Raw genomic sequence first — 71741 nt, forward strand, 5'->3', positions numbered from 1 at the left:
TAAAATTTGGGGCAGCAACCCTGATCACTTCTGTAGCTCAGAAGACCTTTGATTTATTCAGTGACTCACAATCGGGGAAAGAGGCGCTTTGGAAGGTCCCCACAGCTGGGAACTAGAGACGGCATGGTCCAGTGCTGGGCTTCCAACCGCAGCATGATTGGCACTTGGGGGTTGGACACTTCCGTGTCCTGGGGGCTGGTCAGCGGCGTCCCTGGCTTCCACCCACTAGGTGCTATCAGAGCACACCCCCGCCCTCGACCATGTCATGAAAATCAAAACTGTCTCCAGACATTGCCAATGGTCCTTTGGGAGATGAAACTGCTCCCAGATGAGAACCACAGTCCTAGTGGTTGAGAAACTTCATAGATAGAAGACTTGGGCTCCAGACCCCACTCTCCTGCTCACCAGGGTGGCCTGGGAATGCTCCCAAACCTCTGGGAGACTCTGTTTCCTCAAGAAAGTGTGAAAGTTAAGAGGCTCCCTTCCTGCCAGCTTCCAGAGCCCGGGTCAGAACCATCTGGATTGCTGGGACAATACTTTAAACTACATTGATGTTGTTCAGTTGCTCAGTCGTGTCTTGACTCTTTGCGACACCACAAACAGTGGCAGGCCAGGCTCCCCTGTCCTTCACCATCTCCCGGAGTTTACTCCAATTCCTTTCCATTGATTCAGTGATGCTATCTAACCATCCCATCCTCTGGCGCTCTTTAAACTATACACGTGGTGATTCTCTGGTTCATGACACTGGGCGAAAGAGAGCTGATGAAACTGACACTGAGGCCACTGCTGGCTGCTCACCACGTGGAGGGGGCTCGGTGGCGGGGAGGGCTCTGGATCCCCTGAGTAGTCACAAATTCCCTGTGGATGTGCCTCATACATCTGTCAGGACTTCTTCCCAAGGCGGCAGGGGTCTCAAACCTCCTTCTGGGACGGCGGGAAGTCAGCTTGCAAAAGGGCCCAGGAGTAGATGAAAGGCTTCATCAGAGAGCTGGCTGGAGAGGTCTGGGCAGGCACGAGTGTGCACAGTGGCCAAAAACCAGGTGCCCGCACATCCTGGGAACTGGGCAGCCCGACCAACCTCTCCAAGGGCTTTCTCTGCCTTTCTTCTCTATCTTGACAAAAAATATACGAGTTTTACCATGACTCAGAACAAGCCATGCGGACTTATATTCCAGAATTTACATAGTCAGTTTTAGGTACTCTTAACCATTCATTCCATTGCAGTCCCAGTAGCTGCTGTCTTCTCACTCTGGGAGGAACATTCCTCCCTGTAGTCACCATGGTCCGCACTGTTTTGCCCCTGCCCACCTCCATCCTCCCATTCAAAAAAAGGGCAAGAAAATGCTCAAGGTCTGATCTCCAGAAGCGACTTGCTGGGGACACCCAGCCACCGCTGCATGCTGATTTCCTGGGTTTCTTGGAGGGGATTCTTTTTCCACTTGAAGACTTTTGACTCCAGCCCCATGAGCCCCCAGTGCTCCATCCCCTGGCTCTCCTCCACCCTCTCACTGCTGACCAAGACCAGGGCCCCGTGGAGCAGGTGGGCAGGACGGGCGCACACGGGATGGCCAGGCTCTTGCTGCTTCCTTAGGCCAGGGGCGCAGCTCCCAGGGCGTCTCCATCAGGGCAGCCCAGCACATCCAGGACCTGCCCTGTGTGTGTGTGTGTGTGTGTGTGCGCGCGTGTTAGCTGCTGTCACGTCCGACTCTTTTCAACCCCAGGGACTATGGCACACCAAGCTCCTTTGTCTGTGGGATCATCCATATTTATTTTTTTGGGCAGACCCAGATACAGAATTCCCAATCGATGGGTATGGCTGTTTCAGAGCTTCTAGTGCCCAGGGACAGAATTCTCAGAAGAATGACTAATTCCCCAGCCCTGCTTTACTGCCCAGGAAGATGCCACATGTTTGCACTCCAGGGACCAGAGCTTTTCCTTCCATTTATAAAGGCTTTTGCTCCTGAGACTTGGGGTGGGGGGAGGGGGGAGGTGCTGGGGTGGTGGGTTGCTCCAAAGTAGGGCCTGGCCCTGGATACGGTCCAGAAGATCAATGTCCAGGCCATCCAGACCCTTCCAGACATGTTTACAGGCTGATATGCTTTAAGTGCCAGAGTTGGCTTTGGCAGCTATTGCTATTGTTTAGACTGCAGCCCACTAGGCTCCTCTGTCCATGGGATTTCTCAGGCAAGAACACTGGAGTGGGGTGCCATTTCCTTCTCCAGGCGATCTTCAGGACCCAGGGATCAAACCCGGGTCTCCCACATTGTGGGCAGACTCTTTATCATCTGAGCCATGATGGAAGCCCCAGAGGACAGTCAAAGGGGCAGAGGGGGCCAGATGACAGCTGGCTGAGAACACGATGGATGCCCATCCCGAGGCTGGGGGCAGGCAATCTGAGTTCCCTCAGTGATCCCAGGCGAATGCACAAGACCCCCAGCCTGGCATCCATCCAGGCTCTCCATTAACTTACAGCCTGGCCCCAGCTGACCTCCCAAAAGTCCTGATTAAACACTCTCTAAGGCCTCTAGCTGCTGTGAGGTTCTGAGACTGACAAATACCTGTGCATGGCTCTCTGCCCTTTTCTAGGACTTCCATTGAAATTCATGCTCTAGGACCAGCAGAGCCCAACCTCAGAGGCCCATCCGAGGTTGCTCCATCCCAGAGGGCTCATCACAGAAGGTGTGGATGCAGGGAGACGTGAGGTAACCAGCAAGCCTACAGTCTGATCACAACTCCTCAGCCACACAGCCTGGCCTCAGCTTCCTCTACAAAAAAAATGACAATGATCCCCGTACACCTCTCTGCACCCTCACCCCTGCCGAGGGATGACTGGAGAAGTAAATGAGATATGGCTCACAGCACAAGGAAGGTGCGTAGTCTGACAGCAGGAAGAATAATCGTGGTTAATGCTATCACTATTAATAAGGAGAGAAGGTCAGTTTCCTGCAGGAGGAGAGGACCGTTTATCTGGAAGGAGTCAGGCTGCAGTGCAGACAGCGGCCAAGTCTCTCCAGTCTCCAAGGACAGTTTCCAAGGGATGCTAGTGGGCTGGCAGGCGGCCAGGCCTTCCATTTAGAACAAGCTGGAAAGTGGCCTGTTGTCTTTCGAGCCCAGCGGTACTTACTAGCCAGTTTTCCCCTTGGACCCCAGGGGACACCCTAAAGGGAGCTTCTTTCTCTGGGGGGGGTAGATGGGTAGATGAGGCCAAGGGAGCCTCATGTGCCTCTTGACCTTGGACCCATGGAAAGGGCAGTGATGACAGAGCGGGAGCCTACGAATCCCCTGGGGACATGCCCAGCTCTAGTGTCCTCTGGCCTGGCCACTCCTCCAAAGCTCCAGGGACCTCAACTCCTGTCCTCCTAAAGCAAGTGTTGCTGTGCGTGGTGAGATGCAAGCACACACAGGTGTGGGATATGGGATGCTCACAGCTTGCGAGGGGAAATGGAGGGGCACGGGGAGAGGCAAGTATAGAGAACATTCCAGAAAAGGTAGGATTCCTCCTCCGAGGAGCAGCCACTAAAGAGGCAAGTCCCTCCTTCCTCAGCACAGGCCTGTCAAGCCAGGGTGGGCTCAGGAGCCAGCCTCACCCAGGAGAAGCCAGAACGGAAGCCCCAGAACGGGGTCCAAGGGAGAAGCATCCGTCCCCCTCCGTCCCCCTTGCTCAGGAGAGTCTTGAAGCTCAGCAGAAGGCCTGAGCCTGCAGTTGGGGCCCAACCTGCAGCGCCGACCATCCCAGGATTGTCCTTATTGATTCTGGCTGTGTGAGCCCCTCCTCGTGTGGGCTTCCCTGTGGGGCTCTGAGTCAGGGCCCTTCTGCGTGGGTCCTAAGAACGCTGGTCTCTGGGCGCATCTCTGGCCAAGGAAAGAGACTTGAGTTCAACTTAAAGAGGCGGGCAGGCAACAGGGACCCCCTTCCCAAGGAGGCTGAGCATGTCCCAGCCCAGGATGGTCAGACACTTCCACCTGCAGAGGTCAGAGCCGGCTGGGCCATACTACAATGTGGGACCTCGGGAAATAGCTTCTAGAGACTCAGGGCCTGGTTTAAAGGTGCCTGGAGATGCCACGCAGCCACTAAAGGCATAATGGCGTTCCAGAAAGAGCCTGGCTTTGGGACCATCAGGCTCATCTTGATTGTCACTTTGCTGCTGTGACCTCAGGCAAGTTATCCCGCTCCTCTGAGCTTCTGTTCCCTTATCTGTGTATCGGAACAATGATGTCTAGGGTGATGCCTACATGCTCAGTCACTTCAGTCGTGTCTGACTCTACAACCCCAGGGACTGTAGCCCGCCAGGCTCCTCTGTCCATGGGATTCTCCAGGCAAGACTACTGGGGTAGGTTGCCATGCCGTCTTGCAGGAGGTCTTCCTGACCCAGGAGTTGAACCCGCATCTCTTAGGTCTCCTGCATTGGCAGGCGGGTCTTTACCACTAGCGCCACCAAAGGTAATGGTGAAGATTAGATTCAATCTGTGCCTGTTAACAGGGCACAAGGCTTGGCCAGATTCAAGCAATACGGCCTTTACTTGACATCAAAGACAGATCCCCCTCTGGGACCAGAGGGAGAAGACAGCGCACTCTGGCTGGAAATTAACTGGCATGTCGATCCCCGATGTTATCTGAGTGAAGCTGGAAAAAAATAAACAAAATCATAGGAGATGGAGTGGGCTGACCCTGGGTAAGACACTGCGATCCGTATGGATGTCAAGTATGGACAAGAAGGTCCCTGAAACTCCTGATCATCTCTGGCCCTGACATTAAGGAGAGAGAGAGACTTGAAAGTTGAATTTAACTAACATTCTTGTCAAGGGAAAGAAAACCTTCATGGGGGAGACTCCCGTGCCCAGAAACACCCAGTGAACATGGGGCCCCCCAGGGCTGCCCTGGAAGGTTGGAGGCCTCCTTAGAGCTAAAAGTCAACCTTTCCTCTCTTCCCTTCTCCTCCCCGTGTTACCAAACATAGAACCTTCTCTCCCAGGGTCATCCCCACAGGCCATTTGAGTACAGGGAGCCACTACCTGCCTCAGACAGGGCTTCAGGCTTCCAGGGGATGTGGGTTCAGAAGGCAAAGAATGGGGGTTTTTGGACGGGAGTGAGCCCCATGAAGACAGCTTGTCTCCCCAACCCTGGCTCTGGACTCCACTTCTTGGGTTTGCTCATGAGGACACGTGTCTATCTAAGGAAGACCTTGCTCATGGGGCAGGCAGGGCCCAGGCCTTGACGGAGAGAAGGTTACTGGAGAAGCAGCTGAGATGTTGTACTTGAAACTGCCCCCACCGAGCCCTGCCTCCAAGCTGGTCCTGCCTACAGACGGCGAGGCCCGCTCCGCTCAGTGGTTCCAGAAAGAGTCCAGGGAGGTGGTGCCACATCCCTTCTCCCAGTCCCCAAAGGCCACACTAATGCTCAGCGATCATGACCGCCACCTGAGTTGAAGGTCAAGTGAAGGTCAAATACATCTGGAGGTCAGGCTGGTAACCCCATTAATGCAGCAGCTCGGGGCCAACCTCCCAGAGACAAGCGGCCGCCTCCGGACATTTAAGATGTCCCTTCGCCTCTCATCAAGAATATTCCTTTTCTCCTGACACCGTAACAACAAATTCAGACTTCCCTTTTTTTTTAACAATTGTCCCCAAATACGCATGAGGGCTTCCTTACCAGTTTTTGAAGTTTCTCAGCCACCGAGAGGGAGTTTATGCCATCTATTTCCTTTTGTACAACTGCAGGGAGGAAGCAAGGAAAAAGCCACTCTGGGCTTGTGAGCAAGCCAGCCTGTGTCCTAGCTCCCCCTACTCTTTGGGGGACAGGGAGGGCTGTCTTGGGGAGGGGATGCTTTGCCATGAACTTTCCTAAGGACGGAAGAAAAGTGAGTCCTTTGCTGTGTGAATCTCCCCCGGCACGTGGGTGCACTCAAAAGCCAACAGGCCTGTGGTCTTAATGAGAGGGCTCCCAGGCTAGCCAGGATTCCCCAGCCACTTATTTTTAAGCATATCAAGAAACTGACTCAGGCAGATCACAATTACACCTGCAAAAGTGCACGGTAGCCTAGCGGAGTTTGAAGTGTGGGTGTCTTAACGCCCTTCCCACCCTGCACACAGCTTCGGAACCATCTGGATAGTCCCTCCCCACCCAGGGCAGCTGAGAAGGCAGGAATGTGCTCAAGAAGGGCTGAGGTGGGGCAGAGACAGCCTTGAAATCACAGTCAGGAAATGTCTCTCCTGCTCTTGACCGCTGCTGTTCAGTACTCTGGGACCAAAGGCAAGTCAAGCCCCTCTCTCTCCCACCCACCAATTCAGGAGATGCACAGACCTCATCTCTAGAGTTCCGTCACTTCTCAGAGAAGAAAGAGCCTCTTGGGCAGGTAGCCAGAAGAGTTATCCACCTGGCAGGTCTAATTTTTAAAGGCGCCTTCTCTTCTCTTTACAAAGACGAGAAAGTCCATCCGGCAGATAAAAATCACCACCACTACCACCCCTGAGAGCCACGTCACCAGGAATTCCCCCATCCTTGGGTTTCATAAGGGGTCAGGTGACTGGCATCAAAGACGCCATTTCCAAGTCAAAGGAGGAATGTTCTATGACATTTCCAGGGACCACCACCGATATTCCGAGGGGGCGAGTGAGAAATCAGATTGGGCTGGAAACACCCGGGTCCTGAAGGCCGCCCTTGCCCCAGCACCCCACAACCCAGGTGTGATATTAACACGTTTGCGTAAAAACAAGACACGTGAATGATGACTTAGTACCAGCAAGGGACCATCCCATCATGTCTGTACTTTAAACCAAACTTGGCTGTTCCCTCCGATCTCATGTCCGTGGAATGCGGTTTCAAGAATTTTCCAACCTGTTCCTCGAAGGTTTTGCCTTGTCGTGCCTCCAGGGGCCGGATGTCCAGGCTTCCAAATTTTCTAGATGAGCAGAACCACAGGAGGGGGTTTTTGAAATCGGGGCTGCTTGGGGGAAAATTCCGGATGCATGGTCGCTCCGCTTGAGAGGCTGTGCCCCCGGTCAGAACTCGTGGTTCTAGAACATGGGTGCGGTCAGAGGCCAGCGGGCGGCAAGCGCAGCGCAGGCGGGCCGGCCCGGAGCCCCCGCGGCTCAGAAGGTGAAGGCGTACACCACCCCCACCACCACGATGTTCCCCAGCGTCGCTATGATGGCGATCCAGAGCAGCACCGCGTCGTTGGAGGACCTGGGCGGCTCCTCCGGCTGCCCTTGGCCGTTGGAGGCCGCGTGCACGTTGGTGGAGGAGTTAAAGAGGGAGTACTCGGTGCTGAAGTCCTCGTTGGGCGAGTCCATGAAGGCGCCTCCCATCATGGGGAGCTGGGAAGAAGGAGAGAGAGAGAATTAACCAGGGCCGGGGCCTGGAGGGCCGCCCGCAGAGAGGAGGGTGGCTGGCCGGGCAGACCCGCGTGAAGATACAGCACTAAACCAGGCTTGTCTGGCCTTTTAAATAAATGACAGCACATCTTTTCAGCTAGAAAAACGAGCGCTCACAGCAACCTTTTGAGGCAGACGTTCATGGCAACCTTGCATTTGAAAATTTTAAGGCCCCCAGGGGCCTTTGTTCAGCAGACAATTGTCTGTGTTCAGCAGACAATCCCATGGCTAGTTGGCAATTCACTGGGTAGTATAGACCCTCCCTCTCTAAACACCAGGTCCTGTCCCAGGGACAGCACACATCTGCACGTGTCTTTATTCTTCTCCTAACTGTAAAAATAATATGGGCTCAGCACAGAACATTAAGAAAATACAAAAGGAGAGGGAAAAAGAGAATCGCAATTTCACCACTTTGGGATAATCACTTAATATTGTGAAATTTTCCTTTCTAATTTTTTTTATGTGTGTGTGTGTGTATGAGAGAGAAAACCTTTAAACATGTCGTTTTATACTCCTGTATTTTAAAGGCTATCAAAATGCAATTTTACAGTTGTATAATATTCTATCCTAAATACAAGCCATAATTTAATCATTTCCCCAGAACTGGAGATTTAGGAATTTGGGTGTTTTCCTATTATAAATATGGCAAACCCAGACAGTGTGTTAAAAAGCAAAGATATTGCTTTGCCGACAAAGGTCAGGATAGTCAAGGCCATGATCTTTCCAGTAGTCATGTAAGGATGTGAGAGTTGGACAATAAGGAAGGCAGAGTGCCGAAGAATTGATGCTTTTGAACTGTAGTGTTGGAGAAAACTCTTGAGTCCCTTGGATAGCAAGGAGATCTAACCAGTCAATCTTAAAGGAAATAAACCCTGAATACTCTTTGGAAGGACTGATGTTGAAGCTGAAGCTCTAATACTTTGGCCACCTGATCCAAACCTGATTCCTTCTCCAGGGGATATTCCCGACCCAGGGATCGAACCTGAGCCAGCCACGCTGGTCATTGGAAAAGACCCTGATGCTGGGAAAGACTGAAGGCAGGAGGAGAAGGGGGTGACAAAGTGGTTGGACGGCATCACTGATTCAATGGACATGAACTTGGGCAAACTCTGGGAAATGGTAAAGGACAGGGAGGCCTGGCGTGCTGCAGTCCATGGGGTCACGAAGAGCTGGACATGACTTTGTGACTAAACAGCAACCACAACACCCTTGTTCACACACTCGGGGGTCTGCACACGCTCGCATGTGCATATTGTTTTTTGGCGCAGACCCAGGTACACAATTTCCCAGTCAACGGCTATGACTGTTTCAGAGCTTCTAGTGCTCAGGACAGAATTCTCAGAAGGGTGACTAATTCCCCAGCCCTGCTTTACCGCCCAGGAAGATGCCACATGTTTGCACTCTAGGGATCAGAGCTTCTCCTTCTTTGTAAAGGCTTTTGCTCCTGAGACTCGGTGACGGGGTGGTGGTGGAGGGGGGGTGTTGGGGAGGTGGGTTGCTCAAGGGGAAGGCTTGGCCCTGGATATGGTCCAGAAGATCAATGTCCAGGCCGTCCAGACCCTTCCAGACATTTACAGGCTGATACGCCTTAAGTCCCAGAGTTGGCTTTGGCAGCTACTGTCATTGTTTAGACTGCAGTCCACCAGACTCCTCTGTCCATAGCATTTCTCAGGCAAGAATACTGGAGTGGGATGCCATTTCCTTCTCCGGGGGATATTCCCGACCCAGGGATCGAACCTGAGTCAGCCACATCGGCAGGTGGGTTCTATACCACTGAGCCACCAGGGAAACCCCTTGGCAACTTTTAGGCCCATAATAAACTTTTTTTAATGGCACATGAATGAATGAGCACTAGACCGTTAAGCCTTCCTTGGATACCATTTACCAAGCTGCTACTACTACTGCCCCTACAGAGACCCAGCTATGGTCAGGGAATGTGCTGGAGATCTTAAAACACTCTCACTTAATCATTCGGTTCTCCAGCTGCAGGGTACCATGGTACCCCTATTTCACAGATAGGTAAGTAAAGGTCAAGACCACTGCACTCATCTGTGCTGGAGTCAAGTCTGAGACCAGTGTGTCTGACTGTGAGGCCAGGGTGCTTCCTGCTATATTCACAGCCTTCCCCATTCCTAGATCAGACTCAGTACTGGGTCCTGGCACAATCACTGCCCCCCGGGACCATGCTCCAATGGGGATGTGTGTACTGCCTGGGGGACAACGGGAGCAGAGTGGGGACCGCCTCACTGAGCCGCTCGTCTGACTTGTACTGCTGCTGCTGCTGCTGCTAAGTCGCTTCAGTCGTGTCCAACTCTGTGCGACCCCAGAGACGACAGCCCACCAGGCTCCCCCGTCCCTGGGATTCTCCAGGCAAGAACACTGGAGTGGGTTGCCATTTCCTTCTCCAACTAGGGACTATTAATTGGGGGCCACAGTTCTAGACTCTGCAGTGGTGAGCCAGATAGGGGAGGCCCCTGCTTCTGGGGGTCCACGCTCCAGCTGGGGATGAGAGCAGGAAAGAAGGAGCAAAAAAGAGGGGGAGGAGGGAGGGATGGAATAAAAGAGAGAGAATATCTGAGGGGAACCCGAACCACTAGAGAGTTCACACAGAGAGGCTACTTGCAGGCAGTTCCATGTGCAGGCTGCTCTGAATCTCAGTGGCCTCTTTTTAAAGGATGCCCTGTGACTGGGGCAACGGATGCTTTTGAGCATCTGTGGGGGCTGCAAAGAGCAGCCTTTGACTGGCTCATGCTCAGAGGAGCTTGGCATTTCATCCACAGCACAGCTCGGTCCTTTATTTAGGTGGGGACCAGACAGGTGTCAAACTGGGAGCGGTTGTGACATACAGAAGCCACCAGGGGGCGACCAGGAGAGGCCGCCTGCTGATCCTTCTCCGGGGGGGGGGGGGGGGAGCGGGCGGGGGGCGGCTGTATTGCTGGGTGGTGCTGCAAGTCACAGGGGTGAGTTCACTTTGTGAGAATTTATCTGGGGCTGCATTTATATATGGGTCCTCCTTTCTTAGACCTTGCAGTTCTATTTCTAGAACTTTATCCTAGGGAAACAATTATACCAGAGATACACAAAAGATGTTGTCTAAATATTACACAAAAAGTTCAGTGGAGGGAATTAAATAAATTCTGGTGTGTCTATCCAGCATTACACAGTCTTAATGATACAGACCTATATGTAAGTCAAGTAAAATACAGATACCACAATAACATTATAAATGGTATTAACAGTATGATATTTTTGTAAAAATATTTATACATGTATGTGTGTGTGTGTGTATTAGTTGTTCCAACTTTTTGCAACACCATAGACTGTAGCCCACCAGGCTCCTCTGTCCATGGGGATTCTTTAGGCAAGAATACTGGAGTGGGTTGCCATTCCCTTCTCCAGGGGATGTTCCCGAGCCAGGGGTTGAACCCAGGTCTCCCACATTGCAGGCAGATTCTCTACCGTATGAGACACCAGGGACATGTGCATCAAAAAAAATCTGGAAAGACACTAGATGTGAACTGGCTAACTGAACAGTGGGATTACCTGATATGATCTTTTTACTTCTATGTATATTTCTTTCTGGGCTTCCCTGGGGACTCGGTGGTGTAGAACCCGCCTGCCAATGCAGGAGACGTGGGTTCAATCCCTGGGTTGGGAAGATCCCCTGGAGAAGGAAATGGCAATCCACTCCAGTACTCTTGTCTGGGAAATTCCATGGACAGAGAAGCCTGGTGGGCTACAGTCCATGGGGTTGCAAAGAGCCAGACATGACATAGCAATTAAACAATAACCTCCTTACACATGTCTATTATAACAGTGTATTAAATTATTAAATTAGTGTATGTTATACTTAGTATATTTTAATAGGATGACAAACACAAATGAGAATAATAATTAATGTATCTTCTATTAAAAATACAATCAAAAGTTTAAATAAATGAGCTGTGACCTTGTTTTGCACCTCAGCTGGTGATATAGATGAGATGGGTTACAGATGAATCACGCACATCCATTCTAGGGGGTCAGCAGAGGCAGTGATCGACTGTCCTGCAGGGAGGGGCCCAGACTTTCCCATGAAACCTACTCACCCTTTGGATCTTAGCTAATGGTCCTGTCCACTATAGCCTTCCATCCTGTGTACCCCCAAGAGCACAACCTCTCTTTGGGGGCTCCTGTCTCAAGATGCAGTTCTTATTTTGACCCCCCAGAGGTCTGGAAGTTCTTAGCAAGGAGCAGAGAAGTTACTTCTCATCGTGGAATTTCTAAAGCCTTGCCCAGATCATCAGCACAGTGGTGCCTGATAAATCCTGCTGATTGACAGATGAGTGACAACCACCCTCAACCTAGACTGACAACATTGTTGGCCGATTCTACCCCTCCAGCCTCTCCCCACTGATCCCACCCCAACCTCGGGGAGTACTCTCTCCTCCAGCAGCCCTGACATGGCACCTCCCTTCTCCAGGATCTTCATCTGACCCGCCCACCCTTACATCAGGTGAGGCCGCAGACACTATTAGCTGGTGGCCTCTTAGAAAGTGGGGCTCAGGCCAGGCCAGAAGCTGAATTTCTCCCTCCTGAGCAAGCCTGGACTTCGAGGTTGGTTCAGCCCCGTTCCCTGACACCTCTGCTGCACGCCCCTCCCTGGAATTAATCACACACGCGTTGTCCTCTGCCCAGCGACCATTTCAGCCTCTCCTTCCCCTGACCCCCCAGGGCCTGGGTTCTTAGACAGACCACTCCCTGCCCCCTGACTCCACTTCTGTCGAGATCTCTGGACGTTAGCCTGATGTCCCTCTCCTCTCTTCAGCGCATATGAAGGTACAGTGGGTATTTTCATCCGAATATTTGGGGGAAAAGTTGGGGCACCGGCCAGAGCCTTTGGTGGGGGCAGGAGAGAGCAGCCCCCCAGGCTGACACAGCCCTGCCACCTACTTGCAAAGGGGCTGCTAACTTCCCCCCCAGAGGCCTCACCTGTGCCCCGTCCAGTTCTGTGGGTAATGTCGTTTCAATTTCCTATTGCCACAAACTCAGTGGCTTAAAGCGACACACATTTGACTTCCCTGGTGCTCTAGTGGTTAAGACTCTATGCTCCCCCTGTAGGGGGCATGGGTTCAATCCCGGCCGTCCCTCCCCCCAAGTCAGGGAAGTTCCACCGGGCACTCGGTGTGGCAAAAATAAAAAATTAAAATGACACGCATGTATTATCTTACAGTTCTGGAGGTCAGAAGTCTGACTGCACTCATTACACTGGGCTCCCTCGGGCCATCTCCCATCTCAAGAGCCTTAGCGTTCCTCACGTCTGCAAGATCTCTGCCACGTAAGGTGCCCACCACAGGCCTGGCTAACTGGAGGTGGATCTCCCACCACATGGGGAACTCTTGAAGGCAAGGCCACGGCCCACTCATCTCAGCCCCCTCACCCCCATCCGTACCGCAGAGAAGGCAACAAGGACAACCGTGTGGAACCGCTGAACTTGAAATCAGCAGACGGCCGATTTCCTACCCCTGATCCCAGAGCTCCCGGGCGATGGGACAGCTCGTTCTCCACGGTGAGCCCCTCTCTGACCTAAACCTCAGGGTCACAGCCCGTGTCTGATTCTGCCACCTCGGGGTATGGGGGAGGGGTGGGCTCTGGTGTCAGAAAGACTGGGGGGTGAACCCTGCTTTGTTACAGAGAGTACAGCCGAGCAAATCATTTACCCAACTCGCCCCCATTTCCTTCCCTGTAAGTGACGGAGATGATACGGTGGAACCACTGGATTCTCCCAAGGAGGGAATCAGGTCATCTAGGATAAATAAAATGTGGCACTGGTCACTCAGTCATTCCGAATATTCTTTTCTTCTCCTCTTTGTGTAGTAATTCAAAACCAAGAGTATTCTCGGTTATTCAGCTGCTTCAGCTAAAGTGAGGGAGTTGGGAACCTGGCCTTTCCGGGTGTGAGTTTTTGTGCAGTTAATCAGATGCTTCTTTGTGACTGTACAGACCACCCTCCACACCCCCACAGGTTTTGTCGAGACTGCCTGTCAAGAGATGCTCTGAGTCCAGTCAGCACTGTTGCTCAATCCATCTTCTCAGGTTTGTTGGTTTTGATGGTTTTTCCCTTTTGTGAAACAAAGTCTACTTCAAAGTGCCGGGTAAGACATGAAAATAACTGTAGGCAGCAAAATCCCATGAATAGAAAACCAAAAACGGTTGGCCTCAATTCCACCATCTGGGAGTTGGGAAGATCTGACTAGAAACTGACTCCTGGTAAGAACGGGGGAAATGGCTAAAGTCACTTCAGAGTCAGGTGAACCCAGAAGCCTCTGGAAGGTCTTTCTGAAAGCCCCTCCAGCCAGCCAGGTCTAATTTTAGGCTGCTTTCGGAACTGACCTCTGGATGTCACACCCTTATGGAGATGAGTAACGGGGCCTTCTCATACCCGTGGGCAGGTGTCGTCACTGGACCCCTGAGGAGGGGATGAGTGGCCTGGATGAGTTCACGACTCAGATCTGGGGGTGATGATTTCTAACTTCAAACACCAGGAGGTCCATCATGCAGAAACGAGCATGGCTTGAGGAGAAATAATAAGAGAAGAACTCTTCTCTTGCTCATTTAGTTGCTAAGCTGTGTTCAGCCCTCTTGCGACCCCATGGACTGGAGCCCGCCAAACTCCTCCGTCCATGGGAATTCCCCAGGCAAGAATACTGAAGCGGCTTGCCATTTCCTTCTCCAGGGGATCTTCCCCACCCAGGGATCGAACCCGCGTCTCCTTCTTGGCAGGCGGGTTCTTTACCACTGAGCCACCCGGGAAGCCCCTTGCTCAGTTAGATGCTAGCAATCAGCAGGACACTGCATGGGGTAGAGGATGGGGGTGGGAGCAGGGAACTCATTTCCTCATCAGAGACGACCTTGTCAAGATTGGAAAAAGTCTTGTTGGCTTATTGAAGCGGGGACAGCAGAACAGAGTGTTGAAGGTCAGTGTTACCTGCACAGATTTCCTGACTATAACTGCCAGGACGGTGGGGACCTTCCCTCCTTCCCCCAGTGTCTTAGAGCCTAGAACAGGGCAGACACTCCAAACTGTAACACTTGGTGAGTGAATGAATTCCAGGGCCATCGGCCAAGAATCCCACAGACATGCTGAGATTTGGGCCTGGAGCCAACATTTCCCTTTTTGTGGGCTCAAGACCCATTTCTTAATCTGAGGTTCAGATTTTTCATTTAAAACTGGGGAGGGGCTTCTCTGGTGGCCCCATGGTTAAGAATCTGCCTACACTGCAGGGAACACGGGTCGAGAAGATTCCACATGCCTCAGAGCAACTAAGCCCATGCACTCAACTACTAAGCCTGTGCTCTAGAGCTGGAGAGTCACAGCTAGTGAAGCCGTGTGTCCTGAAGCCTGTACTCCTCAACAGGAGAAGCCACCACAATCAGAAGCCACAACTAGAGGAAGCCCGCACACAGCAACGAAGACCCAGCATGGCCAAAAATAAATAAATTAATTTAAAAAAAAGGGGGGAAAAATGCGTAGACAGCCTCATAGAAGAAGGGAGATGCTGGGAGGGCCTTATACTATGTGAAAAACACTTTTTGGGAGGAAAAAGCAAGTCTTGAGATAAACTTAGTTATCATCCCTGAAATTAAAAACACATGCCTTAAAAATAATCCTATATATTATGCATGGATCCGCATATATGTAAATGTACAGACAAGGATGGTAAACATAGCAGCCAGATTTACAACAGCAGCAGCAGCTGCACTTTATCGAAGAAAGGAGGAGATGGGGGGAAGGAGACTGATTCTGTTTGTAATATGTTATTCTAAGAAAAGAAAGATGAGGAAGCACGATTAAATATTAAAAGGGGTCTGTTCTGGTTGGTGGGCATATGGATGCCTGTCGCCTTCTGGCGGTTTAAACATCAGTTCAGTGCTTTCAATGAGAGCACCATACATGAGATGGTTAGGACCAGACCCCTCGGAAGCCAGGATGGTGCCCTGCCGTGGGGTGCCCGTCCTTCCATGTTGGGGTCACCGTGTGTCATGTGTGGCCCATCATGGCGTGGAAGGGCTCCAGGAGGGCGTGGCTTTCATGGACACTGGGGCCCCGTCCTCCAGGGTCCCTGCAGTGCCCACTCCACCCCCTACAGCAGCGCTGCTCCATGGAGGCAAGGCCTCCAGGTCCCATCTGGAGGAGTCAGAAGTGACATAAATCTCCCTTAAGCTGGGCCCTTCCAAGGGAAGGAGCAGAAGATGCTTTCAAAAGAAAATCTTCAAAGAGCGGTCACCAGAGCGCAGCCAGACACTTTCCTGGATAACGAACATCTTGCAGAGGAGGGTGGGTTTGTTGGCAGCGGCTGATGAAGGGAGCTTGCTGGCTGTGCCCTGGGCTCCACCGAACTCTGCCCCCTCGAAGGCCCTCCTCAGGACCCTGGCACTGCAGGGTCCCGGCCCAGGCACACATAGATTCAGCTAGACTCTGGAGGACGGGGCCCCAGTGTCCACGGCAGCCAAGCCCCCCTGGAGCCAGTCCACACCACGCTTGGCCACACGTGCCGCACGGTGACTCCGACACTGCAGATGAGAAAGTTAAATTTGTACTAGAGTAAAAACATTCCTGGTAGCTCAGAGGGTAAAGAATCTGCCTGCAATGCAGGAGACCAGGGTTCGATCCCTGGGTCAGGAAGATCCCGTGGAGAAGGAAATGGCAACCCACTCCAGTACGCTTGCCGGGAGAATCGCATGGACGGAGGAGCCTGGCGGGCTACACAACCGAGCAACTAACACACAAAAACATTCCTATTGTCCTGCATCCCTTGGGGCCAGGAGACTTGGGGTCTGGCCGCTGCAGCCCTGCCCCTCTTTCCGAGCCTCGTTCACCAGGGAGGAAGCTCAGATGAGCCATCGCCAAGGTTCAAGCCCAGTGCTCAGAAGGCTGGCAGACACTAAGAAGCCCAGAGTCACTTATAAATGGCTGTAAAGTGAGACCTGAGTGGTGAGATCGTCAGATAATCACTTAGATAAAGTCCTCAGAACTAATAAGGACTTTGACAGTATACTCTGTAATAGCCTACATGGGCGAAGAATCTAAAAAAAGAGCAGATATATGTATATATATATAGCTGATTCACTTTGCTGTCCTCCTAAAATGAACACAACATTGTAAATCAACTAGGTGCCAATAAAATGTTTTAAATATTCCTCAGACAAAATACAGGGCACCCAGTTAAATGTGAATTTCAGATAAACAACAAAATAATTTTTTTGTACAATAGTAGTAAAATACTCTGGGACTTGGTGATGGACAAGGAGGCCTGGTGTGCTGCAGTCCATGGGGTCGCAAAGAATCAGACACGACTAAGCGACTGAACTGGAGTAAAATAATTTTGTGTATGTGTCTCTGTGTGTGGAGTCGCTTCAATAGTGTCTGACTCTGTGACCCTGTGGACTGTAGCCCACCAGGCTCCTCTGTCCATGGGATTCTGCAGGCAAGAATACTGGAGTGGGCTGTCATGCCCTCCTCCAGGGGATCTTCCGGACCCGGGGATCAAACTTCTGTGTGTCTTCTGTCTCCTGCGTTGGCTGGCGGAGTCTTTACCACTAGCGCCACCTGCTGCTGCTGCTAAGTCGCTTCAGTCGTGTCCGACTCTGTGCGACCCCCATAGACGGCAGCCCACCAGGCTCCGCCATCCCTAGGATTCTCCAAGCAAGAGTACTGCGGTGGGTTGCCATTTCCTTCTCCAATGCATGAAAGTGAAAAGTGAAAGTGAGGTCGCTCAGTCGTGTCCGACTCTTCGTGACCCCATTGACTGTAGCCCACCAGGCCCCTCTGTCCATGGGATTTTCCAGGCAAGAGTACTGGAGTGGGTTGACGGCCCCTAGGAAGCCCTAAATAATTTTGGTATATCTGTAATGTCATATTAGACATATTTTGAGCAAAAAACTTATATGTGTAGTAAAAAATTATCTGACATTCAAATTTAACTGGGCTAACAACCACAGCTGTGTTCTGCCCACCTTCTCCACCAGCCATGCCAACCAGCGGATGCCTCACGTGACCCCAGACACGTGCCTGTTCTGATAAAGGCAGAATCTAAGAGCTCCACACAGACCTGCTTTGGGCTGCCTGGAAAGTGGGAAATCCTTTTCTCCTCCCTCTGAGGCTATCCGCAGGAGGGCTCTGCCTCCTTCCACAGAAGCTCAGGGTCAGGATCAGCGCCAGGGCTTGTCTGCAGCGACCGCCCCCAGGCCCAGGCTTTGGGCATCTTGTCTAAAACCACTAATGAGCATCACACACCTAGGACTGGCAGCCAGGCCTCCGGACCACAAAGCCCACGGGCTGTCTCATGAAGTCACGTGACAGCTGACACCTGGCGACGCTATCCCGGCAGAGAACTGGCCTCCACACTTGGCTCTTTTGTTCAAAGGGCACAAGGCGAAAGAGCAGCCCTGCCCTCCCATCAAACCTGAGAGCGCACGGGCAGCCACCCACCTCCCTAAGTGTTTCTTCCGTGGAGGCTGAAGTTAATGGCAATATTCACCACTCCTGTTGGCTAGTGTTAACACACTGAAGAGTTTTTAATTAAAGACAAAGAGGAGGAAATAAAGACATTTATCGAGAGCCTGCTCTATGCCAGGTATGTCCTGGGCATCTTATGGGCATGGCTGCATTTTATCATGTACAACGAACCCCCCGGGTCCCACCACCATGTATGTGAGGGGTGAAGCGTCGCCCCACAGCCAACTCCACAGCCACTGTACGTGACGCTGATGCTGTGCACGACCAAGAGGAGAGATGCTTTACTCCCTCAAAGAGGGCGGGGAGCCGTGCGGCACCCCCAAATGTGACCAGGCAGAATGCCATCTGGGCCAGGGCTGAGTGCACACAGAGAACATTTTTGTTTTAGATTTTTTTTTTTAATGTCAGCGATTTTTAAAGTCTTTATTGAATTTGCTACAGTATTTCTTCTGCTTTATGTTTTGGCTTTTTGGTTTCGAGGCACGGGGGATCTTAGCTCGCTAACCAGGGATCGAACCTGCGCCTCCTGCACTGGAAGGTGAAGACTTAACCACTGGACCACCAGGGAAGTTCCGACACACTGAGAACTTTTAGAGCAACCTCTGTGTTTATCTGGCGCCTCCCTCGCAGCATGGGACCACTGTGACATTAGTCTTGTGCAACGGTGACTCTCAAAAAGTTTCCTGGTCAGGGACGGTGATGGGTCAGATCCCATCAACCACACTGTCCTTCTTACTTACCCCTGAGCTCTATGTTCAGGCATTTTCATGAAGCCACCTCATGGCTCAGGCTGCTCACCTGCCTACCTGTCCTCCACCTGGGCTCATGTCCTCTCCTGAGGCTCTCCTGAGCACCCAGGGGCCCAGCAGGGATGAGCAGGAAGTCTCAACAAAGAGATATTTCACCCTCACACCAGCCCAGCACCAGGGGGCTGGCTGGGGGCTCAGAGAGGGCCAGTCATTTCCCTCAGCTTGCACAGCTATAAGTAACTGATCAGGAACCAGCAACATCTGCCAACTCCTAACCCCTATTGTCACTCTAGGCTGTATGGCTTTCTCCACTGGGGCCCCACACTAATTCATTCCTACAACTGATGAAATATTTATTATGTTACATTTATTACACTATATTTTATTTATTGTATCATGTTGCATTACATTATATTATAGTTAGCTATGTAGTAACATTACAAGAGGGCTTCCCAGGTGGCATTAGCAGTAAAGAGCCTGCGGGCCAATTCAGGAGACCTAAGAGACATGGGTTCAATCCCTGGGTTGGGAAGACACTGTGAAGGAGTATGGCAACCCGCTCCAGTATTCTTGCCTGGAGAATTCCCATGGACAGAAGAGCCTGGCAGGCTACACTTCATGGGGTCAAAAGAGTTAGACACGACTGAAGTGACTTAGCACATTATATCATGTTATGTTACATTACATTACATTATATTATAGTTAGCTCTGTACTTGGGTTACATTATAGTACATAATGTTAAGTTCACTATACTATCAATACACTGTATTATGGCTAGCTGCATGCTTGTACATCTTTCTTAAGGGCTGAGCTTTTTAAGGACACAAGCTGAGTTTAATTTCTCTTTGAATCCCCGGTGCCAAGCACATCAATTCACACAGACTAGATGCTAAAACTAATTTTTTATTATAAAAACATTTTCTCAATTACTTGCTGCACCTTGCACTCTTTGATACAATAGCTACATGGAGGGGAAGGTGGTTCTACTTGCTGTGGCCAAATATTTCTAGATCCACAGAAGGCCCAGGAAAATAAGGATATTTTTGGAAAGCCTGAAAGCATTACAGAATTAAGAGGAAGAATCAAATTCACCATCTTTGAAACCGTTGCCATAGAAACTCAGCACAAAGCAGCAGGAGAAAACACTGTCTCATCAGAACCCATCATCTTTGATTACGAGGAATAAAGAGAACACTTGCCTTGGAGACAGAAAAGCCAGGCAGCAGTGTGGGGGTCCAGACTTCCGGGACCCTGTCCACAGTGAGAACTCAGAGGCTATCACTTGTTTTCAGAGGAGGCTGGCTAAGAACCTTGAGGAGAAACAGCCAAGACCAGTTCAAGTTGATGCCACCTTACTGACTATTTGCAGTTGAGCAAACACAAAGATGGGGAGTTTTGAAATTCTCCCTGAGGGAACAGCAGGAAAGGTTGTCATAAATTAGTACCTATTGGCCCCAGTGAATTCAATAGCATCTTCTGAGTAATTCCACAGCATCTCAACAACCAACTAAGCGTCCCCTGTGGAGGTCCACACCCTCTCCTGAAGGGGCCCTCATTATATCAAATTCTCTTTTATCCAGTAGAATAAAATCTCAGGGCCTGAGGGTGATGGAGAGAAATTTATGCTACTGTTCATTCATTCGTTCATTGGCTAAACAAGCATCTACTATTTGCCAGGGGGTGGGGTGAAAGCCTGAGGTGCAAAGAGAAAAAACACATGATCCCCATTTTGCAGGAAGAGAGAAGGAGAAAGGGAAAGAGAGAAGCTGGGAGAAACAGAGGGAGGGAGAGAGCCGCGGACAGAATTAACTAATGAAATAAAATTGAAGAGTGCGTTCTACATCAGTGAGCATGTGCATACCAGAGAGAAGGTAAGATGGGACGATAGCACACCAGCATCTTTACCCCCCTAAGTGGGTCCTTTTGGATGATTTTCAAAACCTCCCCTCCTCTATGTGACAAAATGACAAAATCATTTTCAGCGTACTCACAACAAGAAACAAATAACAACATCCTTGGCAGGAGAGACTGGCATCTCCATGGGATGTTTTTAATGTTTTAAGACACCAGAGTCTCCTTCAACCTATAAAGGTCCTGGTGAATCGCCACACCCCTCCTCCCCAGGGACACCTGTGTGTGCAGGAAAAAGGGGCAGACACAGCATTAAGACAAGGCATGACCAATGTCCTGGGAAGCTTCCAGAAGGTTTTCACGAGGAGCTGTCCCTTGATACGGTCCTGATAGATGGACAGGGAGGAGTCTGTCAAGCAGAGAGAAGGGGTTGATCCGTCCAAATTCTTCTGATACTATGAGATAGGACCTAGTTCATAGCAATCTCACCCCATCCTTCATTGGCTATGTTGGGTACCATCTTGGAAAGAAGCCGTGATAACAGGTGTTCCTGTCTGAAGACAAAGACTCTTCTCATCCATTGAGAAGCCATGCCAAAGCCCCCTGCCTGGGCACAGGAGAGAAGGAGAGCCCAGTGTGTTGGGAAGAAAACAGGGCAGAGAAAATAGAAGAAAGTGAATGTGAAGTCGCTCAGTCATATCCAACTCTTTGCGACCCCATGGACTGTAGCCCACCAGGCTCCTCCATCCATGGGATTTTCCAGGCAAGAATACCGGAGTGGGTTGCTATTTCCTTCTCCAGGAGATCTTCCCAACCCAGGGATCGAACCTGTATCTCCTGCAGCCCCTGCATCTGCAGGTGGATTCTTTTACCACTGAGCCACTTGAGAGACCTCAAGATACACATGCGTGATTGTAATCTCCATGTCAGCTTTTGGGACATGCAGGCAAGAAAGAAAGGCAGATAAGTGAAAGGGTGAGTAAGACAAAGAACCACTGGTCCTTTTGGCTTTCTGTCCTGATGAATTGGGAGCAAAGACCGTGACACTCATCACATAAGTGAAGTGGGAAGAAGGGCTGGGGTTCCGGCTAGGGTGCAGATTCAGGCTCTGTCTTCCATGGAGGGTGTGGCCACAGGCATACTACCTCGCCCCAAGCCCATTTTCCTCATCTGATGTGTGTGAGGCAGCCCCCGGACTGCCAGACCATGGGGAAGTTCAGAGGTGATGTGCACACCGCAGGCACTCAGTAAGGGAAGCGACTTGTTGGAGAGAAGCAGTAAGCAGATAAGAAAGCTGCCTGCGAGGGCTTTTGACTTCAAAAGGTGCCAGAGGCCCAAGGCAGATGGAGAGAGGATTTATTATCAGGAATTTTCCCTGACAGCTCAGTTGTTAAAGAATCTGCCTGGAATGCAGGAGATCCCGGTTCAATTCCTGGGTTGGGAAGATCCCCTGGAGAAGGGAAAGACTACCCACTCCAGTATTCTAGCCTTGAGAATTCCATGGACTGTATAGTCAATGGGGTCGCAAAGAGTCGGACACAACTGAGCGACTTTCATTTTCACTTTTCTCATTAAGGAGATGTGTTGTTACCGAGATAGATGACTCAGTTGTGAAGGAGTTACCTCTTTGAGAATGAGTGAGAAAGCTGGGGAATTGTGCGAGGCGTTTATTTCCTTAAATCTTGCTCACCCTCAGGCATCATCTGTTATACACTGGTTATACTGTGGCTAACAAGCTCTACTTAAAAGAAACCACAGTAAATTAAACACACACCCACAAGCATCACATTTGCTACTGCAGATCGGATATTCCTCACACCCAGCCTGAGCGATCGCTCTCGGCTGTCCTGGTGGCCCCGTTTGCCGTTTGTCACTTAACCAAGAGCAGGCAGCTCTTTGAGTGAACTCACTGACTTAAACCTGGGGCGATAACACAGATGCCCAATGGCAACAGATTATACCAAACCCCAGCTACCCCAACAGAGAGAAAGGGCAGGACGAGGGGTCGGGCCGTCTGGATTTCAACACCCAACTTGGCTACCGCAGAGCTGTGTGACCGGAGAAGAGTCCCTCACCCTCTCTGAGCCCTATGTTTCTCAGCTGTAAGATGGGACCAATGAGAGCACTTCCCTCCTTGGGATGCTGTGAGGACTTCATGAGCTTTCAGATGTAAAGACCTGAGCTCAATGCTTGGCCCTGGGTGTTAAGCACAGGGCCTGGCACCACATGGTTACTAATTTAATAAGCAACCGACTCTCTAGCAATGACTGTTACCACTACTATTATTAGCAGTAGTAGTTGATGGTTCTTGCCACTTCAGTTTTACTGCTTTAAGATGGTGCATCCCTGAAAAGAACTTTTTCAAACTCTGGAATAAGGAGCTCAGTATTTTCCTTCCAACTCTAGAATCTGTAGCAAACAAGCAATGAGCTGGGGAAATGGGCTGCAGGGGTGTGCTGGGGCATCCGGGAGCCCTCGGCTCACTCCCTCCCCCAGAGAGCATCTTGGACCCTCTGATGTTTTGGGGGTGGACGGGATGGGGGGCTTATTCCTCTTTGGACAGATGTGTGTTGATGGGCTGGTGGTGGGCAGATTCCCTGGGGCTGGCAGTGAGGGGGAGGGAAGAGATGCCTGGCCGAGGAGGAAAGTAAGTGTGTGGGTGAGGCAGGAGGAGGGGAAGAAAGACAGAGGGCAAGCCAAGCCCCGAATTCCCAGCTCACAGCAAGAAGAATGTGGGGGATGCAAACCAGCCGCTGGAATTAACTCAACCTACAGAGAAACATCAACAACCGCAGATATGCAGATGACACCACCCTTATGGCAGAAAGTGAAGAAGAACTAAAGAGCCTCTTGATGAAAGTGAAAGAGGAGAGTGAAAAAGTTGGCTTAAAACTCAACATTCAGAAAACTAAGATCATGGCATCTGGTCCCATCACTTCATGGCAAATAGAAGGGGAAACAGTGGAAACAGTGAGAGACTTTATTTTCTTGGGCTCCAAAATCACTGCAGATGGTGACTGCAGACATGAAATTAAAATACGCTTACTTCTTGGAAGAAAAGCCATGGCCAGCCTAGACAGCATATTAAAAAGAGACATTACTTCACCAACAAAGGTCCGTCTAGTCAAAGCTATGGTTTTTCCAGTGGTCATGTATGGATGTGAGAGTTGGACTATAAAGAAAGATAAGCGCCAAAGAATTGATGCTTTTGAACTGTGGTGTTGGAGAAGACTCTTAAGAGTCCCTTGGGCTGCAAGGAGATCCAACCAGTCCACCCTAAAGGAAATCAGTCCTGAATATTCATTGTAAGGACTGATGCTGAAGCTAAAACTCCAATACTTTGGCCACCTGATGCAAAGAACTGACTCAGTGGAAAAGACCCTGATGCTGGGGAAGATTGAAGGCGGGAGGAGAAGTGGACGACAGAGGATGAGATGGTTGGATGGCATCACCGAACGTGATGGACGTGAGTTTGAGTAGGCTCCGGGAGTTGGTGATGGACAGGGAAGCCTGGCGTGCTGCAGTCCATGGGGTCGCAAAGAGTCAGACACGACTGAGTGACTGAACTTACTGTTTATCCATGAGACCAACAAACATGTACAACACTGGAGGCTTCTACACCTTGCAAAGCGCATCTCCACTGGCTCTGCTCATTCAGGGCTCGTGGTGTAACACAGGGCCACTCTCCATCGGTACCGGCCAAGAGGCTGCAGCACGGGGGCAGGAACAGTTGCCTGAGGGCCCCAGTGAGCGTGGTGGTGGGGGGGGGCGCAGCTCAGAACCAGATCCCCTACTTTCGCCTTCACGCCAGCCCCAATGCCCTGCCCTCAGGATAGGCTGGGAAGAATGACACAGTCTGGGCCACGGGGGCTGCCCCTGACGTCTGCCTGCACCGATGCCAGCCCAGCGATAGGAAGGAGCAGTGCTGAGAGGCTGGAACAGGAGAGCACTGCCTTGGCCCCCGGGGTTCAGGGCACCTCGCTTCCTGGAGACGGGGTTTGAACCTGGCCTTGAAGCCGGGGGCATTCTGGGCAAAGCACAAAGTATTTGGGCAGCATCTGGTTGAAGCAGGGACCAGGAAGATGCGTGTGAGGCCCCAGGTGAGAGAGGCCGCCTGGGTCTGCTCTTAGGGAGGGAGGGTCAGCCCAAGTATTGGGATGTTATCTCACGGGCCAGCATTTCCAACATCACATGGAAATCTCTGCAGGGTGCTTGAGTGCTGGGCTGCGTAGGAAAAACTAAAAGTTAACTTCGATTAAAACCTGTTCTGATAAATCCTGCTTTGCTTTAAAGTGTTCTCGGAGCAAGTGAAGTATTGGAGCCTTTTAAGAATTCTCAAGCAAGGAGTCAGACATTTAAAACCCCTGGCAGCATTTTAATAAGTTGCATTGTTTTCAATAAACCAATATTCACGTGGCTTTTAAAAGTCAGAAGGGAGAGTTAAGGGTTGGGGGTCAGGGGAGAGGCAGGCAGCGACGATGTCATTAAGGAATCTTCTTCCAGTGGATAAAGCATTCCTGGAACAGGGCACAGCGATTTCCAGGAGACAAAAGATGTGAGGAAGCTGTGTGCAAACAAAGGGGGCTGACTCTTCCGTGTGAATCAGAGATACAGATGTACCCCAAGAACTACTGGCGGAGACTGGGGGACAGTGAGAGTAGTGGGTAACAAGGATTAAGTCCTTGGGGGGCACTAACTGGGAGAGGACATAGAGAAAAGTCCCACTTCTTGATCTGGGGGGCAGTTACGGGCGTGTCTACATATGTATGTTGTGACCCCCAAGAGCACCCCGCATTTGTATGTTGGGGTCCCAAAGAGCAACTCACATTCAGTGATTCTCTGGGAGGAGGCATGGTCCCCACTTACTACAGCACAGGACACAACGCCAAACCAGCAAAGGGAAAGGCACGTGGAGTGAAGAGGTCACGGGAAACCAGGCACAAGCTTTGACGCCTCCCTCCCAGTGGAGTCACACAGGACAATCCTAATTCGCCAGCAACAGGTTGTGATGAAACATCTAAGATGTAGCCAACTCAAGTGAGCATCCAGGGTTTTAACTGGGGGCTGGCCGGTAGGCAACCTCTGCCTGTATGTACCCAATGCCAGACTCCCAGGAGGAAAGCGGGTACTCCATACAAACTGTATTATTTGCACAAACAGCTTAGGCACAGAGAACCATTCGTACCAGTCAGAATCTTGGGAATCCTGGCCAAGGGCCAACTTGGTAAGCAAAGCTTTTCCAGGATGGCGATCAGGCTTGCTCTGTAAATTATCTGCACGATATGTGGCTACATTGGGCTGGACACTTGAGTCGTGTTCTGTATTGCCTATAAGCTATCCTTCAATTAAAAAAAATAATGAATCCGCAGCTATGTCTGCATGCAATTTGAGAGACACTGGGTTTCTAATCATGGTTTAAACAGATAAAAGATTATCTAATATTTACATAAGTTACCATAACACTTAAGTTAAAACTGTAGCGATCTTGTATCTTGTCCTCAAAAAGTCAAGCTTCTATTTACCAAGAAAAGCTGCCAGCTTTGCTGGTATAATGACCCTTTTGCTTTCACAGTTCTAAGGACTGCTGACTTATAACCTTGAGTCTATGGATATTTGTTATCATTTGTTAGAATATTTGTTGTAGAAAACTCTGGGCACCTAAGGTTATGAACTGTTTGCTTCAGAAGGATTTTTTTGCACCAACCCGGCTATATGGCTGCTCATGGCTAATTTCCTAAACTGGTAAGAATGAGCTCAGTGGGGATGGTGCTGCTTGAATTAAAATCAGGACCACAGCTAACAGCTTTTGCTGCCTGGCACACAATTATTTTGCAAGTAAAACAGTGTGGCTGACGGATGAGCTTTCAAATGCAATGTTGATTCTCACCCTTCCACCCAGCACCACCCGTGACCTCCAGAAGGAGCTGAAAAGCGGAAACTGATTATGGTATTTAAGATGATGTTTTGGGAGGAAGGGCTGGCCTGAGTAGGGGGCAGCTGGGGTCAGGCTGGTCAGAGGGAGCACTGGGCAGTCAGCAGGTCCAAGCGTGGGTGGCGGGTGAGTCCAGTGCTATGGGTTTGTATCCCTGAAATAGTGATGGCACACCACAACGCCCTTCCCATCCCTGGGCTTCCCTTCCTTTGTTTTCCAGTTGCTGAAGTCTTGTCTGACTCTTCATGACCCCATGGATGGTAGCACGCCAGGTTTCCCTGTCCTTCACTTTCTCCTGGAGTTTAGTCAAACTCATGTCCATTGATTGAGTCAATGATGCCATCTCATCCTCTGTTGCCCCCTTCTAGATAACGCTCACCCCCAGGTCTATGCCAGGAGCTGGACCCTTGATCTTCCTCATCCACACTCAACCCTTCCAGACCAAAGTCATTTGCTCAGTTGCACAGGCAAGGAAACAGGTGTGGAGCCTGAGGCGGCTCAAGGCACGTGCCAGCCTGGATGGTGGAACCAGAGTTTGAAGGCCGGCACGTCTTCCTCCAAAAGCAGAAGCCTAGCTGGGACAGGGAATGCAGGGGAGCAACGTGTTCCCCCCAAACTGGAGGCTTTTCAGGGGACTGTGAGCATGGGGCCATTGTTAAGGTTGACGACAGAAGGTAGAGGAAGGGCAGGGGGCGTAAGGCAGCACCTCTTCTAGAGGCCGGTTCCCACCCAGCGTGCACACCCTGCCCTGGGCTCATCCCTGCAGCCCCAAAGCTGTCGCCTGCAGGACGCATGCTGGCTCTGCGGATGCAGCCCCCAGGCCAAGCCGCTCCTGGGGCGGCAGATGCATGCAAGTGTTTGATGCAGGACCCGAGCTCCTGCCTCCCTCTCCCTCTTCGCATCTCCTGCCTGAGTGGGAGAACCAGCGCTCCCAGGAGGCAAATGCCCTGGAGCAGACACCCAGAATCTCAGGCAGGAGCGCAGGCCAAGTCCAGAGTGAACCTGGCAGGCACGGCCCCCTTGGGCTCAGAGCTGGCCTCTGACAGTGGGCCTGCGGCATTAGAGGGGAACGGCGAGGGGGACAAAGGAAGTGGTTCTGAGCCTCACCAGGTGGGAGAAGATAAGCGGGATAACCCAGACTTCTCCTCTGTCCCGGCCTCCCCTCCTTCCTTCCTTGCTGAGGAGCTCTCACTGCCCCAGTGTCAAATTTTGGGTGCTCCAAACCACACTGAACCTGAACCAGCTGGAATCCAGAAATTACAGCAGCCGGTTCCCTCCAGAGCCTGTGACCATGTCAGGGCTGTTGCCACCCACGAGGAGGGCTCAAGTGTGCAGAAGCAGAGCTGCAGGAGATGAAGCCCCATAACGGCAGGCTTGAGATGCCACCTCCTCCAGGAAGCCCTCCTAGAGGCTGTTTGCGGTGCCCCTGCTCTGTGGCCCAGCCCACCCTTCTCTCTCTCCACTATCCCTCCGAATGGCTGGCCTTGGTGGCAGAGATGGTGCTCATCACCTCTTCTTCTCTCAATTCCCAGGAGGGAGCCAGCCAAGCCGGGGGGATAACCGTTTGAATGAGTTAAGTGGATTAAGGAATGAACTTGGCAGGAAGCCCTGAGTGGCATCTTCTGCTTATTCTGTGGTCTGAGTGCCTTTGCTCTGCAGGCCTGGGGACTCGTCCGAAGGACCCACGTGTCCTGCCTTGGTCCTTGGTGCTGCTCTCGTCTGCCAGCCCCCTTCCTTCTCTGCACGCAGAGAGCACCCTTCAGATGCGGCTCAGGAACCTTCCCGGGGCACTCGCCAGACGTTTCCTCAGCTCCCACGGAGCGGCTCCCTGCGTGTCCCACCCGCTTCCATTATTATCCCTGTCTACACCCTTCAGAATGGCCGGGATCCAGCCTGGCCTGGAGATTGCATGCGTGTCTAGAGGGGGCCCAATTCTCCGCTCTGCACCTTGGTTTCTGCTTTGAAAACAAAGGTGGTAACCCCCACTCCCCTCTCTCTGGACCCCAAGCTCTATGTTGCAAATCACGGTGGAAATGTGAGGTCACCTATTACTGCCACGCTCTGATTCTCTGCAGATGCTGAGCTCAGATCAAAAAACCAAGCAGGCCAACTGCAGAGCTGCTGAGCCCAGGGAGGAAGCTGAGAGAAAGAGCCCGCAGCTGCCTGGTGGCCAGTTCAGATCCCAGTCTGCCACTCACTTCACCTCCCTAAGCCTCAGTTGCTTCATTTGAAAAATGGGCAGAATTGGAATTGCCACTTGAGACTTTGATGGTGAGGCTTAGCTGTGTTGATCCAGGTAAGGCTCTCAGCAAGAACCTGGCACCTGGCAAACAGCAGGTGTTATCATGGTCAGGACAGTCACAGCGACCCAAGGGACTACCAGATCCTGGATGGTCCATTCCTCCAGCCCAGGTCACGTGACTCAAGAGACAGAAAGAGCCTCCTCTGCGATGGATCCAGGATACGGAGGCCACGTGCTCCCCCTCCCCCCAGAATATCCACTTAATTTTCCCGACCGGAGGTATGAAAAATGGACTTCACTCCCCACAGACCCAGTAAACATCATTTGTCAGGAGTTGAGCAGATTTTGCTTTTGCAGAAATGCTGCTCGTCCCTATCTGCCCATGGGACGGTCCATCTTGCTTGCCACCGGGGTGCTATGAGCTACAGGTTCCAGCAGCCTGAGCTACTCTAGTGGCTCCGAGAACATCCCAAGGACTAATCCCTGGGTCAGGGACAGAACAGGCAGTTCCATTCATCAGGACTTGCCTGCAGCCCACTTAACAACCCTGCGTGCTCCTCTGGCCCATCCAATATCCCGTGTGTGTTATGCCTTTACTTGCTACACCTTGCATGCGTGGGGCGCTCTCTGAAGCCAGCAGCCTTGCTGACTGACAAGCTGGGAGCTGGGAGGGCCCTTGAACACCGACCAGGGTCCTGGGCCAGGCATGTGTTGAGTGTTTTCACCGAACATGGTGGAGAGGCGTGTGACCGGTTGGTATCACCCGTGGTGCAGTGCAGAGAAGTAAAGCGACTTGTCCAGGTCACACACAGTCAGGAAGGCTAAAGAGAATTTGGACCAGGATCCCTTGACCATGATTCCAGAGTCTTCCATCCCTCCACCTATTAGGAGATTTTGTGGTCCTACCCTCCCACCCCATTTTCCTAGACCGAGAAACAGAAAATAATGCAATGTCATAAAAGGCACCATTTCCTGGCCAGGCTCCACATGGCCTTGTCTGATCCTCCCAAGGCTCAGACTCCTCAAAGCAGGAAAGGCCATCATCACCCCGCTTTAGAGATGAGGAAACTGAGGCTCAGGAAACTATATGACATGCTGGAATCCTCCAGCTGGTTTCAGGCTCAGGATTCAAACCCAGGTCTGCCTGACTCTGCATCTCAAACACTTCACCATCAAGCTACACTGAGTTCCTCAATGGAGCCCAGAGAGGTGGTGTTAATCACCCCGTCCCAGGGTCACACAGTAGGTGAACAGCCATCACCAAGGCCAGAGAGCAGGTCTCCGAAGTTCCAAGCTCTTCAACTCTGGACCCACAGAAGGATGCCTTGAGGAGTTAGTTCTGTACTCCCTGTGGGACGCAGAGCACAGAGGGTCCTGCCCCCGTGAATGCCCATAAACGACTACTGAGTGCTGCCAGCCAGCATGCTGAGCGATCTGCAAGGAGCCTGCAAAATAAGCTCACACCCCCCAGCCTTCTTTGTTTTGCTTTTCCTAATCAGCTCCCTCCAAGGAACAGCTGGAAGGACCACTTTGCTCACCAGGCAGCAAGCTCCTGTCTTCAGCCCCACACCACGCTCGGCAGCCTCAGGCTACTGAGACGAACAGGCATCCTAATGGCTCCACTGAGTGCTTGACACATGTGTTCCACACACTCTGTTTATCATCTCCTTTTGTTCTTCCTTCAGTCCCGCAAGGTGGGTTCTGTGTTACAGATGAGGAAGCTGAGGCTAGGACACTAACCCATTTGGGTCCCGGAGCCCTGACGTGATCCAGGCTCTGCTCTCTCTGCCTCAGACCCCCAAACCCAGCTTCTCAGGTCCTCGCCACTGGCCAATGGGCTCAGGGCCAGGACAGTGTACTCTATCCCATCTGACAGGAGCCCCGAGGACTAGGTTGGGGGATATGGTAGAGATGGAGGAGGAAGGAAGACCTCCAGATAATCGTGACTGCGGATTCAGTGACTTCTCTCTGTGGTCTGCTCGATACCAGGCACAGCAAGGGTGCTCTGAGGATACTACTACAAAGAATTCCTTAGACCACTCTGGGAAAGTAGGAATTATGCCTTTTTCTGGCTATGGAAACTGAAGATCAGAGAGGCTAGGAGTTTGCCCGAGGTGGTATAGCAGCTCTGGAATGGCCAAGGGAGATGCAGGCCCAGATCTGTGCAGTTTCTAGGGATAAGTATAAACACATTGCTGGGAGACAGTTCTTGAGTCTTCTTGTTCTGCCTGCTTTCTCAGTAAAAGCATGCCAGCTCTTGTTCCAGACGATCTTTTCAATGTCTGTACAGCAATGATGTTTGGACAGCAAGCTTAATTTCCTAAGAAAGAGACAACAACAGCATCCTCTTGGGGGCAGAGAGAACATTTGTTACCCGACCAGGATGATTATCCCCCTCTGAGACAATAACACCTCCCTCTGAGACAAAGGACAAAGGTTAAGCAGGTTCGCTAGCAGCTCCCTTTGAAAAAGCAGGGTTTCCTAAGCATGGGGTTGCTCACTGTTACACAGACCCACGGCACAGAATCAACCAGGGTTCTGTCCAGCCCCTGTGGGCCTTGTGGGCCACCAATGTGAACGTGAAGGTCATGCTGCTGACTGTGCTATGAGCAGTTAAACCCTCTGTCTGGAAGGTGCACATCTTGGGTCAGCATCTTTTACGTCGTGGCAGGCTAGCTTGCAAACAAGGTAAAATTTCAGACCCTTCACAGCTCTTGACATATCTGTGCTGAAGTTCAAAAAAAATCAGTTGTACCAATTCTGGAAGGGAGAGCTGCTGAAGAGCAGCACTCAGGAAAGATGGACCTGTCATGAGAATGAGGTAAAGATACAGCATTATTCAGTGCCCAGTGGCCATATTAATGGGTATATCAGAGCTAGATCCAAGGAGGTGAGACTCTTCCAGAGCATCATGTCTTGTTCTGAGAAGAAGACAGACCAGACTCTGACCTTGTGATGATTCCAGAGAGATAAGTCATTTATAAATACAGTTGAAGGAAACGGCCACATTTAATTAAAAAAAAAAAAAAAGGATGATGCAGGAGGAGGATTACAGGATGATGGTTCAAACAATAATTATTATCAGGACTTAAGTAATCCTGTACAGTTTTACATCCATCGTCTCATTTCATTCTTCTGCCTATGCTGTGAGATAGGTGATACTATTCCCATTTAACAGACAGAAAAACCGAGGCTCTAAGAAGTTAAGCATCTCACTGCAAGTCATGAGGGGCAGAGTCAGGCCTGGAACTCAGGCATTCGGCCTCCCCATCTCAGATGCTCTCTGTGGCCATAGACAGTCACAGAACAGGCTACAGAGTGCAGATAGGATTAGACTCTCTTTTGAGGACCAATGGGCAGAATTAAAGGGAAGATGATTTTTGACTCAAGAGAGGAAGTTCATAATGAGGAACGCCCATTTACTGACCCCTTACTCGGTGCCACATTACCATATTGAAGTCTCAAAATCCTGACTGATCATAACTTAACACAATGACCGTCATCCCGCTGCACAGCTGAGAATGCCGGGGCTTTGGAGAAATGGAGTGATTGGCCCAGATGCACAGTAGCAGTTGGAGCCCAAGGCTACCTGCCTCCCATGGAAGTCACTGCCTTGCAAGGTGGTGTGAGCTCCCCGTGATGAAGATACACAGAGGGTGACTCAACCTTCCCAGGAATGCTGGGGAGGGAGGCTGGCATTTCATGGCAGATCTGCCCAGGTTACCTGGCCAGGGTTCTAGAGCGATGCAAACACACGAATGAGAACTCACATGCACTCGGCTGAGGCAGGAGGTCCCCTGGGGTGCAAGAAGAAGGAGGCAGATGTACTTGAAGATAAACTTGAGCATGTGCTGAGGGTGCTCGATGCTGCACAAGCCCTCTGTGAGGGCCCTTCACACACGCATTTCAGAGAGGGAAGCGAGGCTCAGAGAGCCCGAGGGTCTGGCCCAAAGTCACCCCGGCAGGAAGGGCTAAGACAGGCTATCTTGAGCTGAATGCAAAACCCTAGTCCTGGGCCCCACAGGTGGCAGACACTCTGCAGGGGCCAAGGGAGGGCGCTGGGGCCTGGGGGTTTGAAGGACGAGGTGCAGGGTGCAGTGGCAAGACTGGCTGTTGTCAGTAACCGGCAACTTCAGGGAAGGTGCGATGCAGCCAAGAAGCAAGGGCCCAGAGGCTGACGCAGCACATGGTTTTTTACCCACCTCAGGCTTGTATTGATTCCTTGCTCTCTTTTGATATTTATTATTTATTAACCAGCTCTAGCACTGGGACTAGGCAGCAGCAACCCTGGCATAAATGAGACACAAACGTTTGTCTTCAGGGAACCTCAGACACAGGGATGCTCTGACGGAGACCAGGATGGAGTCTCAGGGGCTCAGAGGAGGAAAGAGGGCTGATCCCTTCCAGAGGGAGCAAGCCTCCCCTCCCCTAGCCCTTCGCAGGCTCTTTCAGCCTCCTGTGGGCTCTGCCGTCGCCTCTGGTGCCAGCCTGTCTGAGCTCTGGAAGAGCTTGCTTCAGCCACAATCCACTCTGCCCACACAGGCCCTGGGGAGGAAGACCCAGGCTAATAGAGGGCTGGGCTGTGGAGGTTTGTGACACAGAATCACACGTGCTTGGGGCTCAGGTCCCTCTCCACTTTCCCCTTCAACACTCTGCAATCCATCAGCTGCCACTCAGTATTGGCACCCGGGCCCTGGGCTCAGATCCAGCTTGTCTTAGTCCTTTCTCCTAGTGACTTTGGGCCAAACCCTCGGGCTCTCTGAAATGGGCGTGCGACAGCCCTGCTCTCATAGGGACATCACGCAGCACAGATCCTGGCCCTCAGCAGGCACTCAAGTTCACCAACACCACCTGTCCCTTCTTCCACCCGAGTATGGATCCTGCCTCACCTGTGAGCTTGAGACTAAACGTGAAAGGCTTGTGAAAGCAAAAGTGTTAGTCACTCAGTTGTGTCCATCTCCTTGCCACCCCGTGGACTGCAGCCCGTCAGGCTCCTCTGTCCGTGGGATTCTCCAGGCAAGAATACTGCAGTGGGTTGCCATGCCTTCCTCCAAGGGATCTTCCCTATCCAGGGATCGAACCCGGGTTCTCCTGCATTGTGGGCAGATTCTTTACCATCTGAGCCACCAGGGAAGCCCATGTATTGAATTCACGCTCACATGATGTTGGTGAGGGCGACAGAGATGACAGAGGCTGGTGATAGCTTCTTTTCGGCTCCTTGACATCCCCCAACACAAGACGGGAGATGTTCCAGGTGTGCTGTCTGCATCCCACCCGCCCCCGCTACCTGACTGGTGGTTGCTGGGATACGCAGCGGGGCCCAGGTGGAATCTCTGGTGGGAGTGAAGAAGGGTTGGCAGGATGTCAGGGAGCGGGCAGGAGACGCAGGCAGCAGAGTCTCAGCTCAGGGCAGAGAGGCGGGGGTGCAGGGGGCTGGGGAATGCATTAGTCACCTCCATGAGGTCCCCCTCAAAGCTTTTGGAAGCCAAGCCTTGATACATTTCTAATAACCTCCCAGAGCTCCGTGTTGAGGAGATGGATAAGGAGCTGTAATGGGGTCTGGAGAGGGCTAACAGTTCCGGCTGCTGGCTGCCACCCTGGGTGGGCCTGGAGCTGGAGCAACCTGCTCCCCACCCCCTCACTTTCATCCTCCCGGGGTAGGAGGCTCCTCTGAGTCTAGGTACCCGGGATGGAGGTGAGAGGGAACCGGCACTGCTCATTAGGCTGCCCAACTCCCAGCTGCGAGACTCAAGCCCTGGATGACAACCTGGCTCTCTCAACATCCCGTGGAGTATTCTGTCACAGGACTCGCTGAAGGAACGCAAGCGGCGGTGCAGTGCAGAAACGAACCGGGGCAGTCCAGGCGCGTTCTGGCGAAGTCTGGTATCAGAGACTCGCCTGTGAGGTTACGTTTCGCAGCATTCACAAGAGAGAATTGCAGACCAAGGTTCCACAGCGGGGACCAGATTCAGACTTAGCACTGTACGACGTTTCCCCCAGTGGGAGGAAGGAGTAGGGGTGAAACATACTTGTTAAAAACACAGGTTAAGAAAATTCTGCGTCCAGCCAAGATGGAGTAACAGGGGCTACATTTACCCTCCCAAGGGAAACAACAGAAAAGGACAAAACACGGGGAAATGTTTTTCAAGACACTGAATATCAGGCAGTGAGGGACAGTGACCTTGAGAGATGAGAAGCAAGGCAAGAAAGCCCTGTCGCTGACTGTGTTTCCTGCCTGGGAAGTTTCCAGGCAGTGGTGCAGGAAAGGGTAATCCAGGTGGAGCCTGGTGGACTCCAGCATTGAAGAGATGGGAGTGAGGAGCCTGGGGGCAGCTGGAGAACCAGGAGGCAGAGAGTGGAGAGGAGAGAGCTGGACAGAGATCTGTAAAAAGACCACTCAAATATTTAGCAGAGGACTGGGGAACACAGGTGTGTGACGAAAACACCCAAGGCAGCAAAAAGAATCACCAGAAAAGATGACAGGGAATAATGCCTGGCATTCATACAGGTCAGAAATAGTATCTGTTTCCACCAGCCATTTTGAAAACTCTCATAATTCACAGGGTATTGAGAAGAACACTCAGAGCAGCCTCACCTCGGTAATGGGAAAATATTACTCTTGGACTAAAAATGGCTCTGGTCCTGCCTAACACATCTTAAAAGCAAGACCCAAAAGGATCAAACTGTTTCCAAGTAATATAAGTGCATCTCAGAACAAAGCTTGAGAATATTAACAGGAATACGAAAACATCTAGCACCCAGCAAGGTAAAATTCATGATGTTTGGCATCCAGTTAACAAGTATCAGGCATGAAAAGCAGCAGGAAAATGCGATTCATGAGAAGGAAGAGCTATCAATCAAAACCAGCCCAGAGCTGAAGCAGGTTTAGAACCAGTATATGAGGACACTTGAACATTGTTATAATGGTATCCCGTATGTTCAAAGAGCTGTGGGAAAAACTGAACATGTTCAGAAGAGGATGAAAATATTTTTAAAAAGACCCAACTTAAACCTCTAGACACGCAAACTACAGTATCTGAAGTAAAAAATACACTGAATGGGATTAGCAAAGATTAGATATTAAAAAAAAAATGTTGGTGAACTTTAAAGATATATCAGTAACAATTATCCAAAATGAAACACAAACAGAAAAAAAGATTTAAAAAAATGAACCATCATCAGGGAATTGTGAGACTATATTAATTAGCCTAATAAACGGTATGGACCTAACAGAAGCAGAAGCTATTAAGAAGAGGTGGCAAGAATACACAGAAGAACTATATAAAAAAGATCTTCATGACCCAGATAATCACAATGGTATGATCACTCACCTAGAGCCAGACATCCTGGAATTAGAAGTCAAGTGGGCCTTAGGAAGCATCACTACGAACAAAGCTAGTGGAGGTGATGGAATTCCAGTTGAGCTATTTCAAATTCTGAAAGATGATGCTGTGAAAGTGCTGCACTCAATATGCCAGCAAGTTTGGAAAACTCAGCAGTGGCCACAGGACTGGAAAAGGTCAGTTTTCATTCCAATCCCAAAGAAAGGCAATGCAAAGAATGCTCAAACTACTGCACAATTGCACTCATCTCACACACTAGTAAAGTAATGCTCAAAATTCTCCAAGCCAGGCTTTAACAGTATGTGAACCATGAACTAACAGATGTTCAAGCTGGTTTTAGAAAAGGCAGAGGAACCAGAGATCAAATTGCCCACATCCACTGGAGCATTGAAAAAGCAAGAGAGTTCCAGAAAAACATCTATTTCTGCTTTATTGACTATGCCAAAGCCTTTGACTGTGTGGATCACAACAAACTGGAAAATTCTTTAAGAGATGGGAATACCAGACCACCTGACCTGCCTCTTGAGAAATCCGTATGCAGGTCTGGAAGCAACAGTTAGAACTGGACATGGAACAACAGACTGGTTCCAAATAGGAAAAGGAGTACGTCAAGGCTATATATTGTCACCCTGCTTATTTAACTTCTATGCAGAGTACATCATGAGAAACGCTGGACTGGAAGAAGCACAAGCTGGAATCAAGATTGCCGGGAGAAATATCAATAACCTCAGATATGCAGATGACACCACCCTTATGGCAGAAAGTGAAGAGGAACTAAAAGGCCTCTTGATGAAAGTGAAAGAGGAGAGTGAAAAAGTTGGCTTAAAACTCAACATTCAGAAAACGAAGATCATGGCATCTGGTCCCATCACTTCATGGCAAATAGACAGGGAAACAGTGGAAACAGTGGCGGACTTTATTTTTGGGGGCTCCAAAATTACTGCAGATGGTGATTGCAGCCATGAAATTAAAAGACACTTGCTCCTTGGAAGAAAAGCTATGACCAACCTAGACAGCATATCAAAAACCAGAGACAGTACTTTGCCAACAAAGGTCCGTCTAGTCAAAGGTATGGTTTTTTCAGTAGTCATGTATGGATGTGCGAGTTGAACTATAAAGAAAGTGGTATGCCAAAGAATTGACGCTTTTGAACTGTGATGTTGGAGAAGACTTTTCAGAGTCCATTGGACAGCAAGAAGATCCAACTGGTCCATCCTAAAGGAGATCAGTCCTGGGTGTTCATTGGAAGGACTGATGTTGAAGCTGAAACTCTAATACTTTGGCCACCTGATGCCAAGAGCTGATTCATTTGAAAAGACTCTAATGCTGGGAGGGATTGGGGGCAGGAGGAGAAGGGGACGACAGAGGATGAGATGGTTGGATGGCATCACCGACTCAGTGGAGATGAGTTTGGGTGAACTCTGGGAGTTGGTGATGGACAAGGAAGCCTAGCGTGCTGCAGTCCATGGGGTCGCAAAGAGTAGGACACGACCGAACGAATGAACTGAACTGAACTGAATATACATATAAATAGAACCATCAAAGGAGAAAAGAAAGAGGGAGGGACAGAAAAATGTGTAAAGAAATAATAGAAAACTCAGAACACAGTAATAAAAGAATAATAATCTAATTAAAAGTGAGCAGATGACCCAAATAGGCATTTTTCCAAAGAAGATATTGAAATGGCTAACAGGTATATGAAAAGGTGTTCAACATCACAGACCATCAGGGAAATGAAAATCAGACCACAGTGAGACATCACCTTGTGCCTATTAGAATGACTAGTATCAAAAACAGAAATAACAAGTGTTGGTGAGGATGTGGAGAAAATAGGCCACTTGTGCACCTCTAATGGGAATGTAAATTGGTTTAGCCACTACAGAAAACAGCATAGGGATTCAAAATTTAAATTTTAAAATTAATGAAATTAATTAATTAAATTAATAAAATTAAGCTGCATATGATCCAGCAATTCTACTTCTGGGTGTATACCTGAAGGAAATGAAATCACTATCCTGAAAAGATATCCACACTCGCATGTTCACAGCAGCATGATTTACAATAGTGGCCAGGACACTGAAAACTTGTCCCTATTGACAGGTGAACAGATAAGGAAATGTCATATATATTAATATGTGTGTATAAGACACCAAACCAGTCAACCGTAAAGGAAATCAACCCTGAATATGCTAAAGCTGAAGTTCCAATACTTTGGTCACCTGATGCAAAAAGATGGCTCACCTGATGCTGAGAAAGACTGAGGGCAGGAGAAGGGAGCGACGGAGCATCAGGCGGCTGTATAACATCACCGACTCAGTGGACATGAGTTTGAGCAATACACTGAAGGACAGGGAAGCCGGCGTGCTGCAGTCCACGGGGTCACAAAGAGCCGGACCCGGCTTAGTGACTGAACAACAGCAAACGCGCGTGTCTGTGTGCTGAGCCACTCAGTCGTGTCCGGCTCTTCGCAGCCCCAGGCTCCTCTGTCCGGGAAATTTTCCAGGCAAGAATACTGGAGTGGGTTGCCGCTTCCCACTCCAGGGGATCTTCCCAGCCCAGGGATCAAACCCACATAGCCTGCATCTCCTGCACTGGCAGGCCAATTCTTTACCACTAGCACCATCTGGGAAGCCCCATGTGGGTGTGTATATATTATCAGTAATATATAATACATATATATAATTCAGACATTAAAAAAGAAGGAAATCTTGTCATTTGAGACACATTGGAGGGACTTTGAGGGCATCATGCTAAGTGAAACAAACCAAATAGACAAATACTGTATTATCTCTCTTATACATAGAATCTTGGGGGTAAAACACTTCATATAAACAGACCAGACTGGTGCTTTCCAAAGGCAGGTGGTTGGGGAATGGGATGAAGTTAGTTAAAAAGCACAGATTTTCAGTTATAAGATAAATAAGTTCTGGAGATATAATGTAAAGGACAGTGACTATAGTTAGCAATACTGCATTGTATCTACAAAAGTTGCTAAGACAGTAGATCTTAAAAGTTCTCATCCCAAGGAAAAAAGAACTGTAAATATGTGAATTGACAGATGTTAGCTAAACTTAGTGTGGTAATCTTTTTTGCAATATATACATGTATGAAATCATTGTGTTGTACACCCTAAAATTATGCAATGTCATATGCCAACTATATCTCAATAAAACTGGGAGGAGGGGAGAGAAAGAATGGCAGAGAACTTTCTAAATTGTGATGAAAAGTATCTACTCACAGATACAAGAAGCTCCCAAACCCTAAAGATGAGCAGCATGAAGAAAACTACACTAAGGTACATTCTAATGAAAGCGCCCAGAATCAATAAGGAGAAAACTGGGAACAGCCAAAGGGGCGAAAAAAGGCACATTATGTTGGAAGAAATAGGATAAGGATGACAGCAGATTTCTCAGTGGAACGAGTGGAAGCAGGAAGATGGTGGAACAATATTTTTAAAACACTGAAAAACAGTCAACTTAGAATTCTATGCTCAGTAAAAAAATAAGTATTCAAATATGAAAGGCAGGGGACGTCCCTGGTGGTCCAGCAGCTAAGACACTGCACTTTCAATGCGGGGAGCCCTGGGTCAATCCCCGGTCAGGGGATGAGATGCTGTATGCTGCAACTCAAGAGTTCACAAGCTGCGACTAAAGACCCTGCATGAGGCAACAAACATCGAAGATCCCACACACTGCAACTAACACCTGGCTGAGCCAAACAAATAAATGAATTCAAACAAATGTGAAAGCCAAAAAAAGACATTTCCCCCCAGACATACAAAAGCCGAAAGAATCCATCACCAGTGTTTTGCACTACTAGAAATGCTAAAGTCTTTTAGGCAGAAAGAAAATGATAACGCATAGAAATATGCATCTACACAAAGCAATAAAGAGCACTGGAAATAGTACCCATATGGGAAAATATTTCAAGTTTTTTCCTTACTATTTAAATCTCTTTAAAAGGTAACTGACTTAAAAAAATAATAACAATGTAACGTGAGGTTTAAAACACATGTAGAAATGAAACGTGCAACAGTTAGTTTAATACCACAAAAGCTGAGAGGGGAGAAATAGAAGTGTATTGTTACACGGTTCTTACACTGCATGTTAAGTGGCATAATACCACTTGTAGATGGACTGTGATAAGCTAAAGATAAACCCTATAAAAGCAACCATGGAAATAACAAAATAGTTACAGCTAATAAGCCAAGAGAGGAGATAATACGGGAGAATTAAAAATTCTCGTTGAATCCAAAGAAGGAAGAAAGAGAGGGAAAGGAAAACAAGGAACGGATGTGACCAATAGGAAACAGTGAGATAGATAGGAAATTTAAACCCAACTATAAAGACAATCAGGCTTCCCTGGTGGCTCAGATGGTAAAGAATATGCCTGCAGTGCAGGAGACCTGGGTTCAATCCCTGGGTCCAGAAGATCCCCTGGAGAAGGGAATGGCTATCCACTACAGTATCCTTGCCCAGAGAATTCCATGGACAGAGGAGCCTGGTGGGCTACAGTCCATGGGGTCACAAAGAGTCAGACATGACTGAGTGACTAACACTTTCACTTTTCATATAGACGATTACATTAAATATACGTGGTTTACACACACTCCAGTCAGAAGGCAGAGATTATGAGACTGGATTTAAAAAAATAAGCTGAAGAGGCACAGAGATCTGAGTTTGAATTCTTCCAGTGGGCCCTGGGCATGTGACTTTGCCTCACTAAGCCTCAGTTTTTTCACCTATAAAATGGATCTTAAAATTGCCTATTCCTTGGGGCTGTCATAGGATTAGGAAGTGAGATTCTACATATTATTCAACCCAGGGTCTGCCTGGTACTTCCTGACCATCTGATAAAGGGCAGCAATGTAAAGCAACTGAGTGTGAGTTGGGAAGGTACTGTGACATCTTGAGAGAAGAGAATGAGGGTGGAGTAAACCGAGATGGGTTTCCATCATCTCAGAGTAGAAAGAGTTGGGTTCAGACCCCCACAGCTGGGCAGAGCAGACAGCTGGTGCTCCACAAACACTCAAGTGTTCAGCTGGAAATGTGCAATCCATCTCCAAATGTCCTGGTTCTGTTAGCTCTGCTGCTGCTGCTGCTGCTAAGTCGCTTCAGCCGTGTCCGACTCTGTGCAACCCCATAGACGGCAGCCCACCAGGCTCCCCCGTCCCTGGGATTCTCCAGGCAAGAACCCTGGAGTGGGTTGCCATTCCCTTCTCCAATGCATGAAAGTGAAAAGTGAAAGTGAAGTTGCTCAGTGGTGTCCGACTCTTCACGACCCCATGGACTGCAGCCCAGCAGGCTCCTCCATCCATGGGATTCTCCAGGCAAGAGTACGGGAGTGGGGTGCCATTGCCTCTGGGAGGTGCAATTGTTTCAAGTCAGATGGAATATTCTGACTCTTAACACACTATCTAGAAATTCGGTCTACAAAACTTATCACAGATTTTTACATCTTCCTTAACTTCTCATTACACAGCTGCCAAACTGTAGCGCTGCATACTCTCCTGAGGCAAGTCTAATTAAAATGATAAAATATCTAAATCTTTTAAATGATGATTTGAAGCACACGAAGAGAAGCCCTTTGGTTAAAAACATCTCCCCAGAAAGTTCCCTTGTATCCCCAACCAGTCAATCCCCACTCACCAACCCCCTTACCCACCTCGGAGGACACCACTATTTTGATTTCTGTCTCCATAGCTGAGCTTTGCCTGCTCATAAATTTCACAGAAATGCAGTCACTGAGTTCACACTCTTTGATGTCTGTCTGCTTTCACTAGGCGTGCTTTTGAGTGCCATCCATGTTATTATAGCTATTGCTCCTTTGTAGTCTGAGTAGTGTTCCATCAAATTGCTCTACTGCACTTTTAAAATCCATTTTCCTTTTGATGGTCATTTTCCTTCCAGTTTTGGCTACTCTCGGTAAAGCATCTCTGGCATTTTTGTAGAAGTCTTTTTTTTTTTTTTTTAAGGATATCTGATTTTATTTGTCTATATCCTGATAGGAATATGCATTAAGTGTGTGGACATTTGTCAAAACTCATTGAACATGAGCACTTAAGATCTGAGAATTTAATTGAAAGCTGTAATTCAATAAAAGCAAATTTTTAAACAAAACAAAAAAAAAATCTGAGATAATAGACAATTTGTATTTTAATGATAATTCTTGCTTAAAGAAAAAGGAGCAGTCACTGGCTGGGGAAAACATTTTCTAAGCAGCAGACTGCCAGACTCCCTAGAATTCTCCGGGCAGTGCGGTGCCTCCTCGGGGGAGGGGAAACTTCTGCTGGCTCCCTGCAGATCTTTCAGAATGCTCCCACAGGCCTTTGAGTGCAGCTGCGAATGGCACCCCACTCCAGGACTCTTGCCTGGAAAATCCCATGGACGGAGGAGCCTGGTAGGCTGCAGTCCATGGGGTCGCGAAGAGTTGGGCACGACTGCAGCAACGACCATTTCAAGAGGTAACAGACTCATCTCTTCAGCTTGACCAGAAGGCTTTTGTGGGTTTTTTTCCCTTCTGTGAAAAATGTTAAAAATACAAACTAACCGTGAGCATCTCCAGGTCCCGGGGTGGCATGGTGGGAGAAGAGGGGATGGCAGTGGGTATATCAGCATCTCAGCTATGATTAGACCATGCATCTGTCTTCTAGAAAGACCCACCCAAGGGAAGATCCATCCAGATGTGACTGTGTCTTCCCACCAGCAAGCCCAAGCTTCTAAGAGCTGGGCTACGGAGGGAGATAGCAGTGGGGAGGCCCATGCTCCTCAAACCCAGGAAGCCCCCTCAAGTCTCCCCAGCAGGCAGTGACCCTCCTTTCCTAGGTTTCATAGCCCTTTCCCTCCATAAAGCAAAAACCTGACTGTCACTTGCAGCAAAGGGATGGACCTAGAGGTTGTCACAGAGTGAAATAAGTCAGACAGAGAAGGAAAAACATTGGACGAGGTCTCTTATATGTGGAACCAAAAAAAAACAAGTGATACACATGAACTTACAAAACAGAAAGAGACTCTTTGACTGGGGGAAGGTATTGTTAGGGAGTCTGGGAAGGTCATGTACACACTGCTATGTTTTAAATGCATAACCAACAAGGACCTACTGTGTAGCACACGGAACTCTGCCCACTGTTATGTGGCAGCCTGAATGGAGGGGGTTTAGGGGAGAGCAGATGCCTGTACACGCAGGGCTGAGTTCTTTCACCGTTCACCCGAAACACAGCATTGTTAGTCGCTATACCCCAGTGCAAAATAAAAAGTTAAACCATTAATTTTAACAATTAAAATAAATATATAAAATAAACAGCATATAATTAATATCAAAACAAACCAAAAGAACTTACTGTCTTTCTAGTTAGTACCTAATAAGCTTAACGATAAGAAATTATCACTTTGTAGGTCAAAATGGTCAAATATCAGTAACTTCATACAGTTCAGCCTGTAAAGTTTTGGTCTAGCTCCTTAGTAATAATCTACTTCTCTCCTGGGCTTGGAAATGTACAAGGTGTTGCCAAGCTCTACACACATCTGTCTAGTCTAGAGATCCTTACTGCACCAGCAGTCCCAGGATGAATCCAGTCCACAGACCTATTCTGTTTGGTCCAGGTGTAGCCTGCCTCCAAAGATGTCTGCCATCCATCCTTCCCTCCCCGGGTGTGTGTGCTGCTTTCTGCATGAGAGGTGGACTCTGATGCTCCTGTCCTTCAGGCTGGTCTGCGCTCAGGATTTTCTTGACCAAATGAATATGCATTTGTGACATTCTGGGACTTCCAAATCAGGAACATAAGAAACTTCGTAGGGTCCCTCTGGGAATGCTGATTGGAGAGGGAAGGCAGTACCAGGCAATGACCCCGAGACCACCATGTGGGGAGGGGAGGGGGGAGCCCCACTTGCCTAAAGAAACATTTGCAGGATGAAAGTCCAAGTGGAGAGAAGGGTCAAGCTGTGATGCATGTCTAGACCTCAGCCCCACGGCCCCAGCTGATACCATCGGAGCACAAACTGCCCAGCCCACTTCTTCCCAAATTCTGGTCCCACAAACGAAATGATTGCTTTAAGCCACTAACTAGCTGAAGTTATATTGAAGTGAAAGTCACTCAGTCATGTCCGACTCTTTGCGACTCCATGGACTATACAGTCTATGGAATTCTCTAGGCCAGAATACTGGAGTGGGTGGCCTTTCCCTTCACCAGGGGATCTTCCCAACCCAGGGATCGAACCCAGGCCTCCTGCATTGCAGGTGGATTCTTTAACAGCTGAGCCACCAGGGAAAGCAATAAGTAATTAAAACAGATCACTTCGTGGTTGGTCGGTTAAACTGGGGGATTAGGCCCGACATAAGCAAGAGTACTGGAGTGGGTTGCCATTTCCTTCTCCAAGGGATCTTCCCAACCCAGGGATCGAACCCAGGTCTCCTGCATTGCAGGCAGACGCTTTACCCTCTGAGCCACCAGGGAAGCCTGATAAATACACTACCATGTGTAAAATAGATAGCGAGTGGGAACCTGCTGCCTAGCAAGTAGTACCAGTCCACAGCGTGTTAGGAATCAGGCTGTATAGCAGGAGGTGGGGTGAGGGAGCAAACCTTCACACCTTCATCCGCTGCTCACCACCACCAGCAGCCTCCCCTACTCCCACCCCATCCATGGAAACACGGTCTTCCACGAAGCCAGTCCCTGGTGCTGTTGTGTACAGCACAGGGAGATCAGCTCCGGGCTCTGTGATGATCTAGAGGGGCGGGGCGGGGAGGGGAAGGAGGGGATATATGTGCATATGTAGCTGATTCACTTCGGTGTACAGCAGAAACTAACACAACGTTGTAAAGCAATTATATTCCAATTAAGAAAAATAAAGATTTTAATTAGCTGTCAACATTGGAAAACCCAGACTGCTTGGAAGCATCAGACATTTCCGTTTTCTTAAAACAGCCACAAGCACCTGCAGCCCCCGAGCCTGTGTGTCTGCATGGCACAAGCACACTCCTGGAGCTCAGGGCCGCTACCTGTGTGCCCTCCAGGCCAGGCTCCTATGCCCTGGGTCACTGCAGTCCCCCACCCCATCTTGCTCCACTCCATGAGTCCACCTACCTGGCCCCAGTTCCCCCCTCCCTCCCCGCTGGCTTCATCTCCACTACCCCCCCCACCCCCGCCTGCTGCTCGGCCCAAACAAATAACTGCTTGCACCCCTCATTCCCAACAAGAGACACCGTTCAAGTCCCATCCGTGTCATGTCATTGCCCCAGCCTGGAGGGTCCTCACTCCTTTGTCTACATAACCCGCTATGCATCCTTCAAACCCAGCTCAATTCGGACCTCTGGAAGCCTCCCTGAACCCCTAAGCTGGGGGAGATGCCTCTTCTGGGATACAGGGCAACTGCGTTTACTCCAGCCTGTCACATTATCACACGGCAGGGCCTGTGACCTCCAGAGGGAGGGCCTGGCACGCGGGAGATGTTTGCTGAATGACTAGATGAACAGTTCCACGAGGAAGGCCATTTTGTCCCCATTTCACAGGGGAGGAAACTGAGGTTTAGAGAAGTGATCTGTCCACTGCCTCTCAAAGACCAGTGGTCACTAACACAGGAACCAAGATCTCACTCTTTAGGGATCTTAAGACCCTATCTGAGGGCTTCCCTGGTGGCACAGAGGATACAAATCCTCCTGGCAATGCAGGGGACATGGACTCGATCCCTGGTCCAGGGAGATCCCACCTGCCGGGGAGCAACTCAGACCACGGGCCACAACTACTGAGCCTGTGCTCCAGAGCCTGCAGGCCACAACCACTGAAGCCCATGCACCTGGAGACTTCTCAACAAGAGGAGCCCCCACAACGAGAAGCCTGAGCCCGACAAGGAAGAGCAGCCCTGCTCGCTGCAACTAGAGAAAGCCCGTGCAGCAACGAAGACCCAGTGCAACCAAAACATAATAAAATAAATAAAAATTTTAAAAATATGCTATTATAGGTTAAATTATGCCTCCCCCAGAGATATAGTGAAGTCCTAACTCCCAGGACCTGTGAATCTGAACTTACTTGAAACCTAGACAGCATATTAAAAAGCGGAGACATTACTTTGCCAACAAAGGTCCGTCCAGTCAAGGCTCTGGTTTTTCCAGTAGTCGTGTATGGATGTGAGAGTTGGACTATAAAGAAAGCTGAGCGCCAAAGAATTGATGCTTTTGAACTGTGGTGTTGGAGAAGACTCTTGAGAGTTCCTCAGACTGCAAGGAGATCCAACCAGTCCATCCTAAAGGAGATCAGTCCTGGGTGTTCATTGGAAGGACTGATGTTGAAGCTGAAACTCTAATACTTTGGCCACCTGATGCCAAGAGCTGACTCATTTGAAAAGACCCTGATGCTGGGAAAGATTGAAGGCAGGAGGAGAAGGGAGTGACAAATGATACGAGGTTGGATGGCATCACCGACTCAATGAACATGAGTTTAGGTAAACTTCGGGAGTTGGTGATGGACAGGGAGGCCTGGCGTGCTGCAGTCCATGGGGTCGCAAAGAGTTGGACATGACTGAGCGACTGAACTGAACTGAAAATAAGATCTATGCAGATGCTCTCAAGTGAAGGTGACATTAGTAGGGTGGGCCCTAGTCCAATATGACTAGTGCACTGAGAAGAGGAGGAGAAGAGACGCAGAGACACGGGGAGAGGGCCAGGTAACCACGGAGGCAGAGACCAGAGTGTGGCTGCCAGCCACGGACACAGTGATTGCAGACCACACCATGAAGCTGATAGACAGGCCGGGAGCCTTCAAAGAGACCACAGCCCTCTCGACACCTTGACTTTGGACTTGGAGCCTCCGGAACTGGGAGAGATTACATTTCTGTTGTTTTAAGTCACCCGGATTGTGGTCATCTGTTACGGCAGCCCTAGGAAACGAATACAGATTTAAGAACTTGTTTTCAAAATGTACCTGATCATGATACTTCATGTTCCTTGGAGGCTTGATGATTCCCTGAAGCTGATCCATGGAGGATCTTGGGTCCCCCCTGTCCCCCAGCCTCTGGACTGCTCTGGGAGGGGAAGGACAGGCCTGTGGTCGGCAGACGAGGCTCCCCTCCTGGCTCCCCTGCCTGCCAGCCGAACCACTCTGTCTCTCCATTTCTTCCCTGTCTGTACCCTGAGAATAATAAAGGCACCCCCTCCAGCTCCAGTTTTCCCACCTGCGGCAGGGGTGGTCTGGAAGAATGGAGAACCTCAATTTTCTTTTTTCTTCTTTTAAATTTTATTTACAATACTGTGTTAGTTTCTGCTGTACAGCAAAATGATTGACATATAGATACACAGACAGATAGATAGACAGATAGATATCCTTTTTCATATTCTTTTCCATTAAGGTTTATAACAGTGTATTGAATATAGTTCCCTGTGCTATAACAGTAGGACCTCATTGTTAACCCATTCTCTGCATAATAGTTTGCATCTACTAATCCCAAATGAGGATCTCTATTTTGGAGCAAGTTCTCATTATTCTGGGCCTCAACATTTGAATTTGCTGAGTTGATACTGGGGTGACTTCCAGGGACAACATGGCTTTTTATGACCTAACAGGGACCAGAGAGCCAAAGATTTGCTCCATCCAGAGAGGTGGGAGGGGGCCAGCCCTGCAGCATGGGTTTCAGGTCTAGGTCTCAACCTTGATTGCACACTGGGATCAACGAGGGGATGAAAATAAAATATTGATGCTGGCTCCCAGCTCCAGACTCGGATGGGAGTGTCTAAGGAGGGACCTGGGCAGCAGGACTCTTGGAAGTTTCCAGGTGATTCTAATGGTGGCAACATTTGGGAACTCGGGGGTTTAGACTCGTCACTGTAGGGACAATGGAAGACAAAAATAAGAGTGAGTTCTTATGCCCTAGGCCTGTTTTTTTCTAGGGGGGTCCCAATCTAGAAACATGCGAACAGGGCTCCTTGTACCTCTAGTTCATTCCACGTGTTGGCCCAGCACACAGTAGGCCCCTTAAATGTTCCTTCCCTTTCCTCAGTCTGGCTGTCTCAGGATCTCCACATTTCATGCATGATGGACGCTCACGGACTTACCCCAGAGCAAGCGCTCCAAGAGTCCCAGGGAGAAGCTGCAGGTTTCTTACAAGCTCATCTCAGAATGCCACTCACACTACTTGTCTTGGTCGGAAAAGTCACTAAGCCGGGCTCAGATCAATGGGCGGGGAATCAGATCTCCCACCGTCTAATGGGGAGCCAGCAGGCGCCTCCAGGAGGTAGGGAAGGAATGGTTGGGGCCATTTCTGGAGACAGGCTACCCCACTGCCAACACAGGGCTTCGAGGATCGGTCTTCAATATCTGCACTTCTTCCGTCCTCTCGGCTCCCAGGAGTCTGGGTAGTCTTCCTCTACTGACTCTCTCTGCCCATAGGAAAACATACTTCTGTTCACCACTCACCCTTCTAGAATCTCCAGGGACCCAGGGACTATGTAGAGAGGGGCTGGGGTGTTTTCAGGGTTGGGGAAAAGGACAGCAGAGTGCCTCCAAGGCTCAGGAGCGAGCTGAGTCTTTATATCTTCAGCACCCACAGCATCTTCTAAACCCAGACCCACAGCCCCATGCTCATGCACTAGCGAGGGTGCATCCGCATAAGACGATCTGCTGCATAACAGATGTCCACTCTTGTACATCCAAGAACAGTGTCTTTTTGATGCTTAACTTTTGAGAAGGGTGTCTATCTAAAATGGCATATATCCTCCAGATTTTTTTTTTAAGCCACAAGGAGAAATCATATTTCACAACTTGGTGAAGGGAGAGAGACTTGGGGTTTGGAGTCACAAGGATGTGGTTTCTGCTACCCCATCAGTGAATCAAACAGGTGTGTGCTTTCTACTGCATCCATCCCTCCAGCTCTGGGCTCTGCGGAGGCTGAGGCCTTCCCAGGGCGCTGCTTCACTTAGAGACCGTTCGTGCTCAGTCACCTGCAATGGCTCCCACTGTCTCCTGCTTCAGTGTGAACTTCTCATCCCAGGCAGTGAGTACCTTCTGCCACCAGGTCCTGGCCTCTCTCTCCCAATTCTATGACGCCCCCTGCCCTCCAGCTTCCTGGAGGATTCTGTGGATACATTCTGGGCTTTCCTACCTCCATGCCTCTCTGCTGTTTTTTGGTCGCACCGCACGGCTTTCAGGATCTTAGCTCCCTGACCAGGGATTGAACCCCGGCCCATGGCAGTGAAAGTGCCGGCTCCTAACCACTGGACCACCAGGGAAGCTCCGTGCCTCTCTGTTTAGAATACCTTTATTCCCAGGCCCACCAGGGGGAATCTGCCTCTAGTTCCCATCCGTCAGAAGCCCCAGGCTCAAGAACTGATGAGCAGGTGTTCAGGGCCGGGGGCATGTGGCACCTCCAATTCACTGTCTTTTCCTGTGATTGCCCTTTCGAGTACATACATCTCGTCCTACCCTCTTCCAATTGTCTCACAGACGCTTATGGAGGGTCTACTATACGCCAGGCATTTCAGTCGCCCTTTCTGGGAATGGCCTGGTCTGGCATTCTCCACTGCTCTCCAAGGGTCCAGAAAGAAAATGTATATCCTATTCAACTGTCCCCCAGCATCCCTGTCCCAGTGCCTGACACGGAGCTTGGCATCAGGCCAGCACTCAGCACTAGCCGAACAAGTGTTCACGTGTCTCTGTCCAACTGCCCCCTGCCGACGTGTGGGGACAGCAGCTTGGTCACACACACACACACACCTGGTGGTCACTGCACACCCACAGCTTGTGCCGAGCTCGCACTGTGGCCAAGCATAAGTGCTGCAGCTGTTGCTGTTTAGTCACTAAGTCACGTCCGAATCTTTTGAGACCCCATGGACTATAGCTTACCAGGCTTCCTCTGTCCATGGGATTTTCCAGGCAAGAACACTGGAGTGGGTGGTCATGCCCTCCTCGAGGGGATCTTCCCGACCCAAGGATTGAACCCATGTCTCTTAGGCTTCCTGCATTGGCAGGCGAGTTCTTTACAACTGAGCTACCTGGGAAGCTTGGAGAAGAGATGAGCCATCTTTAAATATGTCCGCCTGGTCCCTTATTTTGTCTTTCTCAGGGGGAAGCAATAAGGTGGAAAATCTAGCAGCTTTACAAATCCTCAGAGCCAGGTTTGAAACCCATGTTTCTCCTTGCTAATGATGTGTCCTGGGTTACTGCTAACCCAATGAAATTGTTTTTTAAATGAAATTGCTTCATTTCTCTTAAGTGTGGTATCCTGATCTGTAAAATGGGGATAATAATACCAACGTCATAGATTTGTCAGACGTGTTAGAATTTACTGTAATCAAGTATGCAAGTGTCCGTGTCTGGCACAGAGCAGGTGCTCAGTAAATGTCCTTCTGCATTTGATGGCACTTCATGTTTCTGTCCTTGCAGCTAGCCAAGGGCTGAGCATGTAATCAATGCCCAAACATCTGTCCACAGAAATAAACTGACCACATTAGACATGAGTTGTAAGCAAAAAAGACAAAAAGAGCTCAGCCTCTGAACAGGCTCTGCCTATAGGTGTTGAAAAGCCCTAGTTTATTTTGTCAAGTTACCATAGCAACTCCTGAAGCTTCAGCCAGTCCTAGGGTTAGCAGTAATCAACTTATCCTGTAACCATGGTAACAGCAGCTGTTTGGTGGGCTCTAGAGGGGATCAGTCGGTAAAGAATCTGCCTGCAGTGCAGGGGACTGGGGTTCAATCCCAGGGTTTGATTCTGGGGTTGGGAAAATCCCCTAGAGGAGGAAATGGCAACCCACTCCAGTATTCTTGCCTGGAAAATCCCATGGACAGAGAAGCCTGGAGGGCTACAGTCCATGAGGTCGCAAGAGTCGAACAGCACTTAGCAACTAAACCACCAGAGGGGGACGGCAGAAGTAGACATTGTGTGAGCCCCTCTCCCCTGTAGAAATAAATTTGGTGAAGTCTCATCAGTCACCACACAGCTACCATCACCACTGCCTAAAATGATGTCCATGAGACAATATTTCTAAACATGCATTTAGAAATAAGAGACAGAAAATTAGGCAAAAAAAGACCAGCATGGCTCATGAAAGCGACTGGCATTATGGAAAACCTGTAAAAAGGCTGCCAAGAGCTGGAATCTGCGTTCCCTTTAGCCAGCTTGGGGAATTCTGCACCCATTATCACCTGCATTGGAGACTCACTGTCCCCATGGCCTAGGTTGTGCTTTTACCTTTTAAAGAGGCCTCCACCAGGGTGAAGTTTGGGGGGAAAGGGAGAGATCCTCTGAAACGCCATTCCCTGGAAAAGTAAACAGCAGCCAGCAGGGCTCCTGCCACAAACCCAGGGGACAGAGGGAACCTGGGGGTCCTTATTGCCACTGGACTCTCAACATAACCAACCTGGCAGAAGGTGCAAGGTCTGAACTCGGTACATGGGGACTTACTCCCCCAACCCAAATGCGGTGAACCTTCCAGAGAACCAGACTGCAACTCCGAAAGGCCACAGACAGCTCTGGAAAGCAGGCGTTTGCCTTTGTTCTGGCTTCAGAGTTAAGGCACCAAACGACAAGATCACTCCACGATCAAGGCACAGGGGGATTCTCCTGGAGCAAAACCAAGCGATGAGAGGCCATCTGTTTTGTCTGCCACTGGGAACCTGTTCTGTGCCGAGGAAAGAACAGTCGCGCCCGGCACTGAAGGCTACAGACTCAGCATGATAGAGCCGCTGCTGCGCTCTGAGCTTTGGCCCTTGGCGGGTCACATAGCGGGTCTCGCCGCCTTCCTCGGGCTACAGCTTGTGGTCTCCATCGAAGGCGAGAAAAGTGAGGTGGGAGGCGCCGGAAGTCAGAGCAAGTGGCAGGTTACCCAGAGCCTCGGAAAGAAACAATGGGGAAGAGCCAGGTTGCCTGCCCAACCCGGGCTCGCACGGATCTGGGGCTGCCTCGCCTTGAAGGGCTCTGGGGCAACGGAAGGGGGACCCCGCAGGTGGGGGGTGGGCTGGGAGAGGACCACTGCCCAGGCTCCGAGCTCAGGTCGACCCGGGGAGCTCAGGCCGGCCCCACCCCCGGGAGCCGCGCTCGCCGCCCCAGACGCGCGCACCAGGTGGCTATGCTAGCTCCGGACAAAGGACCGGGACTCGGATCGCCCGCAGACGCCACCTCCTGGCCTGACCCCTCCCGGCGCGCCCAGCCCCGGAGGGGAGGGCGAGACCGTGGCCCTGAACCTGCTCAAACTTGGCGGCCCGAGGCGCGAGTGGAAGGCGCCCCCTTACCTGTGCGGCCATAAAGGACAGATCCATGGTGTCGCGGCTGCCGCCCGCGCTCGAGTCCTCGCTGTCGCTGCCGCTGCTGTCCAGCCGCCCGCACAGCTGGCCAGAGAAGGCCACGCAGCGAGCAGGGGTTCTTGAAACCGCGCGGCACCCTCGGCAGCTGGGTGGTGGCGGCCGGTCCGGAGCCCGCGCGGTGCCCTGCTCAGGCTCTGCGCTCTTGGCTGGTGGAGGGCGGGTGGGGGGCTTGGAGCCTGGGGGCGGGGCGGGGCCCGGGCCGGGCGGGGGAACTGGACGCCCCTCCACGTGACCGCTCCCAGCCCCGCCCCCCTAGGGCGGGGCCCGGCGGAACCCCTGGAGCGCTCCCACTCGCTTCCCCGCCGGGAGGGGTGCGGAGTATTGCGCACAGGGGCCTGCTGAGGCCCGAGGTTCGCGTGTCTGGTCCTTGCAAGAGCCAGCCCTGAATCCGAGTCCAGCGCCCTGGGCGCCCTGCCCCGTGCTGTGGCGCCCAGGCCCCAGGGGCGGCCAACGGGCTGACCCGCCACGGTCAGGGTTAACAGATTTTTGTACCAACCCTGTGCCCAGAGTCCGGTGTCCTGGGGACCCTGAAGCTGGGCAGAGGAGGTTTAAATCCTAGCTCTGCTTTTGCCGTTTGGGCAAGGGAGTGGCTCTCTGAGCCTAGGTTTCACCGTCTGTAAAAGGAAGAAAACAAGCAGAGAATTTAATGAAATCATGTATCCGGGACATAGTGTCTTCAATAAATGTGAGCTTCATCGTGGCTAATAGCAGAACGGAGACTCAGCTGTGAATGATGCCTTCTAGAATTGCACAGGGTGCAGCTTGCACAACTGATACCTATGGCTCTGTTTCTATCTTTCCTTACCTTCAACAGTATCCCAAACTGAGCAGATGCCATAGCTCAGATGAGGATGGTAGCCCAGATGCCAGAAGGGGCTTATCCCTTGTGTGTGCATGTCTGTGTGATACCCTGACCCGGTGGCTGGACTACAGATGAGCAGGTGGGAGTTTTGTCCTTCTCCAAGGGCTCCCTGGCAGGGGACAGGCTGTGTGTTGCCTGTGCTGAGCCCTTGCTGCTGCTGCTGCTTCTGGTCCAGCTGCCTGCACAGCTGTCCAGGAGAAGGTCATGCAAGGAACAAGCCTCCTCCCCGCAACACACACTCACACCCTGCCACCCCCACCCGCCAACCCCATGACAGCAGCACAAACCACAGTTTAGCAAGGGAATGGGACCAGCGCCTTACTGACAATGTTCTGTGCCACCAAAATTCACCCTAATCCCCAATCTGATAGTATTTGGAAGTGAGGGAAAAGCAATTAGGTCACTTGGTCATGAGGGTAGATCTCTCATAGTGGGATTAGTGCCCTTATAAGAGGAGACATCAAAACAGTTCTTCATTTTAATTGAGTTTATTAATATTTAAACTTCAGAGTTGACCCTTGTGGAAGAAATGCCTTCCCAACTTGAAATCATAGAGATACTCTAGTGTTTAACTTTAATTTTGTGTTTTCATATTTCAGCCCTTTTCTTACTGATTATTTTTTGGTCTGGGTTAAGGCAGATGGTGACTGCAGCCATGAAATTAAAAGACGCTTACTCCTTGGAAGAAAACTTATGACCAACCTAGATAGTATATTCAAAAGCAGAGACATTACTTTGCCGACTAAGGTCTGTCTAGTCAAGGCTATGGTTTTTCCTGTGGTCATGTATGGATGCGAGAGTTGGACTCTGAAGAAGGCTGAGTGCCGAAGAATTGATGCTTTTGAACTGTGGTCTTGGAGAAGACTCTTGAGAGTCCCTTGGATGGCAAGGAGATCCAACCAGTCCATTCTGAAGGAGATCAGCCCTGGGTGTTCTTTGGAAGGAATGATGCTAAAGCTGAAACTCCAGTACTTTGGCCACCTCATGCGAAGAGTTGACTCATTAGAAAAGACTGATGCTGGGAGGGATTGGGGGCAGGAGGAGAAGGGGACAACAGAGGATGAGATGGCTGGATGGCATCACTGACTCGATGGGCGTGAGTCTGAGTGAACTCCGAGAGTTGGTGATGGACAGGGAGGCCTGGCGTGCTGCGATTCATGGGATCGCAAAGAGTCGGACACGACTGAGCGACTGAACTGAACTGAACTGAAGGCAGCAATTCCACCTTTTCCATGTTAATACTCTATTATCCCATCCCTTTTATGAACAAGCCCAGCCTTTTTTGATTGGCGATGATCAGTGACACCAAGTTTGTCAAGTTTCAGCCCAGGTGTGGGCTTGCTTATGGGTTGTCTGTCCTAGTTCTTTTGTTGCTGTTCAGTCTGACTCTTTGCAACCCCATGGACTGTAGCATTCCGGGCTTCCCTGTCTATCCCTACAGTAACGCTATTCTGACCACAGTTGTCAACTTCACTGGGCCATAGGATGCTCAGATAGCTGATTAAACATTATTCTGTATCAGATTTTGGGGAAATTACACTTTTAGTATGTTAGGTTTCCAGTCCATGAAGACAGTATGTGTCTGTCTCCATTTATTTAAACCTTCTTTGATTTTTTTCATCAGTGTTGTATAGTTTACAGTATACAAAGCCTGGATGTGTTTGCCAAATGCACACCTAAACATTTCTTCCTTTCCTTTCCTTTTTTTAGTGATTATAAATTTTTATGTATTGTACTTTTCATTTTATTGTTCATGTGTTCATTGCTAATATATAAAGATATCATTGATTTTTTTTTTATGTTTGTCTGGTATCCTAGAACTTAGAACTTCTTAGTTCTTGGAATTTTTTGGTGTGTAAATTTCTTGGGATTTTCTGTGTAGACAATTATGTCATCTGCAAATTGGAACCATTATACTTATTCCTTTCTGATTTGTTTGTTCTTTATTTCCTTGCTTTGTGCCTTATAGACCTGACCAGACATCTAGGTTCAGTAAGACTGCTGGGAGCAGACATCCAGGTTTCCATGTTCTTATGAGGACTCCAGGAGGCAAGCAAAGCAATGAAGAAGGTGGGGAGAGCAGCACGAGGTGGTGCTGGCTGAAGAGCGGGGTTCACACTCCTGCACCGTCGCTGCTCCGTGATGACGGTGTACTCGTGAAGCAGAACAGTGCCCTGGTCCTTGGCCCTCCGTACCGTACGTATCCTCTGCCTGCCTTTTGTCTGTGGAAAATTTGGTCAAAGAATACATTTGATCAAGACAAGTGAGAAACGGGAAAACAAAAGAAAACATTCAAAGGAGACTAAATAATAATAATGTACTCATTAAGCACAGTCAAGGACCTTTAGTTCTTTCTCAAGAGCTATAGGTAATATTCTGAGCCATAGCCTGTGAGCTGTCTTACAGACACTAAAGCTCCAGGTGGAGATGTTAACTACATGATGACCAGGCTGTACTCAGGACATGAGCTGCCACAGTGCTCAGAATTGGCCTCAGAGAAATCGGGAAAAAATAGACCCTGCAACTGATGATTAACTGCACCTAAAACAACCAAGATGACGTTGGTCAGGCCACCGGGAACCAATTTGAAGATGACTGTCAGAGATGACTGTGCTCTTTCTGCATATAGCCCGCCCCCGCCCACTCTGTCTATAAGAGCTCTTACCCGGCTGGTTGCCAGGTGGAGGGGAGTTGGCCTTTGGACAGATGTCTGCCACCCTCCCCCTCCCCCAGCATTTGAAATAAAACAAACTTTCCTTTGCAGCAGCCTGGCCTGTTTGATTGGCTTTTGAGCAGTGAGCAGCCAGATCCACACACTCTTTAGGTAATGCTTGGACCAGCGGCTCATCTGGAAGACGTTCTAGAGATGAAAGGTTTCTGCAGTTACCTAACTGTGGCCTTGCTCAGGGGAGCACAGACCTCTCCCAGGACTCGGCTCTGAAGAAGGACAGAGATGGGACACCCTGAGGTCCCTACCCACGTCAAGGGTGTCTTCTCGGATGAGTCTTTCCTGCTCTCTGGGCCCTAGTTCCTTCATTTCTCATCAAAAGAACAGGCACGGGCCCACCAATCGTAAGTCCCTTTTGACTGTATTTATTAATTTTTATTTTTGGCTGTGCCTGGTCTTCGTTGCTGCGTGTGGTCTTTCTCTAGCTGTGGTGTGCAGGCTTCTCTCTGTGGTGGCTTCTCCTGCTGTGGAGCACAGGCTCTCGAGCACGGGGCCTCAGTAGCTGTGGGGGCAGACTCAGGAGTGGTGGTTTTTAGGCTCTAGGGCACAGGCGCAGTAGGTGTGGCACACGGGCTCAGCTGCCTCAAGGCATGTGGGATCCTCCCAGACCAGGGGTCGAATCCAGGTCCCCTGCATCGGCAGGTGGATTCTTAACCAGTGGACCACCAAGGAAGCCCCTCTTGCGTCCATGTTTAACACGCGCCATGCCCTGGAGGTGAACAGAACTGTTTAATCACCATGTCCTTTGACAAAAGAAAACATTCTTCTGTTACCACACTCATAGTGACAAGGATGACCAGAGGATGGGTTGTCAGCAAAAACCCGAACTTTTAAGTCAGGCTTTTCAAAGTGTTTTTAAGACACTCTATTGATGTGTAACTTACATAAATGTATCCGATTTATATACACAGGTTGATGAATCTTGATACACACCCATGTAACCAGAACTATGATCAAGATATAGAACATTCCACTCCCCCCAAAATTCCCTCTTGTCTTTTTGCGGTCAACCCCTAGCCCCCAACTCCAGCCTCAGGCAAACACTGATCACATGTCCACAACTGCAGGTCAGATTTGTCTTTTCTAGATTTTTCTACAGGTGGTATCTTACAGATTGTACTCTTCTCTTTGCTGGGCTTCCTTCGTTAAGCGTAACGTTTCTGAGACTCATCCATAGTGTTGCATGCTTTGGTAGTTCCATTTTCTTTTCTGAAAAGCGTCTTATGTGTGGATGTACCCCAGCTTGTTTATCCATTCTTCTTGGCTGAGCTGTGAGCTGTTATGAATAAAGCACCTGTGAACTTCTGTGCACAAGTCGCTGTACAAGCCTTTTGTTTTCATTTTCTTGGGTAAGAACCTGAGAATGGGACTGCTTAGTTGTATGTTTGTAATTAGCTGCTAAACCGTTTTCCCACGCGTTTCACACATTTTATGTTCCCACCAATAGCGTATGAGAATCCCAGTAGCTCCATGTTGTCAACATCACTTGGTATTTTCTTTTCTAAAGGAATTTTTATTTCCTTATTTATTTGGCAGCACTGGGTCTTAGTTGGGACACACAGGGTCTTCGATCTTGGTTGTGGCACGCAGGATCTTCAGCTGTGGCCTGGGAACACTTGGTTGTGGCTTGTGGGATCTAGTTCCCTGACCAGGAATCGAACCTTGGGCCCCCTGCATTGGGAGTCTTAGCCACTGGACCACCAGGGAAGTCATGATACTTGATATTTTCATCATTTTTAACTTAAACTCTTCTATCAGATATAAGGTGGTACTTTATTACAGTCTAAATTTGAATTTCCTCAATAATGTTGAACCTCTCTTTTACTTGCTAGTTATTGGCCATTTGTATATTTTCTTTGATGAAGGGTCTATTCTAATCTCTGTTTAAAACAATTGAATCAGTTGTCTTTTTACTGTTATCATTGTTCAGTCGCTGAGTCGTGTCTGACTCTTTGCGACCCGATGGACTGCAGTGCACCAGGCTTCCCTGTCCTTCACTGTCTCTGGGAGTTTGCTCACACTCATGTCCACTGAGTCTTTTTACTACTGAATTGTAAAAGTCCCTTATGTGTTTTGGGTACAAGTCCTATGTCAGATATATGTACTACACATGATTTCTCCCAGCCTGTGATTTGTTAAATTTTCTTGATGTTTTTCAAAGAAAAGTTCTGAGTTTTGATCAAATCCACCTGGTCTTTTTTCTCAATTATGGTTCATGCTTTTTGTGTCCTATTTAAGAAATCTTTGCCTATCTCAAGGCCATGAAGATTTTCCCCATTCCCCCCCCACCCCTCCCCGCAAAGGTTTTATAGTTAGAAAGCTTTTGTGTTTAGGTCAATGATCTATTTTTTTGTTTTTACGTATGGTGTGAAATAAAGGTTGAGGTTCTTTTTTATTTCGTTCCCAAATGAATTTTCGTTTGTGCCAGCACCACCAACTCTCCTTTCTCTGTTGAATTACCCCAGACCAGGAGTAGATGAAAGAAGACACAAAATTTAAGGTGGCATGTACTCTCAGGTGCAGCTTTGTACTTGTGGCACCTTGAGTGGATCTCCTTACATTTTAATTCCTAGGCAGCTTGCTGGCCTCACCCACTGATTAAGCATCTCACAGGTAGGTCTGCACATTAGAAATATCACTCTATAGCTCTTCCTGGGCAGTTGCATCCAGGTATGTGATGATCCAGTGAGGACTCCCAGACTTCTGTCTTGAGCTCCAGATGGGCCCATCCAACTGTCTATTCAGCAACCTCTGAATGTTGAAAGTTAGTTGCACAGTCGTGTCCAACTCTGCAATCCCATAGACTGTAGCCTGCCTGGTCCTCTATCCATGGAATTCTCCAAGCCAGAATAATGGAGTGGGTAGCCTCTTCCTTCTCCAGGGGATCTTCCCAACCCAGGAATTGAACCCTGGTCCCCCGCATTGCAGGTGGATTCTTTACCAGCTGAGCCACAAGGGAAGCCCAAGAATACTGGACTGGGTAGCCTATCCCTTCTCTAGCAGATCTTCCTGACTCAGGAATTGAACCAGGGTCTCCTGCATTGCAGCCAGATTCTTTACCAGCTGAGCCGCAAGGGAAGCCCAAGAATACTGGAGTGGGTAGCCTATCCCTTCTCCAGCAGATCTTCCTGACTCAGGAATTGAACCAGGGTCTCCTGCATTGCAGGCAGATTCTTTACCAACTGAGCCATCAGGGAAGCCCCTGGATGGCTAATGGCATCTCAGATTTAGCCTGGCCAGCACTGAGCTCTGATTTCCACTGGGCTCCATCACAAGCAGGTACTGGCTCTACCCAGGTCCTCCATGTACTGTTCTGCATGTTGCACACTGCACAAGAGTGCAAGCAGAGAGGCAGGTGGGGTTAAAACCCAGTCATGTTCCTCTTGTGGAATCCTGTGCTTGGGTTAGAGGCCACATCTGTCCCAAGGAAGGAGTGCCTTTGCTAATTCCCCCAAAGGCCTCCTAGTACATGCAGGGGTTGTTGTTCCATCCCCTCTTCCTTGCACTTCACTCTCAACCCACCAACCCTCTTTTCCACTATGCTCTGGCCACACAGGCCTTTTATTATTATCATTATTATTTCTGTCTCAGCAACAAACTAAGCACGTTTCCCAGAGGGGCATAGTCTTTGCTATTCCTTCTGCTTGGAACTCTTTTTATCCAAATCTTTCTTTTGATGGTTCAGGTTTCATTTCAAGAATCACCTCTTCTGGGAAGTCTTTCCAACCTTAAGTAAACCATCCTTAAAATGAATACAGCTTTTATTTTTTCCTATAGTATCTCTCCCTTTTTGAACGCATTTATTTGCATCACTTCATGGCAGATAGATGGGGGAAAAGTGGAAACAGTGATAGATTTTATTTTCTTGGGCCCCCAAATCACTGCAGATGATGGCTGCAGTCACAAAATTAAAAGACACTTGCTCCTTGGAAGAAATGCTATGACAAACCTATACAGCATACTGAAAGCTGAGACATCACTTTGCCGACAAAGGTCCCTATAGTCAAAACTATGGCTTTTCCAGTAGTCATGTACAGATGAGAAAGTTGGACCTTAAAGAAGGTTGAGCACTACAGAATTGATGCTTTCTATCTGTGGTGTTGGAGAAAACTCTTGAGAGTCCCTTGGACAGCAAGGAGATCAAACTAGCCAATCCTAAAGGAAATCAACCCTAAATATTCATTGGAAGGACTGATGCTGAAGCAGAAACTCCAATTCCTTGGCCACCTGATATGAAGAGCTGACTCAGTGAAAAAGACCCTGATGCTGGGAAAGATTGAGAGCAGAAGGAGAAGGGAGTCGTCAGAGGATGAGATGGTTGGTTGGCATCAGCAACTCAATGGACATGAGTCTGCTCAAGGTCCAGGAGATAGTGAAGGACAGGGGAGCCTGGCGTGCTGCTGTACATGTTGCAAAGAGTTGAAGATGATTTAGCAGCTGAACAACAACTTGCTGGGAGAGGCAGTCTACCATGGGCTCTTGAGAGTCCTGAGCCTCAGACCACCTGCCTGCTCTTGGTCCTGGCAGCTTGGCATGGGAACAAGGCTAGGGGATAAGTCTTTGCACAGAACTCTTAGAGGATTTCGGTTCCAGGGATAGTCTCCTGACTGCTGTTCTGCCAAGTACTGAATGCGTAATTCACGAGCACAGAGAACCTGGGATTTTGTGGGGGAGGAACATTCCGTTCCTTAAAAGACTCTCGACTTGAAGGCCACAGCAGGGAAACTGACCATCATTTTGCTTCATCTGGGACCCAAATGGAGAGGGTAGGGGACCAGGAGACCCAAATGCCATTTTTCCCAGGAGGCCTTTACAAACGGTTTAAGAATTCATGAGCTTCTCACTAAGCCACCTGATCAATTATTTACAGCACATCACAGGGGTGAAGATGGCCCAGGACCCACCTCTTTATTTATTTTTATTATTTAAAAAATGTTTATTAGAGTAGCGATGCTTTACGACGCTATGTTTCTGCTGTACTGCAAAGTGATTCAGCTATATGTTTACATGTATCTCCTCTTTTTTTGGATTTCCTCCCCATTTAATTCACCACAGAGCATTGAGTCAAACTCCCTGTGCTAGACAGTAGGTTCTCATTAGTTACCTATTTCATGTGCGTGAAGTTACTTCAGTCATGTCCCACTCTTTGCGACCCTATGGAATGTAGCCCACCAGGCTCCTTTGTCCATGGGATTCCCTAGGCAAGAATGCTGGAGCGGGTTGCCTTGCCCTCCTCCAGGGCATCTTCCCGACCCAGGCATTGAAACCAGGTCTCTTAAGCCTCCTGCATTAGCAGGCAGGCTCTTTACCGCTGGCACCACCAGTTGGCGGTGGCGTAGTCACTAAATGGGGCCCAACTCTTGCGACCCCATGGACTATAGCCTGCCAGGTTTCCTCTGAGCCAGAGTTTTCTCCTCTCTAACAGTGGGGTACTGACTGAGACCATGGAAGGAGTGCCTAGCGCTGAACCTGCAGATAGTAGCTGTGCTGTCCATGGAAGGAGGGAAGGAGAGTTAATTCAAGTCCATGGGGAGAGGGGAGAGTGTTGGTTTGACACAGAGAGTGCGCGTTTGTTTATGTTTATTGTAGTTAAATACATGTTCCGCTAGAACAAGTACTCCAGGGGATTACAGAGAAGGAGAGAGAGGAAGAATGGTTTCTTACTTATCCACGAAATGCACCAGCATCTAGCAATTGCCTGGCTTAAATAAAGTGCTTTGGGAATGTTTCCCAAATGAACAAACTAATGCTCTAATAAGCACTTATGGTTGAATAAATGAATGGGTGAAATTTAGGAAGAGGAGGTAGGAAGTAAAATGTCTCCCCATATCCCCTTACCGGCTTTCCTTTGCGCATGCATATACATCAGGGCTGATATATAAAATGAGTGATGGCCAGATACCAGAAGCTCAGATGCCAGGGGCTCCTATAGCATGGAAGAAAAACCTGGAGGTAGATTCCTGGGCCATTGCTACTTCCAGAGAGCTAGAGACTCACTAGCAGCACTCTCCTAGCATCACTTCTGGTTTTATTTTTTGTTTTTTTTTTTTTGCCTTGCCCTGTGGCTTGCAGAATTTTTGTTCCCGATCAGAGATTAAACCAGGGGTCACAGCTGTGAAAGTGCCAAGTCGTAACCATTGGACAGCCAGGGCATTCTCCTAGTATCACTTCTTAATACAAAGGCAGAGAGACCTTCCCAAATTCATTCACTCACTCCAAAACAATTCCTAAGTTCTTACCAAGAGCCAGGTCTATGCAAGGCTCCCTGGAGGGGTGAACCACAGCCTCACTGGGCCATAGTTCCACGGGAGGAAAATGTACCAAGTCCGTAAATGGAGACAAGACCATCACCCAGTGGAACTTAGTACAGACTTGCACTCATACAGTATCTACTGACCACGTGTGGCTGCTAAATATTTAAAATATGCTCAATATGAACTGAGCTATAAGTATAAAATACAGGATTTGGGGGACTTAGTATTAAAAAAAGTAGTGATTTTTATATTTATTACATGCTGAAATGACAATACTGTGGCTGTTTTATGCTATACTGGGACTTCCCAGGTGGTGCTAGTGGTGAAGAACTGGCCTGGCAATGCAGGAGACATAAGAGACACGGGTTCGATCCCTGGATTGGGAAGATCCTGTGGAGAAGAGCATGGCAACCCATGCCAGTATTCTTGCCTGGAGAATCCCCAGAGGGCCACACAGTCCATAAGGTCCCAGAGTCGGAAACCACTGAAGTGACTTTGCACACAAATACATTTGGCCATATTATTAAAATCCATTTCACCTGTTTCTTGTGGATTTTGTGTGTGTGTGTGCTACTAGAAATATTTAAGTTGCTTTCATTGTGGCCTTTTAAATGTTTGTGGGTTGCATTCTATTTCTCTTAAATGGCACTGGCAGACAGTTCAGAGCAAAAAGCTCACCTGTGATGCTGGGGTGGAGTGTAGGAGGCTGGAGGGATCTGGGCCAGCTTTGTGGCCTTCAGGGATGGGCTAGTTTGCGGAAGGCAGGCAGAAAAGGGGGCTTCCCTAGTGGCTCAGTGAAGAATCTGTCTGCAGTGAGGGAGACCCGGATTCCATCCCTGGGTTGGGAAGATCCCCTGGAGGAGGGCATAGCAACTCATTCCAGTGTTCTTGCCTGGAGAGTCCCATGGACAGAGGAGCCTGAAGGGCTACAGTCCATGGGGTCACAAAGAGTCGGACATGACTGAGTGACTGACATACACACGGGCTGAAAAGGAGGCAAAGTGTGCCAGCCAGGGGACAGTTTTAAATCATTCTCCTGTTTCCCAAGCAGAAAAGCAGAGAGGCGTTTCACGATCTGGAGAAGATAACAGCCTGCTCCCCCTTGGTCAGACCAGGGAACTTGACAGGAAGCTGGGGTGTTGGATGGCTTAGCCTCAGAAATCCCATGTTCCCCCCTGCCCCCAGAAACCCACGCACACCTGCCTGCATCCCCCATACATGGAGAGGAAAGCACATCCCTCTCCCCAAACACCCAGCTGAACGCTTCCACCGCCACCCACACTTGCTTCTCTTCACAGGAAACTTCCAAGGGTCCAGGCACGGTCCCCAGAAGGTAATTGCTGTTTTTGGTTTTTCTGTTGGCTGCTCCTCCAGAGTCTGATGAACTCATTTTAATTAAAGCGCTGATTGCATCAGGAGGGAACAGTTGGGGATGTTTCCTGTGGAGGTCTTCTGGGGAGGGCGGCAGGGCTGTGATGCAGGGAGAGCCTTCCTCCTCCAGCTCTGCCTGCCCAGGTCAGCTATGCCCACTGATCTGCCTGTAACAACTGCAGTAATGATGATGCTGATGACAATCGTCCTGTGGTCGCCAGGTGGCTCTGCACACTGATTTCCCGAGTCCTTTTGTACCCACCCCTTGGCCACTTTCAATAGCAGCCCTGCCAGGGCCATGCGTCTGCACGTCAGAGTCCCTGTTCAGAGACACGCCACTTCCCTTGAGTCACGAGCTAATGAGCGGAAGGGCAGGACTCGAACTCAGCATCTGGCGTGGTGATCTGTCCCCTGTCACTGCCTTATATCCCACATCCCAGGAGTACAAGGGTCCCTAGGGGACTTCCTAGGGACAAAGGTTCATATAGTCAAAGTTCTGTGATACTGGGTATCACAGAAAAATCAGTATCACATCCAAAATCACAGATGTGAGAACTGGACCATAAAGAAGGCTGAGCACCGAAGAACTGTTGCTTTTAGCATGGTGTTGGAGAAGCCTCTTGAGAGTCCCTTGGACTGCAAGGAGATCAAACCAGTCAGTCCTAGAGGAAATCAACCCGGAATATTCATTGGCAGGAGTGATGCTGATGCTAAGGCTCCGATACTTTGGCCACCTGATGTGAAGAGCAAACCCACTGGAAAAGACCCTGATACTGGAAAAGACCCTGATGCTGGAAAAGATTGAGGGTAAAGGGAGAAGGGGGCAACAGAGGATAAGATGGCTGGATGACATCACCAACTCGATGGACATGAGTCTGAGCAAGCTCCAGGAGATGGTGATGGACAGGGAAGCCTGAGGTGCTGCAGTCCATGGGGTCATAAAGAGTCGGACACGACTGAGTGACTGAACTGTTTATCCACGAGACCAACGTGCAACTCTTGGTTCTTTGTCTTTTTCTATTTAAGATTTTTTTTTTTGATGTGGACTATTTTTAAAGTCTGTATTGACTTTGTCACAATACTGCTTCTCTTTTATGTTTTGGCTTTTTTGGCCTAGAGGCAGGTGGCATCTTAGCTCCCGACCAGGGATAGAACCCGGGTGCCCTGTACTAGAAGGTAAAATCTTACTATCACCGACTTCACAGGACAGTGAAGAGTCAATCAATTTCGGTCACTACATTGAGACCCCACCCTTGTGTTCCCACGGCTCTTGGTGATGCTGGAGACAAGAGTGTGGGCTGCTCACCCTGGCTCCCCCACCCTCCCACTTCTGCCCCCACCAGCTTCTTCAGCTTCCTCTCCCAACTTCCTGCCTTGACACCTCTGCCCTGGCCACGCTGAACTCTTCTGCCAGATCCAAACAAGCTGCATCCCCCTTCTCTCTCATCTCTGCCCAGCATCTCCTTCTGCTTGGAACACACTCCTCCCTTCCTGTCCCTGCCCTCCTGCCTGCGTCCTCGTGATCCCTCATGGCCCCATGCTCTCATCTGCTCCCCCAGGAACCTGCCCTGGCCAGGGTAGTGCTGACTTTCGGTGATCAACCTCATCAGCACCTTCACTGATCACCACACTGATCATGTCTCCCCATACTGCAAAGCCCCTGGGAGGTACACGGCGGGCTTCCCCACTGCTGTGACCCCAGGAGCTGAGACTAGAGAGAGCAGGGACTCGGGAGCCAGGCCTGGCTTGGAGGCTCCCTTTCAAGGGTAGGCTGAAGTTTAACCCCCAGTACCTGTGATGTGACTTCACTTAAGTAGAGCCTTGAAGATGTTTTACATTAAAATAAGGTCATTGGGCCCTAATCCAATGGGACTGGTGTCTTTAAAGAAGAGGAGAAGAGACACAGAGAAACACATGGAAAGAGGATGGTCACGTGGTGATGGTGGCAGAGACTGGAGGGGGGCAACTACAAGCCAAGGAAAGACAAGGACTGCCAGCCACACCACGAGCCAGGAAGAGACAACGATCTCTCTCCAGAGTCTCAAGGGAGCAGGGCCCTCCTGACACCTTGGTGTCAGACTTTCAGCTTCTAGAACTCACAGAACAAATTTCTGCTGTTTTAAGCCACCCAGTTTGGGGTTCTTTGTAACAGCACCCTTAGGAAATTAATCCAGCTACCCAGCTTTATAACTAACTAACTAAATCATTAGCTGTCTGCTTCAGTTTCATAAAATGGTGATATAATTATAGTACTTACCTTCTAGAATTGTGAGATTTTAATGATTTAAGGGTGAATCCTGGAAAACAACAGATGTTACACAAGAATTAGATGTTAGAGGAGTGGGATGAGGAGGTGAGAGGGAGGCTCAAAAGGGAGGGGATATATGTATACATACAGCTGATTCATTTTGTTGTACAGCAGAAATTAACACAGCCTTGTAAAGCAATTACACTCCAATAAAAAACATTAAATTCAAATCATAAAAGACTCATAACAAGGAGCTATTATTATTTATAATAGGTGTTCAAAATCTATGTAGGAAAAATAAGCAGATGGAAGACACACAGTAGGTGTCTCAGAACTGTCCATTCCTTTTTTCTTTTGTTTTTTTTTCTGGAATAGCTGCTTTTAAATCTGGAAACTTACAGTGCATGTGTGTTCTCTGTCCCTTGCCATCGTCCCTTCTCCTTCCTCTGGTGACAGTGTCCAGGTATCCTTGGACAACCCCTAGTCTCAGCTCTCTATCCATGTGACTCAGCTGGAGCTGTTTCTACTTCTCACTATGAAGGAATTTGATTCAGAGGAGGACACGGAATCCCAAGCTGGCTCAGGGAGCTTATTCTTGGAATTTTAACTGGAAAGAGAAGCTGTCTTTCGGTGGGGTCACTAAACTGGTAGAATGTGACTCTGCAGTTGCTAGTAGCCATCTTCCTACAGAAGCCAACCCTTAGAGAAAGCAGAGCTGAGAGATAAAGAGAGAAAGTTCCCAATATCCTCATTTGAGCACCTGGATCCAGGGGTGCCTGAAGGCACATCTACCTCCGGACTTCTCAGTCCCTGAAGAAAATAAACTGGAGTTCTATCCCCTGAAACTGAAATATCTGACTCAATATTGAAATTGGCACCGGAAGTGGGATATTGTGATGGAGCCAAAAACGAGGGATCAACTAAATGGGGAATGGCATGGAATAAGGAGGGAAGTTGGCAGCCCCATGACCGACTGGCTGAGAGCCACTTGCCTGTCTTGGGGCTGGGGCCATGTGCCTGTAGGTGCTGGATTTTAGGAGAAAAGGATACTAGGGCATATTGGCTGCTTCTTGTGGATTTCAGTAAGTTCTTACAACAAAGAGATGAACTTTGATGAACTAGCACATTCAAATGATTAGTGAGAATAAAATCTGATTTCCCTAAAAGAGGTTTGTGGCTTCCCAGGTGGCGCTGGTGGTAAAGAACACGCTTGCCAATGTAAGAGACATAAGAGATGTGGGTTTGATGCCTGGGTCGGGAAGATCCCCTGGAGGAGGGCATGGCAACCCACTCCAGTATTCTTGCCTGGAGAATCCCTAGGACAGAGGAGTCTGGCAGGCTACAGTCTGTAGGGTCACAAAGAGGCGGACACAACTGAAGTGACTTGGCACACAAAAGTGGTTTATTCTGCCTGTGGTCATTAATCCAAGTTGACTGAGTCAGGTGGGCTCCCCACTCGTTGTTATTGTTCAGTTACTCAGTTGTGTCTGACTTTTTGTGGCACCATGGACTGCAGCAAGTCAGGCTTCCCTGTCCTTCACTCTTTCCTGGAGTTTGCTCAAACTCATGTCCATTGAGTCAGTGATGCCATCCAACCATCTCATCCTCTGTTACCCCCTTCTCCTCCTGTCTTCAATCTTTCCCAGCATTAGGGTCTTTTCCAAGGAGTCGGTTCTTCTTATCAGGTGGTCAAAGTATTGGAGCTTCCACTTCAGAATCAGTCCTTCCAATGAATATTCAGGGTTGATTTCCTTTAGGATTGACTGGTTTGATCTCCTTGCAGTCCAAGGGACTCTCAAGAGTTTTCTCCAGTGCCACAGTTCAAAAGCATGAATTCTTTGGTGCTCAACCTTCTTTATGCTCCAACTCTCACATCCATACATGGCTACTAGAGGATTAGAAAAGCCAGATCTGCCTCCAAAGGAAGTTCCTTTGAGGAAAAGAAACAGAGCAAGCCATGTAGGAATCCTAAAAAAGCATGACACCTACCCTCCTCCTGACCCCTCCCAAGTACCATCTTTGCATCCTCCGCGTGCCACTGACAAGGATGAGCCTTGTCCTGGGATAAGAAGATAGCCCTGGACAGCCATTGCACAGAGCTAGTGAGCACACCTATCTGCCTAGGCTCTGTTGGCAAGGTTACCTGGCTAGAATGGGGTATACTGAGAATGGAGGGAGGCTTGTTTCTAATCTGTAGAATTTCTCCAAGTCATGGTCTCCATATAAGGACCTCCCCACCCCCATTCCACTCTGGATGCTGGTCCAAAAAGTTGTGCTGAAACAAATAGGATGTTTTTAAATTATGATATAATTGACTATATTCAGGTATACAGTTTCAGGTATACAGGATAATGATTTGATATTTATATATTGCAAAAAGATTGACCCAATACAACTAGTTAACATCAACCACCGTATATTGCTATGGAACTGTTTTTCTTGTGATGAGAACACTTAAGCTCTAGTCTCTTAACAACTTTCAAGTATAAAATGCAGTATTATTAACCATAGTCACATGCTGTACATTACATTATCATGACTTATTTATTTTATAAGTTTGTACCTATTGAGCCCCTTCACTTCTGCCAACCAACACTTTGTTCTTAAAATCGAGCTTGGGGGCGGGGTTTTTGTTTGTTTGTTTGTTTTTTAGATTTCACATATAAGTGAGATCATATGGTATTTGTCTTTCTCAGTCTGACTTATGTCACTTAACATAATGACCTCAAGGTCCATTCATGTTATTGAAAAAGACAAATTTTCCTTCTTTTTTTAATAGATGAAAAGTATTCATATGTATACCACATTTTCCTTATCTGTTTATCCATCGATGGACATTTAGGTTGTTTCTGTGCCTCAGCTGTTGTAAATAATGGTGCAATAAGCATCAGTTCAGTTCAGTCGCTCAGTCATGTCCGACTCATTGCGACCCCATGAATCAGCACCCCAGGCCTCCCTGTCCATCACCAACGCCCGGAGTTCACTCAGACTCACGTCCATCAAGTCAGTGATGCCATCCAGCCATCTCATCCTCTGTCGTCCCCTTCTCCTCCTGCCTCCAATCCCTCCCAGCATCAGAGTCTTTTCTAATGAGTCAACTCTTCCCATGAGGTGGCCAAAGTACTGGAGCTTCAGCTTTAGCATCATTCCTTCCAAAGAAATCCCAGGGCTGATCTCCTTCAGAATGGACTGGTTGGATCTCCTTGCAGTCCAAGGGACTCTCAAGAGTCTTCTCCAACACCACAGTTGAAACGCATCAATTCTTCGGCGCTCAGCCTTCTTCACAGTCCAACTCTCACATCCATACATGACTACTGGATAAACCATAGCCTTGACTAGACGGACCTTAGTCAGCAAAGTAATGTCTCTGCTTTTGAATATGCTGTCTAGGTTGGTCATCACTTTTCTTCCAAGGAGTAAGTGTCTTTTAATTTCGTGGCTGCAGTCACCATCTGCAGCGATTTTGGAGCCCCCCAAAAATAAAGTCTGACACTGTTTCTACTGTTTCCCCATCTATTTCCCATGAAGTGATGGGACCAGATGCCATGATCTTCGTTTTCTGAATGTTGAGCTTTAAGCCAACTTTTTCGCTCTCCTCTTTCACTTTCATCAAGAGGCTCTTTAGCTCCTCTTCACTTTCTGCCATAAGGGTGGTGTCATCTGTATATCTGAGGTGATTGATATTTCTCCCGGCAATCTTGATTCCAGCTTGTGCTTCTTCCAGCCCAGCGTTTCTCATGATGTACTCTGCATAGAAGTTAAATAAGCAGGGTGACAATATACAGCCTTGACGTACTCCTTTTCCTATTTGGAACCAGTCTGTTGTTCCATGTCCAGTTCTACTGTTGCTTCCTGACCTGCACACAGATTTCTCAAGAGGCAGCATATGGATGCATGTATTTTTTTGAGTAAGTATTCTCATTTTCTTTAGATAAATACCCAAAGTGGAATTGCAGAGCCATATAATTGTTTTAGTTTTGATTTTTTGAAGAACCTCCTTAAACAGTTTTCCATAGTAGCTGTACCAATTTACATTCCCACCAATAATGCACAAGGATTCCTTCTTCTCTACACTCTTGCCAATGCTTGTTATTTCTTGTCTTTTTTTTTTTTTATAACAACCATACTAACAAGTGTGAGGTGATATCCCATGCTGGTTTTGATTTGCACTTCCCTGGTGATTAGTGAGCACCTTTCCATGTACCTGTTGGCCATCTATATACCTTCTTTGGAAAAATGTCGGTTCAGATCTTCTGACCATTTTAAAATCAGATTGTTTTGTTGTTGTTTTGGGTGTTTTTTTGCTATTGAGTTGACTAGAATCTTAATGAGATTGTAATGTCATTGAATTTCTAGAGAAACTCCAATCTTGAGAAAATAAAAGCCTGAGCTGCTCAGCTGTCAAGGGAATCTTGAAGCCTCGTACCTACACCAACAAAAATTAGATTGCCAAGGACATATAGCTTCCCAAGGAGCATCCTTCATGATCCAGCAGGGGAGGTAAGATTTGAGGGAGATCTTCTCAGGTAGGCTGCCTGATAGCTCAGTTGGTAAAGAATCTGCCTGCAATGCAGGAGACTCTGGTTTGATTCCTGGGTCAGGAAGATCTGCTGAAGAAGGGATAGGCTACCCACTCCAGTATTCTTGGGCTTCCCTTGTGGCTCAGCTGGTAAAGAATCCTCCTGCAATGCCGGAGACCCAGGTTCCATCCATGGGTTGGGAAGGTCCCCTGGAGGAGAGAAAGGCTACCCACTCTGGCCTACTCACTATTCTGGCCTAGAGAATTCCATGGACTATATATAGTCCATGGGGTTGCAAAGAGTCAGACACAACTGAGTGACTTTCACTTTCACTTTTTCTTAGGTAGTAGAAGCAGGGCGGAGGAACCTGGTAGGCTACGGTCCATGGGGTCTTACAGAGTGGGACACAACTGAGCGACTTAGCAGCAGTAGCAGCAGAAGCAGGGCAACCCCAGATGACTGACCAAGGAGCTCATCCATCACCAGAAATTGGTTCTTGCTCTTATCCAAAAGTTGAATACCATGACAGTGAGAGTCTTATTTTGTTTCTCCTTACCTTCTTTTCTTAAAGTGATTTTTCTTGTTGCTTTTCTTCTTCTCTCTCCAGTGTTGAATAAGTGATGTGTTATGTGAGGGAGTTAATTTATCATTCAGCCACAGGCTGCTGCACCTCTAGAAACTATACTCAGATCCAGTCCAGATGAATGGAATTCACCCAGGGATCATGGATTTGGATTTGGATACTGACATGCCTTTGAGTTGTCTCTATTTTGGGGGGTTGGGAGTGGGGGAAGGCAGTGTTTGGTTTACTTGATCTTGCTATATTTTATTGGGCTGTTTTTGAAGGGATGCTATGTGGAGTTGAGTAGTCCAAGAGCAGGATGCTGTTGACATCTATTGTTTTATTTGCCCAACATCCACTCTTGCCTGTTGTGCTCTCAACACCCTGTTTTTACCTTGTGGAACAGACCTTCTCAACTGCTGCACAGAAGGATTAGACCAAGGAATGCAGTACTTGGATGCAATCTCAAAAACGACAGAATGATCTCTGTTCGTCTCCAAGGCAAACCATTCAATATCACAGTTATCCAAGTCTATGCCCCAACCAGTAACACTGAAGAAACTGAAGTTGAAGGATTTCATGAAGACCTATAAGACCTTTTAGAACCAACACCCAAAAAAGATGCCTTCTCATTCTAGGGGACTGGAACGCAAAAGTAGGAAGTCAAGGAACACCTGGAGTAACAGGCAGATTTGGCCTTGGGATGCGGAATGAAGCAGGGCATAGACTAATAGAGTTTTGCTAAGAAAATGCACTGGTCATAGCAAAAACCCTCTTCCAACAACACAAGAGAAGACTCTACACATGGACATCACCAGATGGTCAACACTGAAATCAGATTGATTATATTCTTTGCAGCCAAAGATGGAGAAGCTCTATATAGTCAACAAAAACGAGACCAGGAGCTGACTGTGGCTCAGATCA

At 49.1% G+C, this 71741-nt stretch overlaps 1 protein-coding gene across 1 annotated transcript; it reads right to left on the reverse strand.

The window, feature by feature from the left end:
- Positions 1-5614: 5614 nt before the first annotated feature.
- CUNH14orf132 (chromosome unknown C14orf132 homolog) lies at positions 5615-56171 on the reverse strand. The gene is made up of 3 exons (XM_040257609.1): positions 56111-56171; positions 52201-52448; positions 5615-7314 (listed from the first exon to the last, which is right to left on the reverse strand). Exons 1-3 carry the CDS (start codon positions 56169-56171, stop codon positions 7090-7092), a joined length of 534 nt encoding a protein of 177 aa, XP_040113543.1. The 3' UTR covers positions 5615-7089.
- Between the last annotated feature and the right edge of the window lie 15570 nt (positions 56172-71741).

The sequence above is a fragment of the Oryx dammah genome, unplaced genomic scaffold (genome assembly GCF_014754425.2).
Source record: "Oryx dammah isolate SB20612 unplaced genomic scaffold, SCBI_Odam_1.1 HiC_scaffold_16, whole genome shotgun sequence".
Lineage (NCBI taxonomy): Eukaryota > Metazoa > Chordata > Mammalia > Artiodactyla > Bovidae > Oryx > Oryx dammah.

Coding starts and splice junctions, on each gene's coding strand:
- CUNH14orf132 (XM_040257609.1), bottom strand. CDS start 56,171: ATGAAGGAACTAGGGCCCAGAGAGCAGGAAAGACTCATCCGAGAAGAC. Junction 52,449..56,110: donor AGAAGACACCCTTGACGTGG/GTAGGGACCTCA, acceptor CCCCGCCCCCAG/GCTCCAAGCCCCCCACCCGC. Junction 7,315..52,200: donor TGTCCTTTATGGCCGCACAG/GTAAGGGGGCGC, acceptor CCTTCTTCCCAG/CTCCCCATGATGGGAGGCGC.